The sequence below is a fragment of the Tigriopus californicus genome, chromosome 7 (assembly GCF_007210705.1).
Source record: "Tigriopus californicus strain San Diego chromosome 7, Tcal_SD_v2.1, whole genome shotgun sequence".
Taxonomy (NCBI): Eukaryota; Metazoa; Arthropoda; class Copepoda; order Harpacticoida; family Harpacticidae; genus Tigriopus; species Tigriopus californicus.
The window spans coordinates 4,786,572-4,852,746 of record NC_081446.1 but is presented as its reverse complement, the minus strand read 5'-3'; the positions used below and the strand labels follow the sequence as shown (position 1 = coordinate 4,852,746).

Sequence of the window (66,175 nt, the reverse complement as noted above, 5' to 3'; positions counted from 1 at the left end):
CGTTTCCGACGGAAGCGTCGGCTGTGTCGTCTTGAATAGCAGCCACTTTACTGGCGAAGGTATCTGCACACATAAGAAAATGAACATGGTTGGATCAACAGGTCACAGGAACCATTTGTAGTTGATTAGAGCCACCCGCAGCCGTTGGTTAATCAGTAATCTACACCCACCTGGAACACTGGTGCCAAGAGCAACGACAGTTATGGCAGTTATTTGCTCTTTCACCCGAGATACGCAACCAAAATGAGAGGCCACGTCTCCAATCAGAGCCGTGAGCAAACCAATGAAAAAGATGGATGTGCAAAAGGCAGCCCATCCTTTGAACTTATCTGCATATTCATATCCAGGGTTAGCAGCAAGGCAAGAGAAGAAATACAGATGGTTAGAGCATAAGGTTGAGTGTTATAAGTTTCGATTGGGATAAAGCTCTTTGTAGGTGGACCAGGAAATTCTTCTTCTCGTTCTGCAACGCTTTGAATGGTTTTGTTTCACGCTTCGTAAGGGAAAAGGTTGGAGGAGCAAAAGCAACTCAAAGTCTTTGGTCTTGTGCCAAGCTTGGGATTTGTTGAAATAAGATTGGTCATGTCGTTTGTTTACCAGGTACGGATGTTCCCAAAGCCACAAAAGCAATAGCATTGACTTGATCCTTCAAGTAGATGAAGCAACCCAAATGGCCAGCAACATCTCCGATAACGGCTGTACAAACACCGATCATCGAAATGGAAACAACGAAGCAAGGGTATCCGTTGGCAATTCCTGTTGGTTGATGAAGTAGGACAAGTAAGATATAAATGCTTGTTTTAGGTCGAAGTTTCGAGCTCCGCACATAAAACTGAAACTATTCTATTAATTGCCTAATCCTAATTGGTTTAACGCTTCTAGGCAGCAATTCATTTCCGGTTTTTTTTATAGACCATAGTGAAGTTATATTGATTAGGTATGCACGTGCGCCTGTTCTTCGACGGTATGAAATTTCAAACCGACCCACATTTGACTCCTTTTCCAATATCTACGTGAATCCTCTTTACGTTAGAAACGAGCTTGCTCTATGGCTAGCATGATGCGTATTATTCAAGAATCTACTACGGAAGAGAACATTCATCGTGCAAGTTAGTGCTCCCAACCAACTACAGATAGTAGCCAGAGCTCAACCAACCGGGTACACTGGTTCCCAGGGCCACAAAGGCTATGGCATTGACTTGATCCTTAAGATAGATGAAACAGCCCAAGTGGCCGGCGACATCGCCAATGACTGCGGTGCAAACACCGATCATCATTATGGATACCACAAAGCAAGGATAGCCCTTCATCAGTCCTAATAATCGAGGAAGCGAAAGATGAAAATGGAAGAAGACATACGTATTTTCACTCGCAGAAGAAAATGGTCCGCATATCTTGTCAAGGCCTTGATTGGCTTCCCTATTTGCTCAAGCTGTGCATGGGAGTCCTTGCGAAATCGATAAAAGGCAGTTCACCTTGAAGGTCGCAGAAATGTATGAAAGACTTCCACCTGGACAGTGCCACGGAAAAAATCATCCACCGCAAGTGAACAAAGTTCTACTACAATCCTGGGCAAACTTGCCAACAATTTACCTGGGACACTCGTTCCCAATGCCAAAATTGTCACAGCAGTGACCGAGTCTTTGAGGTAGATAGCACAACCCAGATGGCTGGCCAAGTCGGCTATTATGGTTATGAGGAGTCCCGTTCCAATTAAGGAACAGATAAACGTGGGCCATCCGCCCATGTACGCTGAATGTCAGGGAATGAAAATACAGAATAGCCTCAAATTAATGGACTTGTTCGCCAATCGAGCGGTGGAAAATGTCCCTTCAACTCAGACAGATGTAACCTTCAGTCCAACTGATAATGAAAGCACAGCATAATGCCAGCCAGCTTTGTGTCGTGTTCCTCACCTGCAGGTGGAATAATAGAGAAGATCACTTTCCAGAACAAAGTCAAGAAGTGCATGATGTAATCCCCGCAAGTGGGCATCTTCTCCTCAGCTTCTTCACCATCTTCGCCTTCTTCTTCCTCATCGTCATCGCCTGGAAATAATAATGGAACATTTGGAGCACGACAAATGTTTCCGATTGGAACGAGGTCCCGCCGTCATCTGGACTAATATCTCGCAATTGAAGTCAATCAAAATGGACCGTGGTATACTTTTGAACATATGTACATGATGTGAGTGTATGTGTCCATGTCTGTGTTAAGGTACTTCCTGACTAAAATAGGTTCCAATTGTACCTTCTCCTGCGAAAGGAAATGTGTTTCTCTGTCATATTTCTAAATAGTACTGCAATAACTACGGAACTCATTGAGTGTCGTCTGGTACTCACCAGCTTGAACGGTGAAAGCCTCCATGAATTGATCTCTCCACGAAGAAGCTCCCATAACCATCGAAGCGTTTCCTCTTTGCATCATCCGATCCACAGAACTCTGGAGGATATAAGTTGGTGTGTGTTTATGACACCGACAATCAAATCATACCTTGAAATGAAGCATCTACCTTGAATTCTTTGCTCTCCTTGATCCTGATCTGAACTTTGGTGATGTCGCCCAATCTTGGTCGACCCAAAACGGCAATCTTTTCCACTTCAGTAAGGTCTTCGGGATCTTTGGCATCAATATCATCGTAGTTAACTCCCTCTGAAATTTGAGTGGCAGTTTTAGAAATCCAGTTTGGCTACCCTTACCACGTGAGCCGAGCTCTGTCCAGAAGGCTCATGAGAACGAGGTGCTGAATGAAGGAAGACTTGCTCATTGCTCGAGGCAAATGATCCAGTGATCCATGTACTGTAATTGACGATGGTTGTGAGGGGCAACATACAGTAACTTGTCATTTGTGAGTTGAAACCAAATTAGTTCAAAGTGGGAAGATTTACAATTGAGTGGGTTGCATCTAGTCAATGCCCTTGCGTGTGAATGGTCGTGAAGAACATGTCACTTGAAGTCGTTTAAGGTTTTCCCGAGTTGACAAGACCAACTCCATTTTCCATTCCGTCCCTTGGAGTGACAAAAGTGTAATCTGATTATTGTGAGGATGTCGTTTTGGGTGTTCGACATCAAACATTGAGTGTGATATCGGAAAATCATAAGCAATCAAAGTGAATAGTGAAGTGAATTCGTGACACCAAAGGAGGAAAATTAGTCGATGATGATTTTTGTTAATATTCATTTATCCGTGATGAATTATTTTGCAACGGTAACGGAGGCTTAGATCAAGTAAAAGTGAATAGCCACAAGACCCCCATGACATCAAAAAACCCATCCACACTCAGGCCAAACCAATGGGGACAACTTTATACTGTACCTCCTTCGCCGGGTGGTCCTGAAATTTAAACTCCCAATTAATGTTTTTCCATACAAGGTAGTGGCAAGCTTGCGGCAATGAAAACCAATGCTAAACCAATTTCAAATTCAATCTATTCTACCAGAATTGCAGCGGAACAGAGTGCACTAAGGGTTTTGTAGAGTACGGAAGCGATGAATCCCTAAAAATATATAGTTCACGGTCATGAACAAAATGTTGGCAAGCTTCCAATGACCGCTTTGAAATGGACGAACAAACGACCTTTCTACGATCACGTGTTCGAGAATAATCTGGGGAGAAAGCTAGTCAATGCTTTATGAGTGAGTGCTAACTACTACTTCTGATTTACAGGTGGTCACCTGATTGACAATCCGCGCTACATATCAACGAGCTTTTCCGACCCGTTTTCAAGTAAAATGAGCTTTGAGCTGTTCGCTGTCGCCAACGTTCCCATTGGCGATCTGACCAGCATGCTGTAGAAAAAATGTCATGCTTTTCAACGGAAACATGGTGCCTTGATTTCGAGAAATAATCTGATGGTTCATTTAGGGCAATTTCTGGCACTGACGTAAATATCTGAGCTATTAGTTATGTGTGTGAATTCTTCATCGATATTTACCTGCAATGTGCCTGGGCTCTCCAATCACGACATACATCACGCAATTTTTCTCGTACGAGTCCTCCTCAATAATGGGAATCTCGATGGTTTTCCTGAAAGTTTAGAGAGAGAGAGACGGTTTTGATTCGAAATAATCATGCATGGAAGGACAATTCTCGGTACTTTAGAATGTCCCGAGAAGCCTTAGTAATGATGTCGTCAGATAATCTTTTGCTTTCGTTCGTCCCCCTCGTCTTTTCACTGCTCCCTGTCCTACGGTCTAGCTAGCTGGCCTTTTGGCCTTCTGGCCTTTCGTGGAGCATGTTGAGTACACTTGCCTTCACCTGAGGCAAATCTAAATTCACGCACTGTACTTTGCAAGGTCTGGCCGCCATTTTTTCCATTTGGCTGAGAATGTCAAAACGCCACTACACAAGAGCTCTCGCACGACACTTTCTCCAACTTCGGACAAGTGGATCAATTTGCCGTTTCTCGCACTGGCCTTGATGTTTGTACATAAATCGGATTGGAGACGATTTTCTTTCCCCACCGTCAGGCCAATCGAGGACTTTGTCAAATCTACGGTGAATGTCAATTAGTGGGAATTGTCAAGGCCAGCAGGTGTGCAGTTCCAAGATTAATATTGCCCACTTCACCCAACCCCCCCCACCCATCCACCCGTTTTCTCCCTTCCCGCCCCTTCTTTCCTTGCCATCTCCGTTCAATATATGCGAGTTGTTGAGCGAGGAAATCTTGTCCTTATGACTTTATGACTTTTCAAATTCCCTGCTCCTCTGCTCACTCTGAGTGAGTGAGTGAGTGCTCTTCTGTCAGGCGGGCTCAATTTATTTTGCTCACATCTTGAGTTGCTTTGCTTTTTCTTCATTACATACAGATGGACATCATTGGCCCTGTCTGTCACTTTCACTGTCCCAATGTTTATCAGGAGGTACTTTTTCCATTTGAGTATGAAATTTCTACAGTCGGAACATGTGCACTATGGACTGTACAATCATCATTTCCTTGTTTCAGCCCTTTGGTCTCGACCTACCAAATAGAAGTTCCGCTTTCTGGCTTATGTTTCGATCGATTCGGAAATCAAGTAGTAATCTATCTTAGTATCGATCACCGGAAAGCAAAAAGACATGCCTTCGCAATGCTTTGAACTTACGCGTTTTCTTCATTGGCAAATATCAGTTCACCTTCCACATGAGTGTAATCCTTGCCGGCCTTAGCAGTTCCCTCCTCGGTGGTATAAGGAATTCCAACCTTACCACGAGCGCCAGAAATACGGTCCACTTTGAGCTCCAGGGTTCCAACAGCCTCGTTGATGTCCAGTTCATGGTTCTCGAATTGGAACACACCACCGTGATCGTCGTCCAAAACCATGATGGTGGCCAAGGCAGGGGTGCCCAATTGGATGCAAGGAACCGTCTTGGGGCTGCCATTTTCGTCCTCGATCTCGACATTGTGAATCTCGATACCGTCCTTGCGTCTAAGGTTGGTGATTCGGCAGTAGAAGTGCTCGTCCTCTTCAAATACATCGTCGTCCAGGACTTCCAAGGTGATCTTTTGCTCAGTCACGCCAGGGGCGAAGTAGAGGGTACCGACCTTTTCGATGTAATCGGGTCCAGCCAAGGCAGTTCCGTCTTCGGTCTTGAAGTCAACTTGAACGGCGACGTTGAGGTCACCACCCTCTCTGACGACGGTAGCTTCGAATGTGCCAATGTTTTCCATAACGGTGTAGTGAGGGGGGTCGAAGAACAGTCTCATCACACCATCGTCCTTCTTCTCCTCCTCTTCCTCTTTGGCTTCGTCTTCTTGCTTCTTATCGGCTTCCTCGTGTAACTTTTCTCTCAGTTTCTTGTCCAAGTTTTGCTTGCCAGCCAATTTTCGGGTAGCTTGGATGCGGTAGTAGGCTCGAGATTTGGGTCCCTTGCTCATAACCTCCTCTCGGGCTCTCAACTCGAGCTCGGCCATGTCAATGTTGGGGTTTTCCAAGCGGATGCGCTTCATGGCATTGATGTACTCGCGGCGATGTCGCTCGAATTCGGCCAAAGCGGGGTCCATGTCTTCGTCCAAGTCCTTGAACTTCTCCTTGCCTCGATCCTCAATGTCATCCTTCTCAGTTTGGATAATGACTCCTCGGTCGCCCATGCGATATGATTTGGCCATGTATTTGTAGCAGAAGAGGCGTCGGTCAGCCACGTAGGCGGTCCACACGGTCAGCGGGAAGAACAAGAAAGTCAGGAGACCCTCCCAAACCTCGACCACACCATAGGAAATGGGACCGAGAATGCAGTACAACCAAACGTAGGCAAAGACTGACCAGGTGGCGGTGATGAGGAACACCCGCAAGTGCTTGATCTTTCGCACCTCGTCATCGGGGATCACGTACATGCAGAGACCGATGATCATGAACAAGTTGAAAGCGGCTGAGCCGACAATTGTACCGGGTCCAAGCTCACCAGCCACGAAACCCTTGGCGTAGATCTCAACCACAGACAGCAGAATCTCGGGAGCTGAAGAGCCCAAAGCCATGAGAGTCAAGTTGGCGACGGTTTCGTTCCAGACCTTGACCACGATAACCTGGTTCTTGCCAGTGGTGGGATCTTTGAGAGTGAGTTCTTTCTCTTGAGCAGTGATCATCTCAATCGATTCCATGAACCTGTCAGATACGATCGAGACACCGATGAAAAGGTAAACCATGAGCAAAGCATATAACAATCCACGGCCGAAGCGGTCACCCGCACTCAGGTTGTGGAATGGCCGCCAAATGGGCACCACCAGACCATCCCCACAATTCACACCCTCCATGCCACCTGCACCCTCCTCAACCACTTCGGTTGTGTTGTCGGCACTGGCCAAAGTCATCGTCACAGCCAAACAGAAGACTCCCAAGAGGAGTCCTCCTCGGCGAAGACTCGCTAGTCTCGCCATTCTTCCGTCCTTCCAGTCGGAGTGGGATCGTCTGGATCTCCTCTAGCAGTGCTCGCTAATATTGACCTCTTGGTAGATCTGAAGGTTTGTTCGGGACCCGATTGCCCAGAGGGTTCGAACAGGTATCCACGGCACTCGCTATCACGGCAATAAGATCTTTGGATGATCGTAAGTGTTTGCGGATGATGTCTTCTCCAGCTACCCTAAGACCATGGCCGATCGCTGTTCGAAAAGCGAGTGACATGGACAATTCTGTTCCTCGCTCTCACGTTCACATTATTTGCACAAATACTTTCTCGAGCTGAAGGAGAGGGACACGGCCGCAACGGGCAACAATCGGCCTCGGGTGCCCGCCACTGACGGTGAAGAGCAATGAAAAGCCTAGAAATGGGCACTGTGCCAGTACATAGGTAGGTTCAACGGGAAAGGTTGGCTACTGGAAGAGCTTACACATTCTAGTACACGTTATGATGATACACATGCACGGTCCTCGACGACGGCGTTGATGCAGTAGTAAGAAGTGCTGGACGGCTACGAGAACGAACAGTCACCGTCGTGTTCGTCGTCGATGCTATAGCATAGCTCTGTAGTGCTCAGGTCTTGGACTCCTGCCTGATAAGAACACTGCACACATACACACACACACACACATTAATATCACCAAGAGTGGGGATGACGAGCGCCCAGGAGACTTGAAGTTGGCATATGTCGATAGTTGGGCATCCAGGATGAAGAGGCATGAGCTTTTTACTTAGGGCTGTCCGATGACGTTGACCACCATTTCGCTGGCACAAATATATCACGGGCGAGGATGAGTAAAGACAGAAATGACTGAGTGACTGGACGATGTAGCACGATGAGAAAAGGTGAGACACTCGATGTTTGGGATGGGGAGGCTGTTTGGATTTCAACTTTCGTCAGATGTAATAATTTTACGTTTTCGAGTTGGTCCACTCAGCCAGGAGCTATCCCTCGTATTTCTTCGCGGCAAAACGCAGATGAACCAAAGTGTAATCAATGGTGGGCCAGGCTCGAGTGTACCTAAATTGCTCAACAATAACGAGTCGAATTGATGCTTGCAAAAAAGGTCAACGCTGGAATTTGTCTTCGCATATCCCCTGGTCGGCCTCTTGTCCTGAATCGGTGGCGCATGATGAGGAGACAAGCCAGCATGTGTCCTTTGAGTTCGGAGCAACAATTTTCTCATCTATCCGCTCTCGGCAAAGGCCATCTTTCCCATTTCTTCGCATAGGTAACAACTATCGAAGAGTCCGAGAATGAGGAGAGACAGACGAAGCGGATGAGAGGAGCTCTATTAGGTGGATGGGATGGGGCGAGAATTCTAGGACACCGAGGATTTCTAAGGGGTGACCACTTTGCAATGCCGTCTTGGACTCTTTCTCGCTTTCTCCATCCAAGGTGAAGTGTTTGGCTGCCTCGCGCCTACAATTGGCTCTTGTGCTTCAAGAACGAGCAGTCTTTTCCGAGGCAAAGGCTGTACCTTATTTTCATGACCTCAAGTAAAGGAATGTTGAGTGTCCTCACTCGGGAATAGACGCCACTTCGGACGGGGCAATCATCGTAAACTACAAACGCTCGGGCAGAATAGCCAAGGCGTCTCTGGTGTGATTTTTGGCCTTGATTACCTGAAACAGATAATGGAGATTCGCATTATTCCTTCTTTTTCTAACACGAGCCCAAAAAAGCATGCCGATTTACGAGGGGCGGAAGGTGAGCTCAACCAATATGAGTTCTGGCGGAAGAACTCGATCTTCCTTCCATTTCTTCGACTTCTCGTTCACGATTGAGCGGGAAGCAAAGTCGAAATATCAGTTTTCCCCATTCACGATTGATTAGCCCTCCAATATCATTAGAGCCCTCTGACACAAGCGTCAATCTTCAAGTTTCTACCACAAACCATTACTACAAAGATAAAGAGATAAGGAAGTACTGGAAAAACCCTCACGTCTCAAAAATGGTCTCAAAGAAAGTGCGACCGGATTAATAAGCATTATCATGAATGAGAATTATTATACGGGCACATCGAGAATATTTTCACTTTTAAATGTAAAGACAATTTGAGGTCTATTCAGAAATCGGTTGCCTTCGATTTTCATTGATATTCATCGTCTTTGATGGTCGACATGATTATGATATTTATTGAAGGCCTCTCAAGTGGAACGTGTCAAAGGGCTTTCGTGCTGAGATAGAAGAATAGTAAGAATACTCCTTTCAGTCAAAGTGATGCCAAAGCCAATAGCTCGTCACACAAAGGGTTTAGCCTCTCTCTCAATCGCCGACATGATAAGGCAGAGAGAAAATGAAACGGCCAGATTGCTATCCCTCGTAAACATTTCTAAGGATCTACTATGGACATCGCAATCGCTGGCTACCTTATTGCACTCATATCAAAGGAAATTGCCTAGCGAAGTTCGAATTGCTGCATGCACAAGAAGTGATTCTACAAAAATTTTCAACTTTTCTTTTTTTCTTTCTTTTTTTCAGCGATAATCAGACCAAACAAGTGGCTCGAAAAGAAGACCTTCTACTCAAGTTGTAGTCATGATTTAGAACCGCCCGTGAGGAGTCTCGCTTAACCATGTTAAGCTCAAAGAGATCTAGTTAATGAGATGAAACCGAGAAATTCATCAACCGAAAGGGCCTCAACTGATGAATGAGTAAGAAATTTAAATATTCCTATCATGAGTTTTTTAGTAGAGATTTTGTAATGATCGTTCTCAGCTGAATACGCGCGTTATCTTTTAAGTTTACGTAAGTGTTTAAATGATCGGTAAAAGGTCCAAAATTTTGCTGTACTATCGTTATTTTTGCTTCCATACAGGGCATTTTCCGTTCTCCCCTACTCAGAATATCGAAATAAACGTCATTGGCTCTTTCAGATTGACAACTTCTAATTTGAATAGTGGAGAGAAAAATGAAGAAAAAATGGGTATCTCATCTAGTGATGTTCATGTGAGCACGATGCAACCAGGCCTAAAGCNGGGGGAGGGTTGTTGGAAATAGCGAGAATCTAGAACGACGACCAATTCGAACTCGTAAATTGGAAGCTATTTTAGAACCAGATTTGTCTCACCCGACTTCTCGTATTACTACCTCGGCATCTCCCGCCTAGATCTGATCAACTGGACATGATACTTCATTAGACTCCTACGTCTGCTCTTGGAGCAATTCTATGTTAAAATAATGGCACGTTATACTGAACTCACATACAATGGATGGTGATGATGATGATGATGATGATAGGCTTGGGATAACTCACCCTATCGGGATTTGTGAAACCATCTCATAAAATCAGTCACGTGTTCATTGTGCCTCATAATAACGGGCCCCACTCACTCCACTCTATGATTATTTAGAAACCGACGAACCAGTGGAAAACCCTCCTTGAATGGTTGCTCCGACCGAACTGATTCCAACGAACGGCGGTCACCTTGCCTCTCTCTCCTTCCCTCCTTCTTTCTGTCTAACCGTCCAACCATCCAACCACCGAGCGATGCAAGTCTGGTTCCATCGTTCGTTCGTTCGTTCGTTCAGCCGTCTTTTTGGTCGATGGGATGTGTAGTTTGGTGTACGTATGCGAACGTCCGGACATGCGTGCTTTTTGTACATGGAATGAGCGAATTGAGATTTCCAGGGGGTTTTCAGTCGGGCTTTTAGCGAGGCAATTTCCAGTCCGGCAACCCGACGACTCAAGACGAACGGGAGGAGGGCCTACCTTCATCACCTTCTTCAATAGAGTTGGAAATTCAATGTGATCACAGTCCAATGCTCGAGTCCACAATTTGACTAAGACTTTGAACGATATTGTTTCTCTGTGATTGTGTAATACAATTCACCAATGACCTTCAATGTCCATCTACTTCTGAAATTCCTCCCTCATCTTGAAACATCAATCCAATTATTTGCCTACTTGATTATATCAATATGAATGAACATTTTGGCAGTCTTAAAAAAAGAAAAGCATGCCAGAGTAGTTTTAGTTAGAAATTGTCAATATACATACCACATCATCAGATCAAATGACTGACAAAGTTCACAAGCATCACTTTAAGGCGGTGAGAAGTGGCACTGCTTACACATTCTAACATCAATTCCACGAAACAAGTTGCGTTTGTCCCAAAAGTGTTTGCTAGTATAACGACTATCAATAATATCCTTACTTACTGAGTTTGAAGGTGATTAGACCCGGATCCCCTTTTGGGTCAAAAAAAATATTGTGTCAACTTCTCCTGCCACGAGGGCCTTCGAATCGAGTCCCAGGCCAATTTTTAACCTTTATCCAAATGACCGATATAGAATCGTATTATCAAACAATTGGACTAGATTGATGAAGATTAATCCAAAGCATATATTGGAACTCCACGAAAAAGGTTAAGATTACCTGACATTGCGGTCTCTAAATTCAATTTCTTGGTGTATTTATGAGCCTTTTGGACACACCGAATACCGCCATTTAGTGGTTGTATGCAGTCAATACACATCAGGATGTTCTCCTGACAATATGAACGGACATGAGCATCCCCACCAAGTGAGCGTATCCTGATGTGTCGTGTGATGAACATATACTCGATTACTCGCACAGTATACAGTATAGTAGACGGTACACCTCGCTCGTTATGTGTAGTAGCAGTGTTAGGATTTCCGATCTCGCCCTGCCAACGAGAATGAATTTTGACGAAGTTCTTCCTCTTGAATTGGATAGAGTTGAGTAGCAATTTTCTTCATCCAGAGGTCAAGCACACAATTGAAGAAGCTGAGGAGAGATGATCAAAATCAATCATTTGATATAAGCGAGACTTCTGGAGACTTGGCAGGGCCTAACTCTTTTGGATGCACTTCACACGCTTGAGATCTTTTGACGAAGGGACGGGTCTGTCTTCTATTCGTTTGCTTCGCGTTCAAGAGGTGTAAAAGAGAATGTGGTCAACTCTTGCCGATCAATTGACTTTTCAATAATTTCCAACCACGCGATTTCCTCAAGCGAACATCCATGTTCAATCACAGGCATCATTATGCTAAAGGCAACTCAAGTATTTGTTGGCTGGATTTTGAAGACGAACGTCTTTTTCAACTTCAAGTTGACAAAGGTCAGTTTTGCTCGAGATGACCTTGACCTTGAAAACAGATTCTGTTCGATAATTAATTCCCGTGATTTATTGACTCGAATGGGCTGATTTAGACCAAGAGAGTTGTCGTCGGTCGCCTAGTTGTCTAAATGGTTTGAAAACTGAGCTCAATCTCCGCATTCTTGTGCCAAGGCTACCTGAACTCGTCGTCTTGATTAGACATATTGGTGCTTCTAGATATATCGAGAAGCGAACTTGGCTTATCTGAGGCAAAATGGCCCCCTTGCTTCCATATCTCTTGGGAAGACTCTCAAGTGCGCTGTGTTAGTTGTAGTTCTGGACGGAGACATCAGCCTACTACTTCATGTGTACTACACAAGTAAATCCAATGGCTTGGGTTCAAAACCATTCCAAGATGGTGTGGATTAAACGTCATTTAGATGTTGAGTGACAAGGTAATGGTCACATTTCCAGTTCTGGTGCGAACTTCAGAAGCCATCGGAAATTGAATCTTACACCTCGACACCTTACGAAAAAGCTCATCATAAAGCAGTGGACCGTGGACAATGGACAACATTAGTCGAAGCTGTCCACTTCAATTGAGAACCAGACCTCACCAAAGGCTCAGAACGAGAAATAGCCCACCACGATTATCTAGCCCACAGATGATCTTGCTGTTTCTAAAAGACAATGTCTCTTAGCTTTGTTACTTTCCTCGATGACATGGCTTTTGGGCTATGAGGGAAAGCGCAGCAAATCATCGTAAATGAGAAAGTTGCTCTATCTTATGTGTGTGTTGTTGCCTACTGATCTGAATCGGGATGGAGCTCTCCATGAAAGGGTAGCAAAATATTATGAAACGATGAAGCGATGTGCGCGTCTCCTTCAAATAGAATTGGTCTCTTTTCCGCCCATTTCACTTTTTTGTCACCCAAGAAAATGTCCTGTTATTCTGGATGACTGAGTAGAAATCGACTTGGCACTCTTCTTTTAGTCCAGAGGATGGAAGGAAATTTCCGCTGGGAAGGAATCCTTCTTATGGTATTTTCTGCACAATAACTTCTCACCCAATGGGGAAGCAGGTCGCGTGTGTGCTCTTACGTAGACTAACCTTTTTCAAAGTGTGCGTGATGATGATGATGATGATGATGATAGTAGTAATAATACTTGCAATAGGCCTCCCTCGAGCTCCTTTGCTTTTGTGTCCAATGTGACTTTTCATCTTAAGAACAACCACTAATGAGATCCTAACTGAGACCTCAAAAGGCGATGTCGAATTCCTTTCAGCATGGATAATCGCCACTACTCCTACTGCTGCCGTGCATCACTATTCACCACGTCAAGGATTCATTGTCTTCAATCCCGACATGTTTGAAGAGAATACAGACGGGGATAAAACTCAATTCTGGTTGTTCCTTGCCATTCATCCTAGGGATGATTGAAGTGTTGGAGCGACTCCAAATGGAATAAAGAACAAACATACTAGCATTCGCTTGTGTGTGTGTGTGGGTTGATTGAATAACGTGCTTTCCAAGATAGCGAGCAATAGTGGAGCAACTTGTTGACAGGAGGGACAAAATGTATTATCCCCAGATTCGATCTTGACCAATCTCGCTTGTACATGCCATGGGCGCTCTTGTGGGAGACGATTTGTGGGTTTTCACATGTATTTGGCTCAAACAAGAAATAATTGGCCGAAATTGAGCTTACTTCAGTCGTATATCTAATCGTTTTAGGGGTGGATGTTTAAACGTAGCAAGGGAGGCAAATGCTAATTGGTGGTTTACTGAACACTTTTGAGCCAATTTCTACTTTCAAATCTTAAAATGATTGATAGCTCTCTTTGATCCGATACTGAAGAAAATATTCGAAAAATATCGAGATGATGAGGAGGCGGTCTGGAAAAAAAAGATTTAGTGCGTATCCCAAAACTGGACAACAAAATCGAATGTTTTCAAAAAAGCAAGTAACAACCATATGCTACTAAAAAACGGAAAAATCGTAAACCAAGTTGAAGGGTGTTAAAGACCATGAACCAGGCACACTCCTTCATTTCTAGATTTATGGGCGAAATGTGATGGTTTCTCCATAAAGAAAAAATATTTTTTATACCTGGTCAAAAAGACTGAGTCAAGAATGAAATAAATCCAATAATGAACTCAAAAGCACTTGTTACAGACGAACCATTTAAACATGTGAAACGTATTCAGATCAAATGGTATACGATATTGATTTTTTTAAATGTGAATATACAGTGTGCGCGAGCAAAACCCGACCTTGGTTTCACTGATATGTAGTCCAACGTCATCAAGATCTCCATGGAGTTAAGCAGCTCAATTTTTTACAGAGCTTTAAGCATATAATCCTACCTTATTTCTCGAAATGCCCACCCTTTGCGGCCACCATGGCCACGAGCCGGGGCCTGAAGGCCTTGCAGACCTTGATGATGTAGTTGTCTGACATGGCGACCCACTCCTCCTTGACGGAGGCCTTCATGGAGCCAATGCTGCTGTGGGGGGATGCACATGCCTTACTCTCCACATAGCCCCAGATGCTGTAGTTGAGGGGGGCACAGTCTGGGCTGGAGGGGGGCCAGAAGCTGGCCGGCCAGAAGTCAGTGAGGTTTGTCTTGCACCAGGTCTGCGTGGTTTTGGCCATGTGGCTGGGGTGCAGTCCTGCTGCCACACATAATTGCTGTTGGGGTATGTTTTGTCCAACCACGGCTTGACCACATCCTTCATGACCTCCTGGTAAACCTTGGCCCCAACCCGGAGCCCCTTGGGGAACCAGAACGGCAGCATTCTCTTGCCATTGGACGCGACAACGCTGAGCATCATCGCCAAGGTCGGGTGCTTGGTCTGATTGATGGGGGGCACCTGGTCCACGTTGAACGCCAGTTAGCAGTTGTTGCGGTCGTTGCAGGCCTGGTCCATGGTCCAGTTCTTCTTGTCTGAGAAGATCAGGACCGTTGAAGTGGCCTTCGTCTTCAGCCAGTTGATCAAGATCTTCCCCCTGCTGGCCCGGGAGATCTTGGTTGCCGTCGTGAGGAGCTGGCGCCTCCTCCTTGCGTACGAGTGTAGGCCGAGGATGCCCACGGCCTTGCGTATCGTGGCCTTGCCCATGTTGACCTCTTTGGCCCACTTCCTCATGCTTTTGCCCGGGTCCTCCTTGATTTGGGCCGAAAGATTGGCCAAGAAGCCATCTGAGGTTTTGCAATTGCTGCCACCACTCCCGACCTTCCTCTTGGTGGTCTTGCCGGCCTTGATGAGGGCATTGACGCGCTTGACGGTCGTCAACCTGACCCTGACAATCTCCGCAATCTGCTTTTGGGGCACTTGGGCAAGAAACAAATCTGCCACCCTTTCTCTCTTTGAAGCTGCCATCGCGAATATTCAAGTCACGGTTGTTGTTTTACCCTCATTTGAAAGATAATAATCTGAACTTTCATTTCCAACTCCTCCCAACCTCTAATTCGGCTCAATAATGGTTCTACAGCTATTTTAAGGGAGGGTCTGGTTTTGCTCGCGCACACTGTACTGTTTGCAACCTAGGCTCAGAATTTTCAGGATAGTAGGTAAGAAGTATTGTAGTGCACAAAGTCTTGCTTTGGTATTCTTTGTGTATTCTAAATTTTCTTTAATAATTCTTACTTTTATCTTCAGTTTTGCTATATTTTCATTTTCTATTATTATCAAAATTGTCAAAACAATACGAATAAAATATTTGGTTTGAAAAGAACAAGCATCAAATTGAATAACACAATCAAATATTTGGTTTGAAAAACCTAACGTAGCTCTTCGTAACGATCAAAGCCCATTTCCTGCTTCAGAACTAGTATATTAACAAAACATCACTCGCTTGCCACATGCATCAACCTTCACGCAAATACTCTTCATATTTCTCGCGGTGTGGTGGTTTTCCAAGCTTGAGTCAATTCAAATTGATCGCAATAATTGCGTTTTATGTTCCCTCATTCTCAATTTAGTACAGGGTGAACGGGATAAAGTGTTACTAACAAAAGCATCTATTGCCGCTATGAAAATTGCTCTAGATACACCAGATTCTGAATTTAGGCTCTTCAATGAACTCCCTTTCAGTGTAAAAAAAAGATTAGTCAAATTGGTCGCTCTTGACAAAAAATATGCACAGATAACACCCACTGTCAGGCTCACCGCTGACACGCTCTGTACTGTCCCTAGAAATGACTTGCTGACCTTGGCTTCCGTCCGCCGAAAGCTGTTGTTCAAAAAATGTTGCAATGGTTTCAATGCAAAGCCAATACCGTCGGCAATTGGGGCACCAATTTTGAAAGTAAATGGTTCAACCATATAGTCACTTTTGCCAAAGCAAATTCTGTAACACCCTACAAAATCCACCCTGTACACACATACCTATAAGATAAGGGCCCATTTCAATTTAAAGGCTCGAGATTTGCACGATCCCTGTGACGATCTTGTTGCCGCTCATCATTTGATGGTTCATCAGCAAAAATTTGCAGCGCTACAAATCAAGTCTGCAAACACAACATGCGGGAAGATAACACTGATCTCCATCTAACAGCGGAACGAGATTCTTTTAATGCACAGCTACACATCACCATTCAGGTTTATGATCAGGCCCTAAAACCAGCCCTTTGAACCAACAACTAGTGACGTAACCAATTTGACCACGTCTAAAATGCCCACTGTCTGAATAGTGCATTGAACAACCCTTAGTAGACGAAGGGTCACTTCGCTTCATTTTCTTCCAGACGCTTGGAAGCGAAGGCAATGCATAATTTGGAAGCCCAACTGGATTAGAGATATTTCGTGGTGGGTCCATTGACGAGACAAGTTAATAACCTCATTGATAGGGAGAAGCAGTCAACGTCTCGGTTTGTATACCTGTAACTACGTATGCACAACATGTCTGTCTACCTGGGATATTTGGGTGCAAGACAAGGGTAGAAGGAATCTACCCAAATGAGAGATCAAGTGACCGAACAATCATCTGCCAAACAAACCTGCGGAAATCCGTGACGTCAGCATTAACCTTGAAGATCTTGAAACCAGTGCATGGATGAAATAGGTTTGGGTCGTCCTCAAACAATTGGTCTGTGGACAAGTTTTCATGCATGGAGAACACCATTGTCCAATTTGGGTTTTTGAAAAATGAAGTAACTACCCTCGAGGAACAGTTTGGAGGGCTGTTTGAAGGAGTTTTATGTTTTCTGTATCATGGAACATTTCCAATGCGAATGGAACCTGCAAGTACAGTAATGACGTAGAGGGAAGTTATACTTACAATCAGCAAAATAAGAAATTGTGAAGACAGAAAAGAAGAACAGGTTAAGCTTGATTTGAGCGAAGAACTCTTGACAACAAAGTCAATTTCGCGGAGAGAAGGAATCTAAAACAAAACAGTGGTTGTTCAAATCTTCGAAATAGTTTTGACTTGAATAAAGAGGAAGGGCATATTCTGAGGGAACTACCAACTTGTTACATCCTAATATTCTAATTGAACTGAGATTGCGTTTAAGTTTGTCACTTACATAAGCAAAATGAAACTGAATCCTAAAGATTAAAAGGTAAAATTTTCATTCATGTACAAGAAATATGATTGGAAAAAAATTATGACAAGTACATTGACTGATCATTGGGAAATATTTGGGGCAAAATACTACTGATTCGATGATTGTGAGATCTTGTGGATGGTTTTGAAATGTGAGGCACCCAATTTTTTATGTTGTCAGGCAACTTCTTTTGATGAAAATGAAGTCCAATTTTCCTCGCTTTTTGGTGGACATTTCCTCCAACAAATTGCTGATAAAGCCTCTCAATTCGAAATACAATATTTGGCGTCCTCGTTGTGAGGAATGTCGGGGTTTGTCAAAATCTAAAGGAAAAGAAAATTGAGCCTGGGACCAGAAACTGTTCCGAGAAACGACTTCTCGAATTTGTTCAATGATGGTGGGTGATAAACTACTTCGAAGTATTAAATGACAATGCTTTTTTGCTTGCAATATCTCTTTATTGCGAGATGCAAGTCTCATTGGATATAGACATTAATATAGATAGATATATGATTGTAAGTGTCGTTCTTGTTGACATCTTTGGTTATTGGGGGCCCATCCTGGGTTCGATAAAAACGACCCAGGTAATTACTACCTATAGGGGCCCGTATTTCCATCGTTAGACAACTCAAAAGAAATGGGGAAGAGGTACGGTAGAGTGCTAAACAAACTACCCGTAACATGCCATGAACGCAATTTCTTTTCCGGGCATTATGGGACCTAGGTCACTAATTATGCATAAAATGTTGATAAAATTAGCCAAAAATAACGCAAACGCATTAAAATTTAATAAAGAGGAATCAGCTCAACCGGCCCTACATTTGGTGGAGGCTAAGTTACAAAGCGCCCTCTGAAGTGCAGAATGTCAACCATATTTCTTGTAGCTCATTGAAAGCTTATACTTGGCGAAACTGGTGGGGAAAACGTATTAAAATGAAACCGGTGGTTTCGATTTAGCCACGTGGCGTCGATGTTCTGTCTTACTCTTCTAGAGCTCTAAGGTATAGTTGGAGAAGAGGTCAAGTAACGTTTCTCTTTATTGAGAAATCCAAGTTTCTTTTTGAGCGAGGCATTCCTCGAGAGGTACATTAGTCTCATTCCATTTTTGAATTTGCAAATACGGTGGAGTAATTGTCTATTCTTCTCCCTTCTTTGGGCACAAACAGGACGTTATTCGGTTGTCGGATTTATGTGCAATTAGATCAATGAAAGGTCATTGCGAGCGACAGGCACCTCGAGGACACGATCATTCTCAAGTGTAGGACAAGTACTACTACTTCTTTCAGTCCTCAATCCTCATTTAGCTCAAGACTCACCTGAGCTACCTTGGGTTGAGCAATGGGGGCAGGACATAGGTGATTTCAGAACATGAATTACCTTCACCTCAAGAACGCTTTCGTGTGCTCGCTCGTGAGAAGATGCTAAAAACAAAATAAATTCTTCCATTTCAGTTCAGCCCAAGGGAAATTATCTTCACATCTCGAGCTGTCTTAAGCGAGTGGACCAGGATCGTCGTTGAAGGAGGGGGGGAGGGGAAGGGATGTCCCCCGTGAAAAAGATCGGGCCTGATTACTCGGTATTTCGAGAGAAGTTGAGGTTGTCCCGTAACTGCTGATGTTGTTTCTCGTAATCACGAGACTATGTGTACTAACAACAATAGCGAGCTAGATAGTTGAGTGGTGGGCATTTCAAAAGTTCTTATAGGAACTAGACATTTTGTTTGCTTTTGTGAAACAATTTGAAGTATGACCGAAATAAAGTTACAATTTGTAGCTTGTGTTAAGCAGATGACAACCTCCAATCCTTTGCTCTCGAAAGCTGAAAGGTTTGTTTGTTGAGAGCTTGGCATACTATTTCATCAGGGAGATTTTAACACTTTCGCTCACCCATATTTGATAGAATGAAGAAGAAAAAGCAAACAATTCTACAGATATGAAATCCATATGAGAAACCGTTAGATACGAAAGGGAAATGACACAGGTTGTGGAAGTTGAAAAGATATGCTTTCCCTTATGCTACTAGGAGGTGTTCATTGCTCTATTAAGACCTCTGGGAAGGAATGGGTCGTTTAACTGCAGCATTATTTCGTTAAATGAAATGCAGAAAGAACGACTTTTTCAACAGGACGTTTTTTTTGGTTTCGATTATCTGCATCAATTTACGACCTGACTGAAGGTTAATAAAAATGTCGTTATCAGATCACATCATGTGAAACCTCATTTCGGGAGTGTTTAACTTGAGCTTTGTTTGGTAAAAAAAATAAGATAATCCCAGAGCATGCTTTTGGCGGCGAATATATTGAGTATATTTCCTATGTCTATCATTAAATATTTCGCTTCTCTTAAGATTAAACACTATGCACTTACGTGTACTGACTTACATGGTTTTTCATAGAAGCTCCTAATCCTGATGAAATCTCGGTTCATGGTGCTCAACGTCGAAAAATGTGGTGGGACAAGCACACTCAAGGTTGTTGTAAAACGAAGATATTTTCCTGAAACCAGTTATCAAGTTGTAAAAGCTGTCTTCCTCAGTCATTTCACCAAAGGACAATCCTACCCCTCGAGTATTGCACATTTTGCACAAAAAATGCATTCTTCTCTGACAAAGGCTTGGTAAAACTTCGAAGCCAGACCTCCTTAATTCATTGAAAGCTTTGAATGTGATCAGCATTTTGAAACCGAAGTGATATTTTCGAGCGCACTTCGATTCGTCCAAGTGCTGACCTAGAAACGAGAGAATATACTCTAAGATACCGCACTTTAACAAGGTGTTATTCTCTAAAAACATATCATTTAAGCAGAGTGACACATTAACTAAACATTAACGTTTCCAGTATAAAAATCAGATCCTACAAGAGCAAAATCACGGCCACTTACAATATCCATATTGAACTTAAACACGGAGTTATCAATTCCATGCTTGATAAAGCAACACCTGTTCGCGACCATCATTTGCCATCAAACTATTCTGCGAATGGCTTTGCGAGCTTTGGTTACTATTTCAAAAAAACTATATTATTGCTAAACTAACTTGTATCTTATTGCAAGGCTTAACGTTTCCTTAAGTAACAATAAGTAGCTAATAAAAACCGCTCAAAAAGTTTGCATGCAAAGCAATATAAAAAACTCGAAAAGTTCACGCCACGGGTAGAACAAGCCAATGATTGATAATTCAAATTATGTAAATTTACATCCATGTTCATCAATGGCTATCAAGCACGGATCCCTGTACTTGCTATATATCTGGTGTATTTGAGTCTGATCAATTTCTTAGAAATTGTGGACATGTTGGGACATGTTGAGACTAAATACCGGTATTATAGCACAAACAATGTTTTTCATCGCCAAGATAAAAGGTTTAAATGCCATAGTTCTTTACTATGCTCTGAGTTGTTGCTGATTATTTATCCTCACCTACAGCAGACGAGGCAGAGGGCGCTGCTGATCAACGCTAGGAAAAGGCCAAGAGACATTTTCACTCCTCATCATTAAAACTACTTTTCGTTGTCAAATTATTAAGCACATCGAAAAAATTACCACCACAACACTAGTTGCTAAAAATCTGGATTCAAAGATAGGTCTGTTGCTCGAGGTGACAGGTTGCGGTCACGAAATATCTCTAAAGGTCCGTTGCAAAGTGTTAGGATAATCCCTCTTGTGCCCCGTAATTCAAGAGTCAACTACTTGGCTGATCAGATTTAGTTTGGACAGGACTCCACGAAAAAAACGAGGTATGCACGTAGTCAGATAAATTTGAGTTTGTCTTTCTCTTTTTGTCCCCTCCGTCAAGGTCTCTCCATGGAATCAGGTCACTTCAAACATACACACATGGTCAAAACAACCTTGTGTCTGGAAGGGTTTGAAATTGAAAAATTGCCCTTGTCATCGTGGAGTACTACTCTTCTCACTGAATTTACCCTATACTCTTTGACAATGGTAAGCGTCACATCAAAGAATTATTCCCTGAAGATATCAGCCTTGTGCACCTTGTGCCCATGTATTGCTTATCCACCTGAAATCTGTCGAGAAGGGACATCTGAGCAAGTGCGAAGATTTCAAGGGGAGCAGAACTATGCGCTCATTCGCGTGGAACAGAAAAGGAAGGATACGGGTGGGAACTATGTTGGAAGTGAAGCATCACTTTTGGTGGCGTTTCTTTCATCCACTAGAGCTCTTTTTCAAGTCGTTTGAATCGTCCGTGTGCGAGTGAGCGCCTATGAATACTTTGTTGTAACGTCAACACCGAAAGCTGCACATTGTACTACATGGAAACAGTGCCTTTCTCTTTAAGGGACAAATATGCGAGCAGATAATCATTTGATTCGTCAATGGATAAGCAAGCCGTGAATCGAAATTCCACGGCACAAAAGTGACCGTTCCACGAGTGACAACAAGCACTACTGCCCAGAAGGACAGGATTCATCCAATGGAATGTTTCTCTCTTGGCTCCAAATGAACCCAACTCGTGAGGATGCTCGTGTTGATCCAAAAACAAAAGTAATTGAGCAATTCTACTTGCCAACGAATTTACTCGGTTTTAGAGATTTTTGATGAAATAGGCCGTTGTTCCCATTTTTGTTGTCAAATGTTTAAATGATTGCTGCTACTATGTCTTTATGAATATGCAGATAGTTGTCAATTGGAGCCGAACATCGCTTTGTTCCCAAATTTGAAATGTCCACTTGAAATATTAAAACAATGTCGAGTTCATTCTAGAGCGAAAACAAATCTCAGAACCCAACTGAGAACACTTATTCATCGTCTGAGCTCAAATTTTACTCGCAAGCACCATCAGTGAGAAATCCCTAGAGAAGTGTTAGAGAGAAATTCATTTCATAACGACATCCCAAACCCAAAGGTGTTCTTCCTACTAGTCTCCATGTCGACTTATCTCCTCTGTGGGGAACTGTCGTACACATGGACCAATGTCACTTCTCTTCAACGAGGACTCTGCTCAATCCAAGGACAGAGTTGTCTACCTTGCATGCACTGATCCTCCAATACTAGGTGATAGCAGCCAGCCGATTTCTGGGGAATTGGGCCGGTTCCAACAATGCTGATGTGTGCAACCCTCGTTTCTCTGCATTGTGGTACTACTCACTTGTCACGACGATGAGCAAGTAGTTGTTGCCGTCGTAGCTCGAGACGATTGGCCTTCAGCAGGAAATGAGTCTTCTTGGACTTGCCAGATGAACTGAGCCTTCTCGTCTTATCATCGTATCCTGTGTGAACGTACGGACAAATGTACGTTCGTACAGCAGGTCTTGAGTCTAGAAGGTGGGTAAGTATCTGTGAATAGCGGGTAGTCCCGCATGTTGTGAACAACGACGAGTGCATGACTTTAAAACAACGTTGTTATGACCGCGTTCCCCACGTTTTCTGGTGGCTCAATTTTCACCTCAACTCCGATTACAAATCTCTATGAAGTCGATAAAGATGTCATTCCTGGGATTGCGAGTTCAAAATCGCATTGCAATACCATGCATGCATCTGTTGACTTGAGGAATGATAAAGACGATTTGCATGGTCACTTGGAATGGAGAACATTGGATAAAGGTGTTTGATCATTTAGTAATGTTCTTGCACCATCAATGAACGCTTTATTATCGAAACTACGATTGACTTATCATTTTCGTTTCGCAAAAATTGTAGACAAATGTATTTGCATCATTTTCGTTTCGCAAAAATTGTAGACAAATGTATTTGCAGTCTTTCATTCTCGAATACTAGAGAATGTCATTTTACCCTTCCAATGAAGTCTCGAATTAAGTCGTTCAAAACGCTTGAGGGAACAACCAGCCCATCTTTTCAGGTGGGCATTTAAAAGTTCTTTCGAGATATATTGATTAGTGGAACGAGTGAGTGAAACGATGAGTGAAAAAACCTTGAAATGAGTAACGAAGGGGCGGACGACGACATCCTTAATGGAGGGTTTCTTTTATTTCTTGTCGTGAACGGTGTACTTGTCATAAGTCTTGGTTGGATCGTACGGTTCCCATCGGGATGCGGGGAAAATGTGCTTGTTCCTCTCATACCACGACCGAAGAACAACTTTACCTGTAAAGTGAGGAAAAAAGCGACGAGTTACATTTGTTTCAATGACTAATGGATCGCTCCCTCAGGTCATTTATCGCTTGCAAAGTCGCTCTGTTCCGAATTTGGCTCGGTGAATGCATGAGCAATAGGCCCGTCACATCAAGAACAATTGCCTTTTATACAGCTCCCCAAGATGAATGCGAAACCGTCAGATTCACAATTTCGATCTGGGCACGCCTTTCACCAAATGTGCATACATCCATTTCAATTCGGCCACAACTCTCGTAGCAACATCAATTACGATCATTTCGTTGGCCAGCTGGAACTTCAGCTCATTATGGGATAAGTCAAGTCGGTCCTCACTGTTTGTACGGAGTACAAGTTCAAAACAGCAGGGTTGGTTGAGACATGAACGCCTGGAATTTGGACGGGGACGCAAGGATCGTGAAATAACAATTTGGGTTTTTGAGAAAAGATTACTCCAAATGAGATTGTCCGTAGATGGCAATAGCAACGCATTTCAATTTTTAGTTCAATCAATCAAACAACTGGATCAAAAGTTATTCCTTCTCGAAGCTCACTACGTAACTTTACAATGAATCATTGAGCTATCCCTATTGCGGTAAGCAATTACAAGAAAAGGGCTAGATCGTTCATTAAGTACTCTGTTATACACTGCACTTTGAGACTTTAATCCATTTGCAACTGATAAAAATGAATTGAGAGAAACGCCCATTTGGAAATATGGGCAAGCCAACACGGCTTTTATGGCTGAGTGTCAAAATCCCGCTGTGCAGTTTTCCATGATAAACCAACCCTGCCTGAATGGGAGTGGGTCCGTCTCGTTGGTGACATGTACCCGAACGAAGAAACTGACCTGCATGCGATTCGTCCTTCTCCACGGTAGCATCATTTACGAGACGAATGTCGTCGTGGACATCGAAGCTGAATAATGGACCACTTTTCCCTCGGGCCTATGAAACGAAGATCAGGGGAAAATTAAGCGTTACTTTGCACAAGCAGAGATGCTTTCAAGAGTCCAGAGTCATGGAAGGAACAGAGTCGCGATTTCTCCATTTCAGCTCAGATGCTCACCTTTGTGACAATGAAGTCGTAGAATGTGTTGGTTTGGGGGATGATCAAATCCTCTTTGACGTACATCAGTTGATCGGCCGTGACGGTGCGCAGGTCAGTAAAGTCCGGTCGGAGGGTCTCGAGCGACTTCTGCAAGAAATTGTAGATCGTGTGGCCTTTCTTCATGGTCAAACTACGTCGTTGACCGGATCCATCCCAATAAGAGAACACGATATGAATGGACTCCTCTTTGAGACGTCTTTGCCGACTTTCCCATTCCTATGAAGTTGGAGCAAAACGTTCAAGAAATCAAATCCGGTGTCCGAGTGACATGAATGATGAATCAATTTGGAATGTATGCATAGTGTTGGTGGGTGCTCCGCTCCCATTTCCTGACCTGGCGAAGTTTCTCTCGCAATTGGTTCTCTTCCTCGTCACGATCCACATCCGGCAAAAAGCTTGTGTCTACATCGGGATTCTTGCCCAATCGTTTTCGTTTCAGGAAATGGCCACTTGCCTCCCGGGTTTCTCGCTCATCTGGATCGACTTGAACAGTTTTCGTTTCATCTGAAGGTGGGTCGTTCTATTGATACGTACATCAAAGAAGAGATCATGTTTCAAGCGTCTCTCGGTCAAGTTAGTCTACTGCAGGTTGGTAGGTTCTTGGGTTGTTGGATGTTGACTTGATACTCACTTGTGCCGGAGGTTCGGTTTTAATTTCCTGCTCATTCTTTAAAACACGGCTATTTTTAGCCCGGTTCTCTTCTTTCTTGTCGTCATTTTCTTGGTCGTCCTCGTCTTCTTCTTCCTCATCATCGTCATCTGGATTGAAAGATAAAGCCTTGATTTGCTGCTGTTGCTTTCGCCTCTTTTCCTCCTTGGCTTTTTCCTCTTGTTTAAGGATTTGGAGTTCCTCGCGGTTCCTTCTGGCTAGTAATTTTTCCCGTTCCTTCACGGCTTCCTCCTGGCGAGATTTCATCTCGTCGACCGTCAACAGACCCACTGTGGAGCTCTTCATGAGACAACAGAATATAGATTAAGCCTCTATTTGGGTGGTTTATGTTTTGGCACAGTGTGTACCTTAAGATTGGTTTCCACGGCATCGTAATGGGCGGAAAACTTGGATTCCATCTTGTCAAACTTAAGGTCCTCGGCAAGTTTTTTTTTCTTGATTTCAATCTCCTCCTGTTGCCGTTCCCGCTTCTTTGTGAGGTGCATCACCCTTTGACTCTCGCTCGCGGGTCCTTTGTACTGTGCCATCTTGTGGGTACTAAAAATAAGGGTATGCGTGGGTATTTGTAAGCTATTTACTTTCTGAAGCATCAAGAAAGTTGCCTCAAGCCACAAGACTTTTCTTACTGCAATTGTTTTTCTTCAATAGCACCGATTGTCGAGAACCATCCCACTTGAATGATGCCATATATTGGCTTCAAGCACTACTCCTTGGTCCTCCCCATGGTCTATATTGGCAGTTCCACATTTGAAATAATGGTTTGATCTCCTAAAATTTCTTCGGCAGTATTCTAAAAGTCTTCCTTAATTACTATATTCATGTCATTATTCCAAAAGTCTTCCTCAATTACTACATATATGTCATTATTCCAAACTCTTCCTCTATTACTGCAATCATTTCCATCAAACCAGTTATCCTGGAAGAAGATTTCAACGACTGTAGTAGGTCCATGAATAATTCTTTCTTCCAAATCTAAGTTCATGACGCCAAGGCTTCTTTGATGCAATTGTTGCCGTGGATGATGCTTTGGTAACCTAGATTTTTCACTTGTTTTATCTAATTTATTACATTTCCCAGACTCTTTTGATAATCTTTTTTACGAGGACGTATTTAAGTCCGTTAATAAATATCAGAATTTTATTGGACAAGCCTATGCAGCGTACACGATTGTTTTATTTATATTTCGAACAACGCTCTATCTAAACAACTAGTTTTTGGTCAATGATGGGACATTTATTTCTGGAGAAATAAAGCTGTTCTGAAGACAAGAGACTTGTCCGACGGGATATCGGATATATACAGAAAATACGACATGGACATCTGAGTTGAGTGAACCATATCTTAGTAATACAAGCAAGAAAAACAATGAACTGAAACATTCGGGAAGATGGTTGGCTTTTTATTTGTACGGATCCTGTCCCGAAGTGTCTTCAGTCGTCATTGTCGTCGTCTTGGCTCGACGTGTGCCATGTCAGACGTTCCTCGTAGAACTTGATGACGGTTTGGGGGCATTTGACGTTAGCATCTCGGGCAGGTACCAAGTCGGCCTCGTCGCTACCCTTCCACTTAATCAAGAACATGAGCTCGCCACTAGAGTCGGTGGCACCGATGATTCGCTCGGGATCTAGACCCCGATCAAAGCCTCGTGGGCGGTCATCATCGCCCTTCTTCTTTTTGGCTTCGGAAGCTGGGCCGGAGGTGGATTTGCGTTTCTCGTCCTTGCGCTTTCCGGCCTTCTCACGGCGCACTTTTTCAAAATTCTCAATCAGATCTTCACAATCAAGATTCTCACGGGGCTCCCAGGTGTTGTCTTCTTCACCGTATCCTTTCCATTTGAGAAGATATTCAATTTTGCCGTTCTTGGCCACCCGTTTGTCGACCACCTTCTCGACCTGGTACTCCTCCTCCTCCTCTTCGGCAGTATCGGGATCACGGGGCATGTTGACACTGAAATAATGATACGCAATATGATTCACAGCTGATGGCAGCCCCTAGGAGGAGGAGGAACCAGCGGTCCAGGACCAATCAAACCGTTTAACAGTGACCTAGTCTCACTTGGGAATTGGACGAAGCACATTTCACCGACCTTCTCACAATGTTTCATTAAATATAATATTGTCTACATGACCTAGGTTTCTAATCTGACACATTGGGTCAGCCTGATTGACATCCAAATTAAAGCCAATCTCACCCACATTCAGAACGTCCCTCAAGGCATCATAATGAACATATTCAGTTACCAACCATACACGGTTCACGAAAATAACATCTGACGCAAGAATCCGAACTCGCAATCAACCCAAAGATTGGGGACCAAGAGCGTTTCACCAAACCGTCCCCATTCCCTCGCGAGTTACCATGTCATTAAGGCCCCGTACCACAACCAAAACGAGTCGAGAAAGCCTGGTCAAACTTCTGTAGTGGGTTCTTCACCCATTCCAGCTACAAATCTTCCGCCCGATTACTTTCCTAAAAACAAACAAGGCCAGCATAACACTAGCATTAGCACTATTGTCCCAACCCTCAAACAACGGGCAACCGCGCTTTAGATCCCTTCGAACACGCACTAGCCAGTCTCCGACAACGCTAAGCGCATGTTCTAATTGCTCCCGACTTAACGACCGAAAGAAGTATGTCAAACCTGGACTAGATGTCACTATGAAAATCCGAGAATATTTCAGCCATCCTACACATCAACCCTTTTTCCGTTGGTCTATTGGCACGAAAGATCCGTTCCCGAAGCATTAAACCCTATGGTAGCGATCGCTCAATCACCATCACTCATTTCTCCAATTCGAAATCTTGTTCCAGATTTGAAATCGGCCCAGGAAAACCAGCAGCCAGAAGCAAATCGGACGTAAACGGGGCTAAGCCACGTGGAGGCGGGGGACTATCTTGGCTAAGTGAGAATGGGCGGGTGACTTACGTGTAATGGATGGGGATTGGACCGTGAAAATGACCGTTTCAACGGGTGAACGCGGGTGCAAATGGCGTCGGCTGAGATCGCGAGAATTGAACAAACTTCAGAAGGGCGGCCGGCTGAGAGACAACTAAAGCTTAGTGTTGCCACTTATTGTTAGTGAAAGGACCTGAGACAAGCGATGCACAACCCCCAAAAATCTCCAAAAACCATTCGTCGAGGTAGACTACTCGAATTTCTCAACAGACAATTTTTAACTGAATTTTGATTGGTTTTTCATTTCTTTCTCATAGGCTCTAGATGGCTTAGTTGGATTTCAACTAAAGAGGAACATCTCGATGATAACGGACGTTGTTAACGGCCACGGAGACATCTTTCTCGTTGTGGAAGTTTTGTGCCGTTAAAAAGCCCAATAATGGACATTAGATATCCTATGTTTTGCTCAAAATATGGCTTGGCATATTTGATCTCTTACTGGAAACTGGCAATGCCTACTTTCTCAGGCATGGTTCTGTTTTCACTTGATCATGTACGTGATCAAATATTATGGGACTTATTTATAAGTTACTACGAACCTTTGGTCTATTCTCGACATGTCAGTCCATCATAGTTTTTAGTAAAGGGCTAATAAAAACCTATTTTGCACTTGTCAAAATAAGCACTTTTTCTAGCATTAATATTGGGTTTGGCGACGTGAAGCGACGTTTTTGGTTAAAATAAAAAGGATGTACTTGGATTTATCATTTGAAAAAAAATAAAATGTCTTCATTCTGTTGCTTCGATCAGGTTTTTTTTTGTTTTGTGTACTCATTCACTATCAAATTGCCTACTCACTTTCAAGTTCTTTCTAATATGATCAGATTGCCCACATCCCCCAGGACTCCAAATCGACGACAGAGGTGGGAAATTGTGCAGTATTTGGTGGCACTGAGTGCTGCTTGGTGAATTCACAACCACCACGAATGGTGAAGAGGAACGCCAAAGGTGACCACTTCAATGGGGAGTTCATCAGATAGCTGATGGGTGTGAAGCCGCCTTAAAAGTCCAAAATGGTTTTTTATTGGGTCTTTATAATTCTAAATGTACTAAGAAGTATATTTGAGGACATTTTTTTTGTGAAAATGAATGGGATTTACAATGTTTCGTTGTCTTATATGTGAATAGGGTCAGTCATCTATTTGGTCGTGCTGGAAATAGAAAATTGGAACGGCTTAGCCATGCTCAAGACAGGCTTATCGGGCGGACAACGCTCCTGTTTTGTTATTGAGGAAAAATAGTGGCGGGAACTCTAGGAATAATTAAGCCCGATGAATTGTTGGCACACGAACCACGTCTACATCCATCTAATAAGCTGAATATCGGTTTAATTTCAAATGGGGGGAGGGGGGGAAATGAAATTTTATAGGAGAACCTTCATTCAATTATCCAAGATTTTTTATGGGACAAGTTATCGGCAGGGTGCCAATTAAATGTAAGACTTAATGATCCAATATACTATCTGAGAATATGTTTTTCAGGCATTGAAGAAAACCAGTAGATGTTATATGAAACACAAACAACGCCAAAGAATGAAAATTCCTGACTAACGTGGGTTGGAGAATGTGAGTTTTCATAGAGACAGCACTTAAAGTTATTTTTGCATCACTTGACAGTCTCGCTACAACAAAGACGTTAAGCCATTCATAATTCAGCGTTAATCTTGTGTCATTGATTGATTTGATTGGTATCGTGGATATGAAAGGAAATCAGTAGGCAAACCGACCAAATGTACTCAATTAGAAATGTGTTGCACAGTTTTTATAAAAGCACACCATCAGGAAACGCAGCAATGTCCAAACACAATGATATTCCAACAACCTAGAGCAATCACAATAACAATATGTTCATGCTTAAATAAGCCAATCAAATTTCTTAGTAATTAGCAAACGGTTAGCAAGTTGGCAAAAGTGTCATTAAATAAAAATCTTTGTAATTGTAACGCGATCAGATAACTCTTTCTCTTTGAAATTAAGTCTCGCTTCCACCATCAGCGAACATTAATTCTTTTCAACATCATACGTTAAATAAAACACACCTCAAAGGACAGCTAGGGTATTTGTGAAGGTACGCTTTTGCGGCAACGGAACGGGTGTTTTAGGTCTCCCGTTACCGTACTTTCTTGTTTACTAAACCATAGAGTACTTGAGACTTGAGAAGTACTCTATGACTAAACAAATGAAAAAATGTTACAAAGTTTAGTGTCAAATGCAGTGAGTTATTTATTAGTGACGGAATCTAATGAATAATCAAGAGAGCCATTTATTTCACGTCATACTTGTTGCAAATTAAAAATCGCATAAACGGATTTTTTCGTAGTTTTAGGCTCTCTTTTTCTGCAAAAATAACAGTAACGGTAATGCATTAGTTTTTCCAAAAAGTAACTGCAACAGTAAAACGGTACTTTTTCCAAGAAGTAACTGTAACGGTAACGCGTTACTTCTTTTGGTAACAGTTCAAGCCCTGGGAATAAGTTTGTGAAAAGCTGAATTTAAATATATATCACCAACACTTCTGGGAAGCCTTTCAAGTCCTGCAAGGATTAATTTCTCAACACTTATGATCACATTAAATAAGAACCAAGCAAACATTGTTATACTGCATGCTTGATAGCGTATCAAAACTTTTGTAAACATCATTTATTATCTGATTGTAGTCTGAAAATGTTTTTTTCTAAACATTGGCTGATAATTTTAAAACTCTATTTTTGTTGAACTTGTTTTATCTTACCTCAAGAACTGAAAGCTCCGTAGATGGCAAAATATAACTTAGTAACCAATCTACCCAAAAATATCGAATAAATATTTAATGTTAACAAAACTGAAAAGAAAAAATTGATTTACCATCAAAGAAGAGACTGATCAAGGTATCAAGGAATTTTCTAGAAATCCTGTCATGAATTGTAAATCTGGTGTTATGAAACCCCACAGATATTTATTTGGGGGAAATTTTGCCAATCCTAGTCAGCTTTGGAATGTCCTGTAACTTTCTTTCATATTTTGAGAGCATGATATTTGACTTTTTTACGACCAAAATAGAGGAAAAATGTCAGAGCCCTTGACAATTGGAGCATTGAAGCTGAAAAAGAAGATAATGTCGTCACTCTTTTTGGAGAGGTCATATGTACTCTACAAAAGATAAAAGTTTTGATCATAAAAAGAAACAATTTAAAGCCTGCAAGAGTTTCTTTGGGCGCATTTTTGTTACTCTTAGTTTCGTATTTCTACAAATGTTCTTTTTGAAACCATATAACACTTTTTGGTAGATATTACGATTTGTGATTGCTAGAGTCAGGGGGAAATTGCAGTTGCATATTTAGCATATTTAATGAAATAATTGGCTGAACTGCACATTTTTTTCATTGCCTTTGTATACGTAAAAGGTTGCATTTTATAACAGTGCCTTGCTAGAGGAACAACTTCTTTCTTGGACAAATTACCCTGAACAATACTTTAATCCTTTAAGAAAAGACTTTGGAATTATTGTGTGATATAGGGCTAGTGAAGTAAACGTCTTCATGGACAACTGACGTTATTCCATGGAGTAAAATCAAAGACAACATCCCCAGCCAAACGCAACTGTGCATGCATTAGATTTTAACATTTTTTCCCCATTTTGCATGCTTGTCTAGGCAATTAGTATTGTGGTATTGAGCCAATTTGATAGTGCGTTCACTGATTAACACCAAACATGCTCATTTAGTAAGGATTTGTAACACAACTCGCTCAAAATCACTCGATTATTGAAAATTCAATGGGCCAATGCTGCAAGTTGACTGTGATGTTTGTCTTAGTTCTCTCTCCCCAAAATGCCCAAAATCAGGGTGACGGACCACATTTTTCCCTGAATTTCCTTTACTTGACATCCCCTATAGGTTGTGTCCATGTATCCCTACACATTTCTAATCATACGTCTTTGTTCTCCATTCTTCTTTACCCATATCATTCTCATTCTGCTATTGCACGTCTTGCAATAAAAACCTCCTTCCATACTTCTCACCTACCAAATACAACTCTATCTTTATTTGGTCTTTGCGATTATTCCGAACTTTTATGCCCACAAATTTGAAAAAAAAAAATCTTCCAAAAATTGTTCTGATGAGCTCTACTTGTTTCGCTTCTGCAGCTTCAAAATTTGGTGCCAAATGTTTCTATTTTTACATTTTAAGAGGGTACTAAACGTAGTAGCCAACGCACTCTTTAACATGAAACAGATCCCTGGTTCAATTCTCCTCCCTGGCCTTTCTCTTAAGGACACTTTTTGACATTGACCACTACACCCACAGGTGTAGAATTAATCTGATTTGAACTATAACACTGCCTTTTGAAATTTGGAGACAGATACTTTGATGGCTTACCTTATTATGTTGGGAGAGGGTAACCCTCGGACCATAGTAGCCTAAATAAAATATTTTTCTGCCTTATTGGCCTACTTTTTGTTTTTTATAGTTTTTCAAATAATGCTATAAATGACAGATTCTTGCGCTTTCTATGATTAAAACATGTCTGGCACAAACTGCGCATTTCATTCCGAAAAATATGTGCTTCAAGTATTTCAAATACATTAAATTAACAGAACTAATCATCAAATTTAGTTGAATAGTGCTCTTTGAGATAGGAGGAGCCAGAAATAACCAGGTTAGTTGGATCAGCAACTTTAATCTTGAAATGCGTGCTGGTTAGTGAGCAAAAGATAATTTTTTTATCAAATATGTGTCAGGGTTTTGATTCAGAACAATGGCATTCATAATTCAGGCCATAGTAGTCTTAAAAAAGAAAAGAAAAAAACTTACAGCCCAAACTAGCCTAAGTGCCTAAGATTGTTCAAACTGCCCATGACACTCTTTTTATTACTGACAGTAGGAAAATATTGGAAAAATTGAAACCCCTCAAAACCATTCCTTCTTGTGGCGTAACTTTTGACGAGAACTACCATTCATATTTAACGACAACTGTATTAGCCTCTTATAGAAAATGTTAAAAGTAAAACTGTAAAAATCTGTAAAGTGGCATGTATTTTTTCCCATTTCAGTGCATATGTAAAGAATTCTTGCACATGTGATGTGCATTGCTTGGGGAAAAGTTTTGCATATTCCACACATCTCTAGTGATTTGTATTGAAAAGTAGGCCTGCGACCTCTCAAAAAAGTGGAGATGATTTATCAGCAGGGTAGTTGAAATAATGTAAATAAAATTGCAAACGAAAGTACAATAAAGAGGGGGAAAAGGCAGAGAAATATGCAAAACATGCAGATATTTCTGGTTCAGTTTACTTTTTTACAAGAACTAGCAGCTAAATAATGAAGCAACATAATGACATAGCACGCTAAAATTCAAGGGCAAGTGAAAAAGGGCGTAAAACTTTGTAATTAAGCACTGTACTCCAATGAATGATTATAGCAGGCCTTATTTCTCACTTACAGTGAGCCATGCACCCAAAGCCTAAAGGATTAGATTATACAAGGCTATTAATTAAACTCTTGATTCTCTTTTTGTTTTGAAAAAGCAGCTTGAGTCATGAGAGACAAAAACATTTGTACATAAGTCGTACATCAACGGAAGTAAACAAAAGTAAATCTTACTATGGCCATGGGCTGAAAAAAGGTTTTGCAGGACTTTGTTTTGAAAGCTGAAGAGACATAATCTTGAATGGTTGTGGTGTTGAAATAGCAAGGTAATCACGCCATTTAGGAAAAGAGTCATTTGAAACCAAGAACCAAGTGCCATAAAATGGCATAAAATAATTTATTTTGAAGTATCTCTATATTTTCAAGGAAAAGAGTGAAGTCAATGGAAAAGCCTTATTTTTGAACCAAAATGTTAAAAAATGCGCACAGTGCAAAATACACAAAATTATGTTTCAATTAGGTACCACTGAACGGACCCGATGCTCTTAAGTCCGAACTAAAGCACTGGATGATATTGTTATCCAGCCAGCACTTTGGCCTTGGCAAGCCAGAGGATGTTGTTCAACGTGGTGAAAGGCACCTTTGTAAAGCTTGATTGTCTGAACTAAGAATGATTTAAGAGAAAAATTAAAGAATTTGCCTTTTGTAAATGCGTCTTCTTCGCAAGTAAAAAGTTTATGGCATATATTTGAAAGACATTTTCTACTTTGAGCATCATCAATAAGCACTGTTGCGCTATAGGGCTAGTCAAGTAAACGCGTTCATGGACAACTGACGTTATTCCATGGAGTAAAATCAAAGACAACATGCCCAGCCAAAACCCACTGTGCATGCATTGGATTTTGACATTTTTTTCCATTTTACATGCTTGTCTAGGCAATTAGCAGTGTGGTATTGAGCCAATTTGATAGTGCGTTCACTGATTCACACCAAACACGCTCATTTAGTAGGGGTTTAAAACACAACTCGCTCAAAATCACTCGATTATTGAAAAATCAATTGGTGAATGGTGCGAGTTGACTGTGATGTTTGTCTTAGTTCTCTCTCCCCAAAATGGCCAAAATCAGGGTGCCGGACCACATTTTTCCTTGAATTTCCTTTACTTGACATCCCCTATAGATCATAAAATATCCACCTAAAATTTCCATTGTAGTTTTGAAGTTTGGCATTTTTGGTCCCTTTGGGACAGGTGAGGACAAAAGTGTAAAAAAAAGAAATAACAATCTAATTCAGCGCCTTAGTATATTAGACCACCCTTCCCTCTAACTTTGGCTGTCCAATCTCTTGTAGCTGAAAATGGCAAGCCTGAAGACATGACAACACATTGACAACGTGAAGCCGTGGATCCTCGTCTATATTCTAAAGGGTAGAACGGTAGAACCAGAGTAGATCCGATCAAGCCAAGGAGATTCCCCTTTGGCTTTGGCTTTGGCGTTAGACATAGACACTAGTCGGACTTGGACAGTCTGAAATTTATCATGACGGAAGAACTGGTGAAGGCCGTGCCCAATCTTAAAGTGTCAGAAGACCCAGATAATGGCGCTATGAACGTGGATGCCCCCGAGGACGCCAACGACGTGGTTAATCCTTGGACAGTCCAGACCACCAACGACAAAGGCATCGATTACGACAAGCTCATCGGTAAGTGGCCAGCCTAAGAAGAAGAAGAAGAAGAAGCAGAAGCTAGGTCAGAACTAGCCCAATCTTTTGATTGTACGTATTATGATGAAATAGTTGGAACTGGATGATGCAATGCTAAGAATATTATTCTGGTCAATTGGTTAATTGTCTCCATACTAATAACACTTTCGCCTAGGTTCGTTGGGGCAAAGCTTTATCATTCAACGTGCTACTTAGTAATTTGTGAGCACTGTGTTTTTTTTTTCAGAGAAATTTGGCAGTCAAAAGATTGACCCGGCCTTGTTGGAGCGTATGGAGAAATTAACGGGTGTGCCCGTTCATCACTTGTTGCGTCGAGGTGTGTTCTTTTCGCATCGCGATATGGGCGTCATTCTAAACCAGGTCGAAAAAGGCAAGCCGTTCTATTTGTACACAGGGCGGGGCCCGAGTAATACGTTGCATATCGGACATCTCATCCCGTTCATGTTCACCAAGTGAGTTCATGTCCATGAGCACGTGCTGATTGATGAAGGAGTGACCCAGCACTTTCACCATGCATTTCGATGGTTCTAGATGGTTGCAGGATACGTTCGATGTGCCCTTGGTGATTCAATTGACCGATGACGAGAAGTTCTTGTGGAAGGATCTCAAAAAAGACGACGCAAAGCGATTGGCCTTCGAAAATGCCCGTGATATCATCGCCATGGGCTTCGACGTGAATAAGACGTTCATTTTTAGTGATTTCCAACACATTGGCGGCGCATTTTACGAGAACATGGTCACAGTCATGAAGCACGTCACCTTCAACCAAGTCAAAGGCATCTTCGGCTTCAACGACAGCTCCAACATTGGCAAAATCATGTTTCCCGCCGTTCAAGCCACGCCCGCCTTCTCCTCCTCGTTTCCCTCCATCTTTGGCGGGAAGAAGGACGTACCTTGCTTGATTCCGTGCGCCATTGATCAGGTGAGATGTAATAGAAACAAGGCATAGTACATGAAGAGTATGATCTATGAGCAATCATATCATCTTATTTGAGAAAGTTTTCCAAGCTTTTGCGTGCCCCCCCCAAAACATTATTATAATGCGAAGTTCTTTACCGCTCCTACGAATGTAATGCCGTTTTTTGATCTTTTATTTTATACTCATACAATATGTAGGGTTAAACGTGAATTTTGATCAGGAACTTGTCCAAATCTGACTTTCATCCTGCCTCAGGATCAACGCTTACAAAGTTTCTACAAATATTTGAGGGCAGCAAATTGAGCAATGAAAGAGCCCGAGAATGACAGGAGAATAACTCTATTGCTTTAATTAACCTTGATTCTTGGGGGCTTGAAGATGCTCTCAAAACGCACGTGAAGTCTCTATTGTCAGTGCAATCGACCGCATCACTTAGGTGGGGACAAAACGCCTGTGGATGGTTACAATTTAAGAATCCAAGCTCAAAGACTATTTGACCCTTGATTATGACCCTTTCGTTTCTTAGGACCCCTACTTTCGCATGACTCGAGACGTGGCCCCCACTTTGAAGTTCCGGAAACCGGCCTTGCTCCACTCCACTTTCATCCCGGCCTTGCAAGGAGCTCAAACTAAGATGTCGGCCAGTGACGAGAACACCTCGATCTACGTCTCGGACACACCCAAGCAGATCAAGAATAAGATTAACAAATACGCCTATTCGGGTGGCGGTGACACCATCGAGGAACATCGGGCTAACGGCGGCAATTGTGACGTGGACATTTCCTATCAATATCTCACCTTCTTCCTAGAGGATGATGCCAGATTGGAACAGATCCGACAGGTATGCTTTTAATTGGCTCACCCTCGAATCGAAACGATGATAACGGTCCATTTTGTGTCCGTTGTAGGATTACTCCAGTGGAAAACTGTTAACGGGCGAGTTGAAACAGATTCTCGTGGAAACGGTGACGCCTTTAGTCATGGCCATCCAAGAGAAACGAAAGACCATCACCGACGACATGGTCAAGGAGTTCATGCGACCTCGACCCATGACCACCAAAAACTTCACCACACCCACCTAATTGATGTGACTTTTGCTTTATGCTGCTGCCTGAATATCTAGCTGTTTATTACGCCAATGACTTCCATTTCAATTAAAACAAAAATCTTCCTAGACAGGGTTTGGTTTTTATGTCTGCTTAGTTTCCAAGGCAATGACAGAGTGAAATATTCCACGGACATGAGTGAAACGCTTCAATCACTTATTTATCCTTGGGGTCATCTTCTTTAGGCTGATCTAATAGCGCGGACTTGATCCCCACTTTCTCCAATTCCTCTATGAATTCGCCACTCTGATGCATTTGAAGCAAAATATCGCATCCTCCGATAAATTCGCCTTTCATGTAGACTTGAGGAATCGTGGGCCATTCGGAGAAGTCTTTAATGCCTAAAATAATCGTTGAATCACATTTCGTAACGATTAGAGCTGGGATCTTTCCCAACAAGATCGGTCACTCACCTTGTCTCAACTCTTCATCTTGGAGCACATCGTGAGCTTTGAATTGGACGTCGTGCATTCGCATAATCTGAACTACGGCATTGGAAAACCCACATCGGGGTTGTTCCGGCACACCTTTCATAAATACCACCACCTATAATGAAAGCATCGATCAGAACATAAACATAGTACGTACACACGCTGAGGTCGATATGGGGGCCAGGAAACTGACCTTATCCTCGTTCACCAAGTTTTTTATTTGTTCATTGATAGGTGTGGCTGTGGCGAGAGAGCGAGCCCAAATGGTTCGGGCCAGGCCCACTCGGAGGGCGGGGTGACTAAGTGTGACAAACATGCTCAAAGTACGTAAGGTCAGAGCAGGTCTTGTGTAAATTTCATCAGAGGTTGAGTGACTTTGTTGTGGTTGATGGGCCCGATTGTTGACATGTTTTGCAAAATTTGGCAACGGATAAAAAAATAGGTCTGCTTTAGAAATGGCATCAAATGCCAAATAACGAGCAACATAAGTAGTAGAAGTCTGTTTGTTCTTGCCTCTTTATCAATCAATACTATTTTGAGCTCAGACACATTTTAAATCCTTAGCTATGCGAAATGAAGTATCCAGCGTAGGAAATTCAGCGGAACTTGATTCGTGTCCTCCAATGAAATGTCACCCACGTCTTATTCTTAGGGGGTCTGTATCTGTGAGTCAGTCGTACACTTATTTGGCAGAGAAAGTTCAAGTCCAATCTCTCCCGTGTTGATCTCCCGCTTCGTATTCCGGTAGTATGGGTCGAAAGAAGTCCTCGGCCCATCGGCAAGTGAGCCCCCGAACCCGCTCCCAGACTCAGGGTGGGCCTTCGCCTGGAGCGGACCAGGATGAGGAGGATTGGCAATCTCCGACTTCCAAAGAAGCCGAAGTCAAATTTTACACCACCTTGAGGTCCCGAGAAGGTCGTGGCGCCGATGTGCAAGTGGTGTCGAAACGGAAGTTACGCCCAGATCCGGAAACTTACGATCGGATGAAGGCCAAGTTTGACGCTGTGGTCCAGAATGCGCGCACTCGAGCTCAATCGGCTCCGGGAGAAGATGCCGAGGGTGCGGTGATGCATCCCCAAGCCACCAGCATCCTCTGGGTCACGCATTTCAATGTGTTTTTGTATGCCACTTGCTTCTTTATTCAAGTGGGGACCATGCCGGTAAGGGTTGGCCACCATCGACCCAGGAAAAAGGGCTCTAATATCCTGGAGTGTGGACTTTGGGCCATGACCAAAGGACTTGTTGAAAAGGAATTACGAAATGCCGGCCGGACACATGAAATTGCTCATGTGGAGCCTGGCTTCAGTCTCCTCACAAGGCTATTTTGTTTGAAGAGAATGGAAATGCATCAGGCAATACATCAATCATTTAGGCCACTTTTGAGCGGCGTTCAAATTTGAATTTGGAAAAACATGTATGCGAACATATTAGATGAAAGACACCAATGATCACGAAAAACAGCCAATGAATGATGAGGCGCAGAAAATGCCTTTTTATTCTTTTTTTACTGAGTTCATTTGGTTTTGATTTACTTTCAGTACCTCTCTAAATCCTTGGGTGCCGATCCAACTACCTTTGGACAGTTGCAGACTGCGTTTGCTATTGCTCAATTATTAGGCGGGCCTATCTACGGTCGCTTGGGTGATCTTTTCGGTGAACGACTGGCTTTAATGGTGGCCTTTGCCTCGGCTGGCCTTTCATACTTCTTAATGGGCATCTCATACACAATTCCCATCCTCTTCGCCTCTCGCCTTCCGTCAGTCTTCATGCACGTGATGCAAGGTTCGTCATACATAGTAAAGGCACTTGACTCTTGTTCGATTATGGCTAGGTGATAAGGAGGCTTGAATTTGGTATGTGTTTGCAGGTTCCCAAATGGTCGTTACGTACTTGTCAGACAACAAAAGCCGGGCCACCGCTTTGTCACGTTTGGGTTTTTCTTACGGCATTGGCATGGTCGTTGGACCCACTCTAGGCGGATATGTATCGAAATTCTTTGGGTAGGTCAAACAGCGAGTGTACTAAAAGTAATTAAAACGAAAATCGAGGTACTATTTTTTTCACACTTGTAGAGAACAAACAGCTGCCCTAGTTGCGGCTGGCGGTTCATTGATCAGTTTGATTCTGGTCTTTATTTGTGTGCCGTACATTCCCAAACAAACGGCCAAACCCGCTGAGCGTGGAAGTGTGTTTAATGTGGCCGAAATCTTAAAATTACTCACCATTCCGCGTGCCAGTCTGGTATTACTCATCAAGTTAGCTTGCGGAATCCCCATCGGTGTTCTTCAATCCATGTTTTCGGGTAAGAATCTGGATTAATATGTTGTGAAGTACAATTTCGGACCATGATGCTGCTTTTCAGTGATTGCTATGGAGCAATTTGGCCTTCCGGCAGAAAAGAATGGCATGATGTTGTCCTACATTGGCGTCGTATCTCTTTTCATGCAAGGAATTGGCATCAGTTTCTGTACGAAGCTGCTGACGGATCACACTTTACTGGGCGTGGCCAGTTTGATCCTCACCTTATCATATTACCTTTTGGTAAGTTATTATCTCTTTTAAGCCATCAAAAGTACTAGCCAATGTATCATTATTTTATTTCAGACCATGATCCACACGGCCTACGAGTTTTTGGCTCTACTCCTGCCTTTGGTTTGTGCCTTATGTCTCGTGAATTCTATCCTTACGGCGGCCTTAACCAAGACCGTGCCCAAATCTCAAGCTGGCACCATGCTGGGCTTAAATATGGCCGTGAACTCAGGTATCCGATCCGTGGCACCCACTTTTGGTGGATTCATCATGAACAACTACGGATTTCAATCCCTTGGGCTTTTGGGCGTGGGCTGCAACGTGGTTGTGTTAGGCATCTTAAAGTTCGTCCAATTTGGCAAAACCGATAAGGAAGAGTAATGGTTTTGTTTTGCCATCAACTTCTTCAAGCTTTACCTAAATTGCTCTAATGTCATTCCGTTGTCATTTGTTAAGTTTTCTACAGCCAATTTCAATAGAAAATTATAATCCTCCGAGTGCCATCTGTTGATCAATTGTCTTCCCAAAGTCTGCCACTTTCCTGCCAGACCAAATTCTGCTGAACAACAATGCCATCTAGCGGATGGTGAACCCTGCAATCTCCAGTGATCTCAATGTGCGTGGGTGGGTTTGTCGGCACGATAAATTGATGGGACTCCCTGTCGTTTTGTGGTCTGGGATGGGCGGGGTTTGTTTGCTCAACCCTTTTTCCTAATTCTCTCCGTGACGAATCGAATCAGCCACTGCTCACCCACCTACGCACCCTGTCTGGCAGGCCGGAAATTCCAAAAATCCACCCCCGCCGCTTCAATTTTCTAGCCTGAGGGCTCTTCAGTTTCCCCCGAGGCCATAGAAATCGAGAGAGAGTCGCCCTCCGGCGAGCAATTTTGACATTCCTACCTTGCAACCTTGCACCGTGACACCTGACTGACCATGAACAATGGAAAAAAGGTGTGAAAATGGGCGTAGCTACTAATTAGACAACAATGGGGGGTCGCTCAGGGTCCAGTCAGTGGTGGGAAGGATGATTGGCGATTCCGTGATTATTGATATCCCACTGGGACATTGCCTTTATCCGAGGTGTTAATTAGGGCTCCCGAATTACTTGATCGTGACCGAACGATAAGGTGAGAAAGGGTTGAGATAATGAGATGCGAGGATCTCAGTTGGGGGTGCTCAAGCGCATCATCCTCAGGGTGAAATTGGAAACTCAAAACGCCCCGAGCGAAAAGCTTCTACCTGTTGTTGCCAACCGAGAGGTGTGGGTGGATGAGGGTGGACGAACTCTCCATAGAGTTCGTTGTACTCAAATATGCCGCTGCAGACAGGTAGGAAGATGAAAAGTGGGGGTTGCACGCAGAAGCCTAACCTGAAACAACTCCTCAATATGGTTGCGTGGCCCGAGAACTGAGAGAGGAATAGCAGACAAGGGTTTGTGGAACAAGTTATATTTCGCAAAATTTAAAATCATTATTTAAACTTGTACACCGGATCTCGGATCTTCCAGCCAAATCACAATGATAGGAACCTTAGGTTTACGGAGCCTTTTGTGGGACTTCTTGTTCCGCGTTCGTTTGGTCTTCTCGTGTCCCTTGGACCTATCGTTACGGTCGGTTGTAGTCTCCCAGCATTGGGTGGGGATTTCTGTATGTATTTGCGGTCTGGCTGTGGCATCGCCCATTTTAGTAAGAAATACCTCGGTCTGCATCCCACTGGCTAGGTCCTCTTGAACTTTTAATTCTGGCACATCCAATCGTGTTTCGTTTTCTTGGAAGAAACGCGTGGCCATGGGGTTGAAAGTGTTGAAAGGTTTATCCCCAAAACCATTGAATTTTTGACATATGGCTTGACGACTCGTTCCCTGATTTAGGGAGTAAAAGGTGGCGTTGAATTTGACCAAGCAACGGTCCACGGTGGTGGTCAAACCCATTTTACGCAAGATACGCCGGATGATTCTCCGCATTTGCGGCTTGATGTCTATGTTATGATATCCATACAACCAGGGGTTGATGGCGCTCTGGAGGAAAATTGGAAGGAAAAATACCCGTTGAAGCCAAATGAGTCCATCAAAGAAGTCACAAACGATGACGCCCAATGGACACAGGAATTTTGACACGGCAAAGGAAACCACCATGACCATCAAGGTTGAATGGAAATTGAATCTTCTAGTGGAGACTGACGATGATGAAGGTTGAGAAGAGCTGGAGCAAGTAGACCTTCTGGACTGCATGAATTTGGGGTTTGGAGGCAGGAGAAACTTGGCATCCTCTCCCTTGTTCACAAAGTTATGTCTGTAATCGCCCATCTCCTTATTTCGAACCACTTTGGCCACCTCTTGAATGTCCTTGGCATGCCGATTAGCGATCACGTACACGTAGTAGTAAGAGTATGCCAAAATGATCCCACAAGGTAAGCTCAATCCGAACAAGAGCACGCTATGAAATATCGTGGCTGAATCTAAGTAAAACATTTGCATCGTGGACCCATGAGAGAAGGTGAACAATGTTCCCAAGATTAGCAATGCCACTATCACTCCGACGAAGAATACCTTCACGGATCCAAATGTCACTATGTCACTGTAATGGAGCGGCTTGGCCAATGATATGACCTTATCCAGAGCGATCGAGGTCAGCAACAACACATTGGCCACTTCCACGACGAAAAGCAACGAGAGAAATGTTTGACGAATCGTGTGGAAACTAACGTCATCCGAAAAGAGGTCTGAGAAGGATTGGAAGATGGCCGAGAGCGGGATTATGATGCCCGCAACCAAATCGGTAATAGCCAAGGCCAAGATCAGTTGATTGGGAGCACTTCGAATGCGTCGAGCTCGACCAAAGGGCAGGATCACCAATAGGTTACTGAGGATCACAATTGGACAGATGAAGAATGCCACTCCGATGGAGGACAAGATGGTCACGTTCCCAATCTTGGACACACTCATGCCGGTGTCATTGTGAAGCATCGATCTGACTAGAGATGAGATGCTGAGAAGGTTCTCTGCGGCTTTTCAGACGGAGCTCGGCTTTAAAGAGAATCGGAGATCCTGGATTGGCTAATTTTAGCACCTGCAATGAATCAATGAATGTACTACTTGAAGAGCGGAATTGGCAGTTAAAAACTCATCCTGATTCTAGAATCTCTAGAATCAGGATGTTGAATCAATTTGTAGCTGCTTCGGGGGAGATTGGTGGATAACTGGAATCAAAGACTGAAGGCACAACAATACGAGAGTCACTTTTTAGAGACACCCTCATCATGAAAGACTAAAGGTACCACTTAATTTCATGGTTGGGCACACACTCAAGAAGAATCTCTATCATAACCTTACCTAGTTGGGATTGAGTTTCGATTGGAACAAGAGTTGATTAGAACGTCTATTGGAACCCTAATGAGCAACCTTGCACTTCGAACGTTCACTAAGAGAATGATGATCCAATTCTCACTTAGCCTTAGTCCGCCCACTTAATGGTATGTGCTCGCTGGAAGCTTCCATGAGAGGGATCTAAAGAGATCCAATACCAAGGTGAAATCATTTGACATGCCATCCATCCATTCTCCACGTTATCTGGAAATACTGGATTTGCTTGAATTTTCAACAACTTTCGGAAGCAATTTTCTCTAGGGTCATAGGACAAACGGAAGTATCGGGAATTAAAAGAAGTACAAAGGATATATTATTCTAGGCACATGACTTGGTACGGTTCAAGAACTTTCATTTCCAAGCATATCAAGTCAACAAATTTGATATTCTGGCCATAAAGTGAAGAAATTTAAAAATTCAACTCTTGAGCTGTTTCTCTGATTATATTCATTGACAATACGATTGTATTGATTTACCCCCACTTGCTCAGGTTTGCTAAGATGACCGGACTAGACATAACAAATTTATAATAACGCGTGAGATAGTTCAATGATAACAACGATCTTGATTGAGGATGTCTCTACAACAGGCTTGTTGTTCTTGAGCTTGTTCCGGAAAGTTTGCGCCAAAACCAGCGTTGGTTAGTAAGGCTCAAGAGGTCATTGCCGACTGACTTAGGAACAGATTTCTACTCACTATGTAGATACTTGGTATAGCTCCCATCATAGACATCACGATAACTGCAGCACTTGACCAATCTTCAATAACAAATCATTGACTCATTCAAATGTACAACGTAAACTTCCAGCGTTATATCGTCATTAGTTTAGCATTAAATTAGTTCTTGGATATTGTAAATGTACTTGCAATTGGTATGATAGTTGTACCGTCGCTGCTTTGTCATTATCAAGGGCTCGGGGAAGAAAATTGATCTTATTTTTTGCATGGTTTTAGAAGGCAAATTTGTTTTGGAGAACTTCTTATTTCAATGAAAAATTGCAGGTTAAAACCTCCCCAGGAACGCGGATGACATACTTTAGCATCCAAGTGTACCATGAATTTGGAAATACTAAGCAAGGCCTCCGTGCCTTGAGAAGAAACACCCTAAGACCCTATCAGTAACTTTGGAAGAACTAGAGTACACTTTTTGTGGACTTCCTTACCGTTACTGGAAATGCAATCCCCAGGAGCTCAAAATAAAAAAATGAAATACTCATTGTTCTGATATCTGATCTTCCAATGAATTAGAGTTGGTGGATTTAGTTCGTCCTTGAACGTGGGATTAGCAAGCATTTTTGGTCAAGAATTTTTCGAAGTATGACTTAATTAAAGCCAGCCAATTGCCTTTTTTGTTGTGAATTTTTTTTTGTGGTGCTAGAATAATTTTTTAAAGGTTATTTGGCCCTCAAGAAGATTTCTTTTTATGCGCCCTGTTCATTACAGTTAGGAAGACTCTAGAGTGAGGGAAACTTAAATTGCATCCGCATGAACCAAATAAATTTTCTTTACAAGGACCGGTTTTCAGCGGTATAAAGTTCCTTCTCCGACACCCAGAGGAAACCAAACGCCACCATTAGAAATCTTATTTCATGACGCTGTGTTCATGAGTGGCTGGAATCTAAGTTTCCAGTCCCTTGTGAAGAAAATAGACATTCTCTAATGTCAAATTTGGCTTCAAGTGGTTTCGAGGGAAATTCATACCTTGAAAACTGGCTCTTATAAAAGAAAACTGTGTATTCAATAACAGCGGCATTCTTTGCTTGCAGTTTATTCAAGTTCGGATCTCAAAAAGTTGATCAGTCAACACCTTGAATGCATTCACCATTTCATCATGCCCTCTTGTGTGAAGAGAAGCTCAGGCAAGCCCTCTTGACGGCAACAACTAGCAAACGCATTCAAGGTTTCTTAACCTTGCCAATTTTCTTCAAGCCTTACTTTTATAAACTCCACGCAAAGAATGCCCCTGCTATTGTATAAATAGCTATTCTCCTATGAGGACTGGTTTCCAGAGGTATGATATTCGCTTTCATAATGCTTAGGAAACCAAACACCTTGTTTAGTATCTTTATTTCATGGCTCTGTGTTCGCCAATGTCTGGGAAGTAAGTTTCTAGCCTCTCTTGAAAAGAAAGAACATAACCTAATCAGAAAAGAAAACCCACTAGAGGAGTGTTTAGGTTTTTGCAATGCACAAAAAAGTAAAACACTAAAGAAAAGATTGCTACTATGCTGAAAACGCAGCTTGCTTATTCATCACCTTTTGGAATAGATTGAAAGCAGTTGGCTCAGACAGCATGAAAAGGTAACTCACATCTGCAAATGCTAAAGTATGAAGCTAACCAAGCTAACCAATAACCAATGATACTGGCAATGAATACGCAATACACATCTAGTATGTTTGTCTATCTGTTTAGGTAAATAACCCCCAAAATGGACCACTTTTTTGCCAACTTGATTTTGGTCACTCAATCATTACAGAATGTTGGTGGAGTCCTAGCTTAGCTCACCCATTTCATCCACCCTGGATTTAAACTTGCCAGCTTCTGAGGACTAGGGCAAACCCTCCTCCTACTCACCTATCTTCTTCAAATCCATAGATGGCAGAACAGGGTAGAAGCCTTGCACTCCACCAACATCCTTCAACAGTCTCCCAAACAAAGTCTCGTTGCAGAAAGATTGCCACATTGCGGCATATATATATTCCACACGTCAGATTTGGCTTTGAGTTGTTTCAAGTGAAATTCTTACTTTGAAAAACCAGGGCTCAAAAAAAGAACACTGGATATTCTGGCCTCTCTTTACATGTAGTTTATTCCAATTGGGATTTAAAAAATGTCCATACAGGGGTGGCAGACCCTGTTGGTCCGCCACTATGACAAGTCAGAGGATGGTAGTTGACTGTTGACTAGATTGTTTACTCATGAGAGTTCCTAACTATACACATATATCACAATGTGCAGGAAGAAGCGAGAGATAGAGGCAAGCATGAGTAAGGTCTCCACACAGGCAACACCTAAAAAGCGTTTGACATTTCAGCACTCACTCTTCTCTTCAAACTCAATGACATGGCATGTCGAACACATTCAAGGTGTCTTGATTGTACGGAATTTCGTCAAGTTCACTTTGTTAAACTACACGCAAAGAAAGCCCCTACTATTGAATAAATATCTATTCCTTCAATGTGGGTTTTTGTCGACTCAAAAAGCGTTCACCAATTTTGACCTCAATTAAATTTATGTGTCAAAAGCCATAAGTTTTTGAAAGTCATGACGACGTGGGTATGACTTGCTGAAAACGACGCTGATAAGATGTTACCAATCTTAATTTTTAACATACACCTTCGGTCGAGTCATAAACTGATCAGTAGTGCTTTCTGAGTGTTTAAAATCCAACCTGTGAGAAGTGAAATGCATTTGATTGATTGGAATGGAATAACTCATTTTCTCCACATCTGTCACTGACCAGTAGTGACGGCGACCTTGGGTCACCGTTGTACAACTGAGAATATTTCGGACATGATGCCTTTGCTATTGAAGAGAATCATATAATGAGCGAGTTGGAGTATTCATTAAATTACTAACTCCTACGAATATTAAACTATTCATTGATAATGACAAGAATGATAATCTTTTCTTTTGATGTTCGATTTTGAGGGAAAATATTGTTATTAAGGGACAATAATATCCAACGTAAATAGTAACTAAAAGAGAAAACTGGAAGACTTTAAATCGAAAGCTGATGATCCATGTATTAGGGAGAAACGCCAGATCTGAATGAAGGCTTCATTCTTCAATGCAATTTCGAACCGTCAAAGCAAAAGCGTTTTTTTTAAATTATAATAAATAAAGATTGTCACGAAGCGAGCGTCCTTTTTTAGATTGATTCAAAACTGATTTATTCTTGCTTGATGTTGGAAACCCCAACGGGCCTTGTTTGAAAGGGGCCATTTAAGTGTGACAAATAGGTGTCACATCAGTTTAGATTCCTTTTTGTTTGGACGGCATATTAGAGGGCACAGAATATTTTGCGTATTTTTCCCGTTCCTAGTTGATCCTCGCTTCTCATTCCAGTTTATGGTGGTTTGTTGCACAGAGAAATATAACCAAAACACTCAACGTTATAGGTTACCGCCCTTGGCATGGGTCCTAATCGAGTCTGATCCTCTTTGATCTACTTAAGAATCACTCCCCGCCTACTGAATTGTGATTTTGTTATCCATGACCCGACATATTTTTTGCCCTTTCAACCAGATCGAACACGTGGATGCTCTTTATTCGGCTTAGGGAACATGCTGTACTACTGTACATGCATCCATTCAGCACCGAATTAACCTTTCGGGGTGAGCATTTGCGTGGTCGGAAGAAAACAGTCTTATGCGAAAATACAACAATAATATGTCTTTGCCAACGTTTATCTATCTTCATGATTGGTTTTCAATTTAAAGGAGCATGGAAGTTTTTCCCATTGAATTTATGACTCACTTCAAACGCATAAGGGCACCCAATATTTATGTTGGAAAGATAGTAATTTTGATTTGTTTTCAATCTCACCATCGATGATGGCTGCCCATACTTTGAAGAATTACAGTGCTGTAAAGGATTGACTTACCACATAAGGAGTAATATTTCATATCACATCATAGAATATTGCAATAGGTTAGGAATGAGACTACAAACCATTGAAATGTAGTTTTGTATTTTATTTGAGGCACGACAAACTCACAAAATAAGGCCGCACAAACCGGATTAATAAGCCTATAACTTTTCGAAAATTACTGAAGGTAATACTTTTACTACACATGTCCGTCGGCCTTCTTTTGGCCTTCTATTTCTGATTTAAAACCTCGCATTTGTCAAACTAATATGAGAAGATGAATGAGTAAGCCTCAAAAGCGTCATCAAAGCGTATTTTTAGACCCACTAAAACTGAACCATAACACGACGGAGAAAAGGAAACAATGTTGATTTACTAGCCATAAATCCCAATTAACGCCATTGAAGCCCAAATTAGATCACGAAATCGAAAGAGGTGTCTCAATACCTCCTTTTGAAAGGGGTTTCCAGGCCTAAAATTTAGAGCCAAATGTACGCCTAATCTTCATCTATTTCCAAGCATTATTTTGCTCGTGTTTTGCCAGTTCCACCGGCAGTTGCTGTCGTGCCACTACTACGGATTTTTAAATTCAGGATCTCGTCCAAACGAAGTAAGGCTCTGCCCTTCTCCCCTAAGGACAAACTGTCTATCCGAGGATAAATGGATCGTGAATTGGCTTGGGAAATCAGCCAATTCCTCACCACAGTCCTGGCCAGGATCTTTAGTTCCCGAGGTTCGGACCGAACAGTCCGAATTAGGCTCAAGTTCGCCTTGTCCTCGAGGACGGAATTTGGCAATGCATCGTCCCCAAGCCACAACCAAGGCTTCACTTTGATCCCAGCCTTCAATAAGAACACGGCCGTTTCTCCGCATGAATGGTAAATGGCCCAATAAAGCGCGTTCCTGAGGGCGTGATCAACAAACTCCAAATTGGCACCATGACTCACGAGATATCGGACAATTTGCTTGCCCTGAAATTAGAAAACACTGAGATTCCTAATTGCGAAGTAGGGAAGGCTAAGAAGTTCCACATTACTCGCCCTTGATTGAACATTTCCCCTTTGTAATTTGTTTCACCTCGGTGCTCACCCTAGCTTTCAACAAGTGCGTTTTGCATGCCAGTTGCAACGGACATGAGAGATCACCATTATCGTAATGGATTCGAGCTCCGTTCTCGACCAGTTGCATGACAATCCCAAAGTTCTCCTCCCTCACAGCATTCCAAATGGCCGTCCGACCTTCGCCATCTTTCGATTCCAAGTCCAAGATATCCTTATAAAGGAGAAGCAACTCCACACTTTCACTTTGACCGGTTCGAGCCGCTGTGATCAAAGGAGTCTCTCGACGATGAGTGTTATCCACAGAGGTCATATTGATCGCTCGAGATAATTGCCCCAACCGATGTAGATAGGTGAGCAGATCTTTGGTGATGGCAGGTTGCCGAATGAATAGAGATAAAGATAATGCCGTCACACCTCTTAAGGGAAGCGTAAGATCCAGATCTGCGACGGTTTTAACCATTTGTGCCAAGGAATGACGATCTTTGCTGTTGATGACTCTGTGAAGGGATATCAATTGCCGGGTGAGTTGGTCCCCAGAGAGACCATTCATAAGGCATTCCACGCCCTTCCATTGAAAAGCCGTGGGTCCACCGTCTGGCAGGTCCAGCCCAAATTCGGGAAGATCCCCTTCGTCCCAAAGAAGTGTTGCCTTTTGTTAGGGTTTGGCACTGTTATTGTACACATAACCGGATGAAGCTAGAATTGGTATGAAACTAAGACACGGGTTCTAAATATGAAAAAAAATAACCAGATTTCGTTTCACCTTTGACTAGTTCTTTCCGCTTGGCAGCCCGTTTCATCATCAACAGGGTTCTAATACTTGGGACTTTGTTTGAATCGGGGTTGGTGGGTTTGTCTAAAGTGTCTTCGTTTACAGACATGTTTCTTGAGTCGGATGGATCATCTAACTCTTGATAGAGATCTTTCGCTTCGGTGGCACAGGGTTCACAAAACATTTGCAATCCATTGTTTGCTTGATACAAGGAAGAATCTGAATTGTATCTTGGATCATTCTTCGCTTTGGTCACGGTACTCAAGCTCGATCCCTTGAAGAGTCTATCAGATGATTTGGATTTCAATTTCCCACGGCTACTCTCAATGTCTCTTTTTCGTTGCTGAACACTCGCCACATGCGACACCAATGATATTTTACCAGCCGAATTTCCCACGTCTGGCCATTTGTTCTTTCTCACCACGGATCTAGCCTTGTTCCAGTTCTCGGGTTGATTTTCGGCTGCGTGCACTTCAATTTTTGCCAATATTTTCTGAACCGTCCGCTTCTCAGGCCATGGATCATATTGCAACGGATCCACTGGGTCGTTTTTACCTTGTCGGATGATCCCTACACGAGGTGAGCTCGAACCTGATCCAGTGTTTGAGACACTGTCGCGTTGTCTCCATGTTGGTTCCATTTCGTCATCACGTGACAAAAACCGTTCCTCGGCCGATAAAAATCTTCTGGTGGAGCCAATTTCTGTGTGGAACATGGCCTGATCTCCCGATTCACTCGCACTGGGATGAGCACAATAGCTATGAAGTAATTGAGAATCGAACCGGCGACCCTCGATCAAATGACCCACATATCCATGACGTAAACCTTCCACGTGAGCCAGCTCTTCGATGGAGATACGAAAAATGGCACTGTAAAGAGCATCCATGAGGGGATAAGTCATGGTGGGGGGGGAAATAGTAGTGTTGACTTTGTGGGTGTTGTTACGGAAAAAGCGTGGGCATTATTTACGTGTGCTCATGGTCGTTGTTACCTAACCACTGGTCCTCTCGCTTTTCGTCGTTCTTTGACGAGTGCAGACAATGAACGAAGTGGAAAATTGCACCTCTCGAAATGTTGGTTGTTTGGTTAGTTGGTGGTCGCTGAAGGTCGTTGTTCCACTTTACGGGCAAGACAAGAGAACTTTTACTTACTGCTCAACATATGCTCACACTCATGACGACCAGAACCTCTTCCAAACGCGGCGAAGACTTATCTTTGCTCTGGAACCGTCAAGTTTATTCCAAGTTTTCAAGACGGTTCCAACCTCTGGCCCTCGTCAAAGAGACTGGGGAACTATTGAAGCCTTCGTGGTTTCAAAAATGGGAACAGATTAGGGCGAAATGTACTTGGACCAGGAAAGGGGGGGAGGCTCTTTTCTAGGCCGTCGTCTCAGCATTAGTTGTTCCGGAAAGATGACACGCCTCAGTAAAAATGACAAGCTCATGCTGGATCACTGAAGTCCGCTTGGAACATGTTCTCCGAAAAGCGATCGCGCCTTTTTTTGGCGAAGGATCCAATTTTCTACGAAGACAGGATCTCAATCCCATCAATAGATTTCAGCCTATTTTGGAATGCACCAATGTTTGTGCACACCATGGAATAGGCTAACCATTCGAGGAACCCTCTCGACTAAATCTCTCAAGCAATCTTACAGCCAAAAACAAAGATCATTGAATCAATGTTAATAATGTGTATGTACGGGCTCAAAAGCGTAACTAATATTTGGAAGTGCTTTTCATCTACGATCCATCGAAAAGCATGATCGAGTGTTATGTACTATGTAGCCTGGTTCATAAGCAGTGAAGCGGTCATATAATTTGAGACATAACATGTCTATTACATGAGATTTAGCTATTGGTTTATCGGCATAACACATCACGTGTTATTTGACCCAAGATTAGCATACTTCCTAGGAAGCAGGATCTTTCTAAAAGCCACACCTTCGTATGCTGATAGTCAACGGAGGGACACTGGATCAGTGCCAAACTTATCTAATCGTCAAGTTGCCCAAGTCAAGGAATGAAGTTGGCCTTCTCATAGTAGGTAGCTCAACAAACTTTTGGTCAGATCATTCACTTTGGGCCAAGAATCCCGTAGTCTTCCCTGTCTCTCTTTCCAGGTCTTCTTATGGAGAGGTCCCTAAAGGACCCTCCGTTCTCGGGCTGGCCAAACTTTGGTGGGCACGCGCTCTCGGGTGTCTGGGAGTGGTGGGTGACTCCTACTTCTCCCTTGACTCGAGGGACCTGAACAAAGAAGGCGTGCGCTGGATATTTTCAATCCCATCTCAAACAGCAGCACCCCAAGCGAGTGTGTTCCTTTTAATGGGACAAGGGATAAATTGAAAGGAAAGTTCGGATGAAAATGGCGTTTCCGCCAATGAAATCCCTTGAAAGGGTGGCTGCCACTTGTGTACGGAGGACTACGGGGGCGACCGACTGACTCAGAGGATCCCTTGTATCGATCGGCTTGATCTAGATCAGTTTTGAGACCGGTGTTTTGTGTCAATGTGCCGAGCTGGCGATTGGTGTCCAAGATGGGCAGTAAACATCCTTTTGTGACTCTTTTGTTGATTTCGTTGTTTGTTTTGGATGTGGCGACCGATATCGCGACTGGCATCGAACTCATCTTGAACGACCATCACGGATGGGGATATTTGGTGTTGGCTTTGGTAATATTCCCGGTGTTTGTGTCGATTGTGGCGGAATTGTTAAGAGGATGCATTTACAGTGGTTGTTGTGGGGAAGCTACCACGGATTGGATTCCCTTGATATTTTACCATCTTTACACCGTGATTATGTGAGACACATTTGTGAAATAAAAAGGGAACTTTCTTTTGGTTTTACTAAATATCATTTCAGGATGATCGGCTCCGACTGCAATTACCAATGGGAGCAAGAGTCACACTATCTCCAAGCCATCCAGGGCTTCCTCCAATCGGGTCCCCAAATTGTGCTTCAAATTGTCATCATTTTCCGTGGAGCTCTGATTCACAGCTTTAGGGATACAACCAAAACCCTTTTAGAAGACGGACTCACTTTTGAGTTCTTCTCAGGTTTGTTCATGAAACATCAAAAAATCATTCACACTCATAAACATCATAAAACTTCGACATTGATCATTTGCAGATAAATCTCTTGGCTGGTACTGGGGTCTCATCCAAGTGTACAGCCTCGTATTCAGCATGCTCTCGCTTTTGCAAACCAGTATTCATTTCAATGAATGGCCCAAACGTCGGCACACCATTCACCGCTTCCTCTTAATTGTACCGTTCTTCCTGACCACCATGATTTATCGCTCAATGGCCTTGGCCTTGCTCCTGATCTTTGCCGGGAAAATGGCCCTATTGCCGATCTTTGCCATCATCACGGCACAAGTAATTACTTACAATAGCTTGGCTCTCGATCTTCCACGAAGCCTAGCCTATGGTATTTGTTCCCTGATTGTTCCCATGGGATACACGCGATGCCGAGATCCGGACAGCCAACCATTTGGCTTAAGCCTTTTACCGGGCTATACCAATCGCTTTGAGGGCACGTGTCCGGGCGAAGGTGATCGAAGCCCCGAGCAAGTGGACATTCTACGAGAGCGCAGCAAATGCTTTTTGGCCATGCACGCCATCTTGGGAGGAGGGATCCTTGGGATCTCGTTGGCTATCATATACTTGCTAGTAAATTTCACAGAGGTATTCAATCCATTATCAGCTTGGATCATCTTCAACCATTACACTTTAAGTGACAGTATTTTCCCGTTCATAGCGGCAGACTATTTGGTGGCTTTGGTTCTAACAGGGTTATTCACTTGTTGCATTGGGCGGTGCTTTGAAGAAGAATACATTTATCCAGTGTGAATTGCAAGTGACTTTTACTATCTCAGATTATCTATTTTGCCATTTCTAGTCGTGTATTTTCATTTTTGGTATCACTTGATGTAGTCAAAGTGCTCGTTGCTCAATAAAACCCCTGAATTATAATTATTTGAATCTGATCGGATGCCTTGTGTTTCTGAACCGCATCGTTATATCATGAGACGCAGGATATTTGATTTAAACAAATAAGTCAGCTCTGAAATTCAGTCCTACGTAGATGCAATATAATGAACAATTAAAAAGCTTATCAATTTAAGATCCTTGCTCATCTAATTTTAAAACGTGCAATGTAAGTTCTGCTGTAAAATGCAATGAAGGTTGAAAATATGAGAAGGTTTTCAAGTTTTGAAGCAACTTTATGTTCAGATCCTTTATCCCCGATTGCTTTCTTATGAAAGCCATTGATGAATGTGAACACACCAACTGTAACTGTCATCGGAGAAATATTAATTCGAACTTATGCTGACCGACTTTTGTAGGTGAAACGTGACTTGCAAACACGTTAGAAAACTTGTCACGATTTAAGGACACGCTCATTTCAATCTATTGAATAACTACGTAAAGATATGAAGTAACTGTCGACGTCTCGTCTCGATAAATTGTTACTGAGGGCGCAAGTCATCCGAGGTTTGAGAAACGTAAGCACTCGTAGCTCGTAGTCGGACTCGTACGAGTCATTTGATTTTTTGACGTTTTGCTGCACGCGTCGACTTCGGACACGAGTCTTTTACTAGAGTCAGGTCTAACAAATAGACTCGTCTTTTGTAACAATTTTTCATAAATTAAAAATGTAGTTATTAATTGACGAGATGCTGTTTCGCATACCATTTTAAGCTGATCTGCTGTGCCTGGAGACAAGGTGACTAGTTTTTGTCCAGATTGAAGGGAAACAACATCTCAACTTGAAGTTTCAAAGCGAGTGTAGTGTATTCAAAATGAAGTTAATAGACTCATTTTGAGCTTCATTGATAAAATCTTTACTGCATCTCCTGCCTTAGCAAATGAAGTATGATACATACAAGTATACATCAAGTGATTAAATTTAAGTCTGATTTGGAAATCCAATAGCATAATATAACATAATCCAATAATATTTGCTAACCCAAGAAGATTTTTTCACAAAAACACTAAAACTAGCTAAATGAGTTGAACTTTTTGATCAAAATATTGTAAATACAACTGTATTAACTCTATACTGTCAGTTGTTTATTTTTATCAAATTCAATTTTTTTTCATGATAATGAATTTCTCCCTAAGAGTAAGATATTTCCAATAATTGTCTGAACAAATCCGAAACAAAAATCTGTCTATCCTGATGACCACCCACATGTATGAGATGGCGATACCACTGATACCATATGAGGGAAGAGGGGAAGGGGAGAGAATTCGATGTCGGGTCTTTAGAACCTTCGAGAATAACGTGTCGGAGAGAGAAATGGGAAGCAAAATCTAAGGTGTTATGTTTGGCTCTGAGAGCCAATTAGACTAGTCTTTTCAACCTGTTTTACTTTATTTCCACACAGTCCAACGCAACTGTGAAGTCAAGGTGTCAAACATATATTCTAAACAAAAAAAAGTTGATGGTCCATTTCTGATTTAGAAGATTTTCCTTCAACTTAATTTGCTTTTCAGGAAATGATGTGCAAAGGTCACAAATTTCTAGAGTTATTTTTGAAAATGTGTCCACTTGTGACTACTTTCAGCTGTCGCAATATGTTCGTCCAAAAATGTGACAAAGGGTTTCAAAAAGTCTTTATTGCGAGAATGTCTCAATGGATCCGTTATTTACAGTATTTCATATTGTGACCAAATTGTGACTAAGTTGTGTTTGTCATGTTTTTAGTAAAAAAAAAATTTGCAATGCGCTTTCAAATTGTGACCAATTTGAGCTTTTTGTCACTAAATGTGACAATCTGAGCACACTGATAGACCATGGACAATGTTAATGGCCTCTGATTGTAGAAAGGTTAAAAGAACTAGATCTGGTTTCAATTTAGAAACAAGAATCGTCCATTGATGCAGCCATTGATAATAAGCCTCAGTTATGCTTTTGGCGGCCATCAATTTATGTTTAATCTCGAGTGACGATCCAGTCCAAACCAAATAGTTCAAATTATTTTCATTTAAAACTTTATAAATAATTTGGCTTTTGCCTGGCCTTAGTGTTCGTTCGTTCGGAGTCGGATGGCATATATCTCACTCGGCCCGCCATCTGATGATGTTTGTCACAACCTAAGGATATTTCCGCTCCATCGTCACAACTAACACGCGACATCAATTATTACCTCACCCTCGGGAATGATCTCAGGTTCGCCCATTTAAGGTGTAACGTCAGCAACTCATGTTGTAAATTAAGTATTATGAAGAAACTTGGACGTGGCTAGCCTGAAATCAAACTAGGATTCGCCGATTGGAAAACGGAGCTAGCCTGTGCATTAATACCCTTTAAATGTATACCCTTTGAATTATTCAAATAGAAACATCTCTTATTCCATGGATCTTTGGGTTCTAAAACTAGTTTTTAGTTTTGGACAAATAACCAAGGTTACGTATTGCGATTGCTATTATTACTTTAATGCTTATTATTGACATTGAGCGTAGACAGTTTGGCACATGGCCTCACTAGCCAAGCCGATGCTCTCTCCAAAAACAGGCAGGGCAGCTGGCATCAGAGCATCGACGTATTGAGCGCAAACTGTGGCATTGGGAGAGGCTGAGGATTTGCAGAAGGCATCGCCTTTCAAGAAATCCACTGTGGTCTTGGTTCCATCATCGCTAGCGATCACTTCGCCAACCAAACCCACCAAACGTTTGCATTCATCGCAGCCCCATTTTCTAAATTTTCATCGGAAAAGGGCTAATTCATTTGAAATTCCAGGGAATTCAAGAACACATTATCTTACCCTTGGTAAACAGGTAAACGGGCCTTGCAAGCTCCGATTTCAGAAGCGGAGCAAATTTCTGTCGCCGTGTTGTCATCACCGAAAACGGCCGTGGCCATCTTTCCCCACCATGCGTCCACTCCCTTCTCGCAGCCTTTGGGGTCATCAAGGTCGGGACAAATAACCTCCTTGATCAATTGGGATTCTCCTGCAATGGCAGCTTCGCTCATGAGAAATTTGTTCAATTGGGTCACTCCATCTGTGCAATCCTTGCAAGCATCGTCGTCGGCTTTTCCGGTGATCGAAAAGGCCAATCCGTGGTTGACCAAGGCCAGACACCCAACAGTCAAGGCTAACAGCGTTGTGTTTTTCAAGAAAGCCATTGCAACGATGAAATATGATTAGTTCACCTCTCAGCTCCTTTGCAGACAAACTGAATAACTCCTAACATATTGTACAGCTTATGGGTTATATCGGGTCAAGAGAGCAATCAACATTCTTGTAGTTTCATTGCGTTGTTATGGTGAGTGCATGTTGATAACAGCCAGATATGGGTATAAAATCAAACAAGAATATGTAAAACTGACAGTTGTGTAATCATGAAGCTTCTTTTTGGTTTTGCGGCAACCCTGTTGTTGGGTCAAATTGGCATCACCCTTGGGGACCAGTGTTCAGATTGCGTCCAAAGGGTGACACAATTCAACAAATATTTTAGCGGAGAAGCCGGCATTGCTGGCGAGATTATTCTCTTCACTGAAGGGTTTTGTAACATGGAAAGTGATCCCCCTGCTTGTGCCAAAGGAGTGGAAACATGGTGGCCTAAAATGTCAGAATTGTTGTTTGGCAACAAAGATGCTCCCAAAGCCACGTGTGTCGACATGAACCAATGTGACGATACGGATGTTGCAGATATAAAGGCAGAGTAAGAAACGGGTGGTCAAAGTTGGGTATAAGTATTGGCTGCTTCTTAGACTTTTATTTGCTTTGTAGCGATTGGACTTGTGTTGATTGTGCCAAATTTGTAATGGATATTGGCAGCGTTCTTCTTAACAACCGGAGAGTGCCCAACATGCACAGGATTTTCTGGACGGGAAAGCTTTTTGTCAAAATACTTCTATTACTTCCGATTCCTCCACATGCAAAATGTATGTAGATGAGTTCATTCCAAGGCCTTCAAGCAATTGGCTTTTGATTTGATCAAGCATCGAAGAACGTGTGCAATGTTGTTTTCAACATTTGTCCTTAAGATAATAACAACCAGTTTAAAATTGACTTGTTTTTATACCTTACTCCTTTGTTCATGATTGTGGACACTTTGCAACAAAATTATCATCTTCTGCAATATGTAGTTCTTACGCTCTTCAATACATGCTTATGAATGTGTTACATATGCATTCCTGTGTTGTGCTTATGGTATAAAGGTCAAAGAGCATAAGCATAGTTATCGAAGAATATTTGTTCGCGTATTTTCAGATATCAAAACATCGTCCTTTTGGACTCATATCATTTTTACATTCCATTGTGTATTGTTTTGAACCCCTTTGATCTCTTTTGAGACTTTTCTTTTCATTTTTTCTCGTTTTTTGAGTGATGTATTTTATCAGCTTAAACCTACAAGTACTTCATATCATCATTGTGATACTGGCATGGTGACGAACAATATAAATGCTTGAAGTGATATTTCTTCTGTCTCATTGATTGTCTTGGCCTGATTGCATCATTATGATTAATACCCGCAATTGCATTTGCTCGATTGTCGTACAGTAAGGTTTGTCATAAGCGCATGAAAAATGGACGAAAACGCCAGGGTTGAGAATTCTTTCCCAAACCAGACAACGCATTCTTCTTTCAATGAGAATGGCCTCAAGTCGCCCTCAATTATGAGCTTGATCAAACGACTGGATAAAAAGTTTTACCCTTTCAATGATCAGTATATAACTTGTGATAATAAAAAAAACGTAAGAGGGCTAGCTTATTCATTATTTGCCCTGTTATGTACTGCGCTTTGAGAAGGCATTTTTTTGACTTAGTTGGTTAACAAATAAAATATTGAAACTTTTAATTGTAGCAACCTAGTCTGGGGGTCATTTGAAGTACTAATTTGAACAAAGATGCAATAAGTATTTTTGTTTGGCAACTTCCTTGCCCTTACTGGGAATGGAATTTCCTACAGTTCAAGGAGAAAAACTTATTGATTTTACTTACTTTAGTTATTAAGCTTTGCCGCACGTAGAAGGATGTGATTTCTAATAACATCAAAAGCAATAACTTTTACATATTAAAACGTAAATTGTGAAGGCTTTATTTACCCCGTTGTCATATTCTTTTGCGAGGAGAGCACAGAGAGCTATAAATCGACGGTACGCATTTCATCAAAATACGCAACCTCTTACCATTGTTTCTTTTTGCCCGTAACCAAAAATGTAGAGTAAGAAATATGAAACTTATTTTTTTTCTTCTACGTCCACGGAATACGGTACCCACGTGGTTTCGTGAGTGCATATTTTGAGATGTGATTTGTACCCAGTTGCACCTACTGCGAGTATCAGATAGTTTCGTGAACGCACATTTTGAAATGCGACTGGGTAAAATTTAGACCTATTGCATTTCAAATTTTGCGTTCACGAAACCACGTGGGGGTTTCCTATTGGTTGGATATGCAAATGTAATTGCAAGTTTTATTGCAATTACGTAAGTTGCAGGTCTGGTTCCTAATTGCTCATTTGCTTATGCACTCTTTTCGTTCAAGGTATGTCACAACTCAAAGTAGGTCGATAATCTTCTTACCCAAGACGACCTTAACCTAGAGAAGAGGGCGACTCTTTTTCTTCTTCTGAAATTTCTCAACTCAAGTTGATGCTTCAAAAGAAAATTGACGGAACGGAACGCCTTGGGAGAAAATCCGTTTTGAAAATAGGTTCATTTTAGGCATTATTCTGGAAACAAGACGTTCCTTGTCACTTAAACCAGGCATTTTGCGTTCTTGCATGAAGATTGTGAGACACACCAAACCTTAACGAGGACGAAGGCAATGAATATAATTACCAAGGATCACCTCACCTAACGAAAACTAGTCAACTACCTTTATCAATATTATTTTATATCTGCTAAAGCTACCTAACACCAAAAAAATCAGATTGTTTAACGGTTTGTCCCAATTTTGACCACATTTTGTGACTACCCAGGGTAACTACGTTATCCAAAACTCCATTGCATTCGATATGTTCATACTGCATTTTGTCAAAGCCTGACGTTTTTGGTTATTTTTTACCAAATCTTTAAAATTTCATTTTGAAATCTACATGGTCACAGTTTGTCGTTTTTGCCTTTGCTAGGCGTCATCTAGTGGCGAAATCCCATGAATTGGATTTTCAACCACAATAAAAAAATATCTTGATTGCGATAAAGTTTCTCATTGGATATATGGCGTACAGTACAAATATTTTTTCAGTTAGTGATTAGGTCCCATTTTGAGTCAAATGGACTTTCCGAGTCTGATTTTGGTACTTTAGTTGCGTGATTATCTACTTGGAGCATTGCGTTATGGAATCATCACTGCCATCTTAAACACCATGATTCATCCAAAGAAGATCACGGACTTTTTTACCCTTACCTTAAATGCGTCTCGTTTTTGATTAGATAGGAATGGATTGAGCAGGGCTTTGTATCTAGAAGACTACAAAAGTGAGATCAGCGCACCATAGCAATTTTATTTTAATTCTTTCCCCAAAAATAGTTTAACTGGGCCCCAGATCAAAACCAAATGCATTTATATAAAATTATCTGATTCTACCTGTCATATAGGGCTTTTGCTACCCTTCAGGCACCTTTCAATGTACTTCAAATGTTTCAAATGCCAGTTGTTGAGCCACTTTCTATATTTCTATTTAAAGTTACCTAGTTTGAATCTGGTGTTGCTATGATTGCAGATAAGGATGCCTGAAGAGTAACTTAAGCCTTAAAACTAACCCTTAAAGCACGAAAATGTGTTTGTTTTGGATCTGGAATCCATGTAAACTCAATGTTTTGAAACAGAATTGAAGGCTCAAAATTAACTGCAATGGTGCTCTGACCTCACTGTTGCACTCTTTTAATACATGGCACTAGGATTGAGTGTAAAGAGAGCAAAACTATTTCAGACCAGAAATGAAATGGGTAAAACAGGCTAAGCTGGAATTTCTCTGAAATGTTTGTAAAATGTGACAAGCACCACCCACTATCTTTGTGAATGAACTTGAATGAAGTTTTACTCACTTCAAAAACTTACAATAGTCTTATAGCTTATCAAAAATCATTGACCATTGCTAAATGAGCAAACATACCTAAAGACCTTTGTCTTAGGAACGAGATGAACAAAGCCCTTTTCATAAGTCCACAGGGCTTTATTGTATGCCTGTTGTGTATGCACACATGTATGAAACTGAACATGTCATCGTGGCTGGTTTGGCGTGGTCTTGTTATATTGAAAGTAACAAAAGTGGGGCTTCATGAAAATTGTCAGGGTGTGCATCAATCAAAACCGTCCAAGCAATGAATGCCACGTTTTTTAAATCATGCAACTAAAGTACCAAAATCGGACGCGGAAAATCCGTTTGACATTCCGAGTTCAGGAGTAAAAAAGACTTGAGAAACGCCATCCAACGGACTTATAAAGAAAACGTTCCCTTATTTTTAAAATGATGGGAATATGATACATAAAATACAAGAATTTCTGAATAGCTCAGCGTAAACCTCTAACATCTAGCCAATATAGTAACTAAAATAGAGATAAGTTTTAAAGGCCGATTTTCTCCCAAAAGGTGCAACCAATTCTTTTTGAGCATCAATCCATCTGGGCCCGACTGTTTTAAATGGCGTATTCTTCTCTTAGAACCCCACCGTGAACTCACACTTCTGTTTGTTAATCTTTTTGGGGGAGGATGCCTTAATGACAACAAGCAGTCGTGTACCATTAGTTTTGGCAGAAACATTGACGGTTTATTGTATACATTCCTGTGTAATATTTTCAATCATTATTACATAATTCGAAAACTCAGACAAATTCATTGCAGGGTATTCAAGATAGCATGGAGATCAATCAAATCCCTTTTTCTGAATTTCGCATAGCTTCCTTCATACAGTAAATAGTAGCATCTCAAGTAGTTTTATAGAGGTTTAACATTGTACAAAATATAAATTTGCCTCGCTTTGCCAATCGTCGTGTCCAGTGCTCTTTTATTCAAGGTATCATGGACTCTGTCGAAAAAGGAAACCGAAGACCTGAACTCTTTTCTGATCAGCGGAAGCATTTATTTGAAGATAACCTTGCATAAACACGAGAGTGCTTGGGTTTATCGATCATATAGGTAGTGACTATTGGATAAGATTTGGAATGCTATCACTTTTACCTAAGGTTGAGGAATGTGTCACAAGAAGAAGTGGAATGACTTTTTTTATTTTACATCATCCAGTGGTCAAGCTGTATTTTCTTCGAGAACAGACCGTAGAGGCTTAATGTGCGTTTTGAGAGCACCTTCAAGCCCTCGAGAATCCAGGCTAGTTAAAACAATGACGTCCAACTCTCTTCTTTCTCGGGCTCCTTCATTCTTCAATTTGCTGCCCTCAAATATTCGTAGGGTTTGTGTAGGGGTTGATCCAGTAGCAAGATTTAAGTCAGACTTGGACAAGTTTTTGACTAAAATTCCTGATCAACCTTATATTCAAGGATTAGCCAGATCAGCCAACTCCAATTCGTTGGTCGATCAAATAATATGTATAAATAAAAGTCAAGTAAAATAAATAAGCTTCTCGTCTTGGACTGCTGGGATTCCAATCCCGGTAGCGGTAAGGAAGTCCGCACCAAAAAAAAAAAGATATTGCTTTGAGAGCTTGCACAATTTTACGATATTGTACATCAAATCTAGACTGGTTGATGCGCATATGTTTTGAACTCTCATCATCTATCCTCTAACACCACACTCCTTGCCAAGCGACAATAAAGACCCCCAAAGTGATTGTATTTGTTTGTCGTTGGCACCTACAAATTGACTTGAGTGGCGAAAGGTTCCATTAAATGGGAAGGAGCGTAGCGCAAGCGCAAGCGCATCCAAGGCTGACTGCATGTACGCGGTTTCCTTCTTCTCACTCGCAGGTCTTTTGGATTTGGGCTAGGGGAAATGAAGAGCGCCTCCTTCCCTTCCACGGCTCGTTCCAAGACCGTTCCAAACTCCGTGTTAGTTGTTGAGCGTCCTTTGTCCCGTGAGTAACTTGCATCCAATCTTAGTGCTCATCGCAAACGCCAGTTCTTCGAGTGACTGACTGACACCTTATTGAAGGAGTAGGAAAGTTGGGAGTGAAATTTGACTGAAGGTCTTTGTTCCCGTCGGGTGACATTGGGTAAGTTCCACATGTTCGTTTATGTTGTTGATGAGTTGTTGAAGAATCTAATCAAAAGACTGCGCCGAAAGGTTGAGATGGCCAATTTGGGAGCAATCTCCCAATAGCTTGAATCAGATTGAAGATCAAGAACAGGTCCAGTTGCCACTCTCTCCCATATCAAGCCAAAAAAACTTGGAACACGGATGTCCACACACTTGGGTAACTGCTTGAAGTGGGAAGAATTCTTCTACAAGTGGTTCATTTTTTGGCACTCCCGAGCATGGATCCTGGGTGAAAGTTAAGTTTCATCTTGGCCGGATCATGTGAGGACTGAGGAGCTCTTTTTCCCTCCCAGTTCTTTTCTTTGGCAAATGTGAGCCCTGGGCGGAGCAAAAACTCTTCACGAGGCGACTCGAATAAAGGTGAAAGATTAATGATAAGCACGGATGCATTGTCTTTTCGCTGGCACCAATCAAACTTGCAAAAACTTTTAAAGGAGTTTTTTTCTGTCCTCTGGGCTCTTCTCGCGTTTCTCTGGCTAGTTCAGGACTTCAGGTTGGCCAAAAAAAAGAAGCCCGAAGTCTGCTGAACTCTCCATGTCAGTCAGTCGAACGAAAGAACGAACTGTCTTCAAACTTTTAACTGATGATAATGAGGCCAAACTGCCCGGAGAAAAGGCAGGGAAGACCAACTCCATCGTTGCCGAGGAGCCCGGGAACTTTCGTTGTTAACTTGGTTATGGTCTGTTTTTAGAACCGGTCGAGGTCTTAGTCCGGATCTCCATCTCTTGAATGCGAGCAAAAATGAATAATAGAGCCGTGATTTTTTTTCTCGCTATCGATGCAGCAATCAGACATGGCTTTACGAGCGCCTAAAGAGAAGGAATCTTCCTTTTCTTTTAATACTAATGGCATTGTTCAAATGACATCCAACCTGAGCCAAAAAACCTGCTGTCAACCCTTGGTGCAGCAGCAACAGCAACTCTCTGCATTTCTCCTTGGGCTATGTGAACACCCCTTTCTGATGCAGATTGGAAACTCGATCCAAGCCAGGTTGGAACTTTTGGAGGTAACTTTTTCCACTACTCTTTGTCTGTTATCATTTTTTAGACTGCCTCTCCGCTCCTTGGCGCCTCTTGTTCTGTTGTTTCGGCTGCTGGCAAGGAAACCACCTCCTGGGCTCGGTTTAGCTCCGTTTAGATGTCAGTCGCTAAGAGAGCACTTTGGCAAATAGCATTTCATGCCTTAGAGAGCAAAGAAGAAGAGAAGGAAGAATCAAACCCATCGTGATCTCATCCACTTTGGAGAGATCTCTCAATCTTGGATTGGGTGAAGAAACACATCATATTGGAAAAATTCCTTTCGGGTAAAATCTAGGCACTGTGGTTGGTGTCTGTATTTGGCGATGGAACCCACTCTCATGTAGCCCAAATGGAACAGATCCATCTTTTCCTTTTTTTTTTTTGCAAGTTTATGTCACAATCGTCGTTCGCAGGGAGAGTTCCTTTTCCACTCAAGAGGAGCTCCAAGACATGACGGTTCCTTTAATCTAAATGGACGATTAGAGACGAAGTGTTCCTCTCAGTATTAGACCATATGGTCCAATATGAGGGCAACTAACATACAACTCGATTGTTGTTCAAGGGCAGGGATTATTGACAAGTTGAGCGGTGGAAAAGAAACCCTCAAAGGATGCATCCCGAGTAACTAACTTGGAGGCCGCTCTGTTGCCTTTGATTAAGGCCATGTGTATATACGTGCGTACATATGAATGGACGTAGATACAGTATTCTCGTAGATGAGAGTTTCTTCGGTTCCCAGATCTGCAGAGATAAAGAGGTTGTAGTGAATGAATCTAATGTATGGCTTAGTGACATTGAAGACTTGATCCGCGAAAACTAAGGCCCATCATCCCGGCATTTCCAACTTTAAGGAAATGAAACGGAATTGAATTGACTTCGCAAGTGAGGCTCGCAAAATGCTGGCCATGGCAGCGGCTTCTTTATGGGTCAGAACTCTTCTTGGAGAGCCCAGCTCGGCGACTCAGTGGCTACTTCTTTTCAAGACCATTTTGAAACCCATTTGTCAAGTTGGTTGAAACCAATCTGGAGGTGTTTGCTGTCCACACAAATTCCTGCTGTACGGCCAAGGCGGAAACCCATTTGTCAAGTTGGTTGAAACCAATCTGGAGGTGTTTGCTGTCCACACAAATTCCTGTGACCTTATCTGGCAGCAGCCCCAGAAGAAGTGCGACCGTTTATCCAAATGGACCGTGGATCAAGCCGAAGTGAGAAAGAAGAAGAGAGAACGAGGAGAGAAAGAAAGAGGTGGTGGTCTTGGACAAAGATAGAGTCCAGTAGTTGGATGGTGGGGACCCAACCCTGAGAAGCAGGGAAGTGGAAAAAGGTCTTGATCCATTTCAGATGTAGAAAATTGGGCTCTTTTCTAGGAACAAGCAGATCTCTTCCCACTCGTTTGGGCTCTCCTTGTTCAGTCGCGACAATTCCTGGATCTGTTCTCCTTTTGAAAGGAGGCACACATTTCTCTTTCTTTTGGACTAGCCCAAATCCCCCCTTCGCGATGGTTCTTCTCCAACCCTCCCTAAGACAGAAATTCGGGCAAAAAATGCGAATTGAAATTGAGTTTGTCAGATGGCACCATGCACCTTGAGCAAAGGGGAGATTGGGATAGAATTGGACTACCATCAGGGGGGGGGGCACGGTATGATTTAACAATGCAACGGTGAACCAGTTCATAATTCCTGGGCATTCGTGAACCTCCAAACGCTTCACTTGATACTGTCAAAAAATAATGCGAGATGCGGGTGCCGGAAAGTATTCAAATACTGGAATCTCATGCCTCTATCGTATGTTCATGATTCTGAAGAAATAGGCGCGTAACATTTGTTTATTCAGAAGAGTGATAAAGTATCGTAC

At 42.3% G+C, this 66,175-nt stretch overlaps 10 protein-coding genes and 3 long non-coding RNA genes across 21 annotated transcripts in view; 6 read left to right on the top strand and 7 right to left on the bottom strand.

Moving 5' to 3' along the window:
• LOC131883835 (sodium/calcium exchanger 3-like) overlaps positions 1 to 7,335 on the bottom strand; it is an 8,578-nt gene extending 1,243 nt beyond the window's left edge. The window contains exons 1-8 of one of the 4 annotated variants that reach the window (XM_059231420.1): positions 5,086 to 7,161; positions 3,936 to 4,027; positions 3,317 to 3,334; positions 2,513 to 2,652; positions 2,343 to 2,442; positions 1,917 to 2,048; positions 1,157 to 1,315; positions 1 to 63 (exon numbers count right to left, since the gene is read on the bottom strand). The exon at positions 1 to 63 is cut by the window's left edge and continues 109 nt beyond it. In XM_059231420.1, coding sequence (XP_059087403.1) covers positions 1 to 63; positions 1,157 to 1,315; positions 1,917 to 2,048; positions 2,343 to 2,442; positions 2,513 to 2,652; positions 3,317 to 3,334; positions 3,936 to 4,027; positions 5,086 to 6,854 — 2,473 coding nt within the window. In that variant the 5' untranslated portion in view covers positions 6,855 to 7,161. Of the gene's footprint in view, positions 64 to 597; positions 757 to 1,156; positions 1,316 to 1,916; positions 2,049 to 2,342; positions 2,443 to 2,512; positions 2,653 to 3,316; positions 3,335 to 3,935; positions 4,028 to 5,085 lie in introns of all 4 variants that reach the window. The other 3 variants (XM_059231419.1, XM_059231423.1, XM_059231421.1) reach the window with 3 other exon arrangements.
• Positions 7,336 to 8,296: 961 nt separating this feature from the next.
• LOC131883849 (uncharacterized) lies at positions 8,297 to 10,821 on the top strand. Its single transcript, XR_009373653.1, has 3 exons — positions 8,297 to 8,585; positions 9,360 to 9,532; positions 10,232 to 10,821. It is a non-coding gene; the product is annotated as an uncharacterized LOC131883849 (long non-coding RNA).
• Positions 10,822 to 23,283: 12,462 nt separating this feature from the next.
• On the bottom strand, positions 23,284 to 28,396 carry LOC131883841 (protein FAM50 homolog). 2 transcript variants are annotated; one of them, XM_059231433.1, is made up of 7 exons: positions 28,264 to 28,396; positions 25,685 to 25,874; positions 25,299 to 25,616; positions 25,002 to 25,187; positions 24,626 to 24,883; positions 24,408 to 24,504; positions 23,284 to 23,551 (listed from the first exon to the last, which is right to left on the bottom strand). In XM_059231433.1, the coding sequence occupies exons 2-7, from the start codon at positions 25,862 to 25,864 to the stop codon at positions 23,433 to 23,435; spliced, it is 1,158 nt and encodes a 385-aa protein (XP_059087416.1). In that variant the 5' UTR covers positions 25,865 to 25,874; positions 28,264 to 28,396; the 3' UTR covers positions 23,284 to 23,432. The 2 variants fall into 2 exon arrangements, with proteins under 2 accessions (XP_059087416.1, XP_059087415.1); XM_059231432.1 differs by lacking the exon at positions 28,264 to 28,396 and adding an exon at positions 27,695 to 27,717.
• LOC131883843 (chromobox protein homolog 1-like) lies at positions 26,549 to 27,997 on the bottom strand. The gene is made up of 2 exons (XM_059231437.1): positions 27,979 to 27,997; positions 26,549 to 27,284 (listed from the first exon to the last, which is right to left on the bottom strand). The coding sequence occupies exon 2, from the start codon at positions 27,275 to 27,277 to the stop codon at positions 26,768 to 26,770; it is 510 nt and encodes a 169-aa protein (XP_059087420.1). The 5' UTR covers positions 27,278 to 27,284; positions 27,979 to 27,997; the 3' UTR covers positions 26,549 to 26,767.
• A 6,600-nt stretch (positions 28,397 to 34,996) lies between the features above and the next one.
• On the top strand, positions 34,997 to 37,457 carry LOC131883839 (tryptophan--tRNA ligase, cytoplasmic-like). The gene is made up of 5 exons (XM_059231427.1): positions 34,997 to 35,341; positions 35,589 to 35,814; positions 35,894 to 36,284; positions 36,808 to 37,122; positions 37,190 to 37,457. The coding sequence occupies exons 1-5, from the start codon at positions 35,179 to 35,181 to the stop codon at positions 37,361 to 37,363; spliced, it is 1,269 nt and encodes a 422-aa protein (XP_059087410.1). The 5' UTR covers positions 34,997 to 35,178; the 3' UTR covers positions 37,364 to 37,457.
• Positions 37,436 to 38,193, bottom strand: LOC131883844 (glutaredoxin-related protein 5, mitochondrial-like). The gene is made up of 3 exons (XM_059231438.1): positions 38,012 to 38,193; positions 37,801 to 37,933; positions 37,436 to 37,728 (listed from the first exon to the last, which is right to left on the bottom strand). Exons 1-3 carry the CDS (start codon positions 38,132 to 38,134, stop codon positions 37,544 to 37,546), a joined length of 441 nt encoding a protein of 146 aa, XP_059087421.1. The 5' UTR covers positions 38,135 to 38,193; the 3' UTR covers positions 37,436 to 37,543.
• A 247-nt stretch (positions 38,194 to 38,440) lies between these two features.
• On the top strand, positions 38,441 to 40,845 carry LOC131883836 (solute carrier family 22 member 18-like). Its single transcript, XM_059231424.1, has 6 exons — positions 38,441 to 38,978; positions 39,357 to 39,600; positions 39,686 to 39,818; positions 39,891 to 40,120; positions 40,181 to 40,359; positions 40,423 to 40,845. The coding sequence occupies exons 1-6, from the start codon at positions 38,568 to 38,570 to the stop codon at positions 40,726 to 40,728; spliced, it is 1,503 nt and encodes a 500-aa protein (XP_059087407.1). The 5' UTR covers positions 38,441 to 38,567; the 3' UTR covers positions 40,729 to 40,845.
• A 488-nt stretch (positions 40,846 to 41,333) lies between these two features.
• LOC131883840 (uncharacterized) lies at positions 41,334 to 54,120 on the top strand. 3 transcript variants are annotated; one of them, XM_059231431.1, is made up of 5 exons: positions 41,334 to 41,474; positions 52,256 to 52,932; positions 52,995 to 53,188; positions 53,262 to 53,818; positions 53,892 to 54,120. In XM_059231431.1, the coding sequence occupies exons 2-5, from the start codon at positions 52,670 to 52,672 to the stop codon at positions 53,919 to 53,921; spliced, it is 1,044 nt and encodes a 347-aa protein (XP_059087414.1). In that variant the 5' UTR covers positions 41,334 to 41,474; positions 52,256 to 52,669; the 3' UTR covers positions 53,922 to 54,120. The 3 variants fall into 3 exon arrangements, with proteins under 3 accessions (XP_059087414.1, XP_059087411.1, XP_059087412.1); XM_059231428.1 differs by having other exon boundaries at positions 53,262 to 54,120; XM_059231429.1 differs by lacking the exon at positions 41,334 to 41,474 and having other exon boundaries at positions 52,253 to 52,932; positions 53,262 to 54,120.
• LOC131883837 (alpha-1A adrenergic receptor-like) lies at positions 41,780 to 43,968 on the bottom strand. Its single transcript, XM_059231425.1, has 2 exons — positions 43,679 to 43,968; positions 41,780 to 43,415 (listed from the first exon to the last, which is right to left on the bottom strand). Exon 2 carries the CDS (start codon positions 43,310 to 43,312, stop codon positions 41,822 to 41,824), a length of 1,491 nt encoding a protein of 496 aa, XP_059087408.1. The 5' UTR covers positions 43,313 to 43,415; positions 43,679 to 43,968; the 3' UTR covers positions 41,780 to 41,821.
• Positions 48,402 to 51,561, bottom strand: LOC131883842 (uncharacterized). Of its 3 annotated transcripts, XM_059231435.1 has the most exons (4): positions 51,128 to 51,561; positions 50,128 to 51,005; positions 49,393 to 50,060; positions 48,402 to 49,274 (listed from the first exon to the last, which is right to left on the bottom strand). In XM_059231435.1, exons 3-4 carry the CDS (start codon positions 49,912 to 49,914, stop codon positions 48,825 to 48,827), a joined length of 972 nt encoding a protein of 323 aa, XP_059087418.1. In that variant the 5' UTR covers positions 49,915 to 50,060; positions 50,128 to 51,005; positions 51,128 to 51,561; the 3' UTR covers positions 48,402 to 48,824. The 3 variants fall into 3 exon arrangements, with proteins under 3 accessions (XP_059087418.1, XP_059087417.1, XP_059087419.1); XM_059231434.1 differs by lacking the exon at positions 51,128 to 51,561 and having other exon boundaries at positions 50,128 to 51,083; XM_059231436.1 differs by lacking the exons at positions 50,128 to 51,005; positions 51,128 to 51,561 and having other exon boundaries at positions 49,393 to 50,066.
• A 2,426-nt stretch (positions 54,121 to 56,546) lies between the features above and the next one.
• LOC131883825 (uncharacterized) lies at positions 56,547 to 57,361 on the bottom strand. Its single transcript, XM_059231406.1, has 2 exons — positions 56,905 to 57,361; positions 56,547 to 56,836 (listed from the first exon to the last, which is right to left on the bottom strand). Exons 1-2 carry the CDS (start codon positions 57,264 to 57,266, stop codon positions 56,584 to 56,586), a joined length of 615 nt encoding a protein of 204 aa, XP_059087389.1. The 5' UTR covers positions 57,267 to 57,361; the 3' UTR covers positions 56,547 to 56,583.
• Positions 57,362 to 57,450: 89 nt separating this feature from the next.
• Positions 57,451 to 58,155, top strand: LOC131883827 (uncharacterized). Its single transcript, XR_009373649.1, has 2 exons — positions 57,451 to 57,805; positions 57,874 to 58,155. It is a non-coding gene; the product is annotated as an uncharacterized LOC131883827 (long non-coding RNA).
• A 4,948-nt stretch (positions 58,156 to 63,103) lies between these two features.
• LOC131883943 (uncharacterized) overlaps positions 63,104 to 66,175 on the top strand; it is a 10,319-nt gene continuing 7,247 nt past the window's right edge. Inside the window, exon 1 of the long non-coding RNA XR_009373664.1 lies at positions 63,104 to 63,258. This is a non-coding gene — a long non-coding RNA (uncharacterized LOC131883943). The remainder of the gene's footprint in view (positions 63,259 to 66,175) is intronic.

Coding starts and splice junctions, on each gene's coding strand:
- LOC131883843 (XM_059231437.1), bottom strand. CDS start 27,277: ATGCCCCGTGATCCCGATACTGCCGAAGAGGAGGAGGAGGAGTACCAG.
- LOC131883841 (XM_059231432.1), bottom strand. Junction 25,617..25,684: donor CCGTGGAAACCAATCTTAAG/GTACACACTGTG, acceptor TGTCTCATGAAG/AGCTCCACAGTGGGTCTGTT. Junction 24,884..25,001: donor TGCGAGAGAAACTTCGCCAG/GTCAGGAAATGG, acceptor CCAACTTCATAG/GAATGGGAAAGTCGGCAAAG.
- LOC131883839 (XM_059231427.1), top strand. CDS start 35,179: ATGACGGAAGAACTGGTGAAGGCCGTGCCCAATCTTAAAGTGTCAGAA. Junction 35,342..35,588: donor CGATTACGACAAGCTCATCG/GTAAGTGGCCAG, acceptor TTTTTTTTTCAG/AGAAATTTGGCAGTCAAAAG. Junction 37,123..37,189: donor GATTGGAACAGATCCGACAG/GTATGCTTTTAA, acceptor TGTCCGTTGTAG/GATTACTCCAGTGGAAAACT.
- LOC131883844 (XM_059231438.1), bottom strand. CDS start 38,134: ATGTTTGTCACACTTAGTCACCCCGCCCTCCGAGTGGGCCTGGCCCGA. Junction 37,934..38,011: donor ACTTGGTGAACGAGGATAAG/GTCAGTTTCCTG, acceptor CTTTCATTATAG/GTGGTGGTATTTATGAAAGG. Junction 37,729..37,800: donor AGATGAAGAGTTGAGACAAG/GTGAGTGACCGA, acceptor CGATTATTTTAG/GCATTAAAGACTTCTCCGAA.
- LOC131883836 (XM_059231424.1), top strand. CDS start 38,568: ATGGGTCGAAAGAAGTCCTCGGCCCATCGGCAAGTGAGCCCCCGAACC. Junction 40,121..40,180: donor TCTTCAATCCATGTTTTCGG/GTAAGAATCTGG, acceptor GCTGCTTTTCAG/TGATTGCTATGGAGCAATTT. Junction 40,360..40,422: donor CCTTATCATATTACCTTTTG/GTAAGTTATTAT, acceptor ATTTTATTTCAG/ACCATGATCCACACGGCCTA.
- LOC131883837 (XM_059231425.1), bottom strand. CDS start 43,312: ATGCTTCACAATGACACCGGCATGAGTGTGTCCAAGATTGGGAACGTG.
- LOC131883842 (XM_059231435.1), bottom strand. CDS start 49,914: ATGAATGGTCTCTCTGGGGACCAACTCACCCGGCAATTGATATCCCTT. Junction 49,275..49,392: donor CGCACTTGTTGAAAGCTAGG/GTGAGCACCGAG, acceptor TTCTAATTTCAG/GGCAAGCAAATTGTCCGATA.
- LOC131883840 (XM_059231428.1), top strand. CDS start 52,670: ATGGGCAGTAAACATCCTTTTGTGACTCTTTTGTTGATTTCGTTGTTT. Junction 52,933..52,994: donor CATCTTTACACCGTGATTAT/GTGAGACACATT, acceptor ATATCATTTCAG/GATGATCGGCTCCGACTGCA. Junction 53,189..53,261: donor CACTTTTGAGTTCTTCTCAG/GTTTGTTCATGA, acceptor GATCATTTGCAG/ATAAATCTCTTGGCTGGTAC.
- LOC131883825 (XM_059231406.1), bottom strand. CDS start 57,266: ATGGCTTTCTTGAAAAACACAACGCTGTTAGCCTTGACTGTTGGGTGT. Junction 56,837..56,904: donor CGTTTACCTGTTTACCAAGG/GTAAGATAATGT, acceptor ATGAAAATTTAG/AAAATGGGGCTGCGATGAAT.